General features: G+C 46.8%; 1 protein-coding gene across 10 annotated transcripts; it reads right to left on the reverse strand.

Annotated features, from left to right (window-relative positions):
- Positions 1-15,433: 15,433 nt before the first annotated feature.
- LOC144137807 (ixochymostatin-like) lies at positions 15,434-58,998 on the reverse strand. Of its 10 annotated transcripts, none has more exons than XM_077669807.1 (4): positions 58,754-58,930; positions 16,999-17,226; positions 16,382-16,623; positions 15,434-15,553 (listed from the first exon to the last, which is right to left on the reverse strand). In XM_077669807.1, exons 1-3 carry the CDS (start codon positions 58,809-58,811, stop codon positions 16,418-16,420), a joined length of 492 nt encoding a protein of 163 aa, XP_077525933.1. In that variant the 5' UTR covers positions 58,812-58,930; the 3' UTR covers positions 15,434-15,553; positions 16,382-16,417. The 10 variants fall into 10 exon arrangements, with proteins under 10 accessions (XP_077525933.1, XP_077525925.1, XP_077525931.1 ...); XM_077669799.1 differs by having other exon boundaries at positions 16,999-17,229; positions 58,754-58,929; XM_077669805.1 differs by lacking the exon at positions 58,754-58,930 and adding an exon at positions 18,845-19,075.
- Positions 58,999-68,073: the final 9,075 nt, after the last annotated feature.

Here is a 68,073-nt window from a genome sequence, read left to right on the forward strand (position 1 = left end):
CACATTGTGGGCTGCAAGTGAAGCCTATTCATAAAGAAAACGTAGGCTAACTCTCCGCGAACGCTGCGGAATGAGACCACCGACGGCGATCGGGTCGCGGACTTAGCGTAAGCGCGATGGCCGTCGGGACCTCAAACATAATATCAGTACGCGTAAAACGCGACACGTCGGCGCGGCTACAATCTCTTTGGACGCTGCCCCGCTGCGACAGGAAGCTTTGAGCGGGAGTTTGCCGCCGACCAAAAACTTGCTAACAGTTTTGCTGGTCACCCACCTTAACAGAGTAGAATGGCACCGAATAGTTTTTGTTGTTGTTTTCCCTCTGAGAGCATAAATCATCATCATCATCATCATAAGCCTTGCTGTGTCCACTGCAGGGCGAAGCCTCTCATAAAGATCTCCAGCGAAGTCTACCGAGTGCTAAGTGAGTCCACCCCTTCCCACAAATTTTCGTAGCAGATCCCAATATCATTTTGGGAGGTTTTGTGGCAAATGTACTCAACCAGTGTTGCAAAACCCTTGTCTTGTCAGGAAATGCTGATTGTGTCCCAGGGAGCCTCACCTAGTATATGTTGCACCTGTCTAGTACAGCATCCCGTGGTATCCGGCGATATTGTGACCGTACCAGGCAGCATTTCAGACCTACTGATGTTATGAAGGGCGGTGTCTGAGCATCATTCAAGGCTGCTCAGAATGTGTGCATGCGGCACCCTCCACTGATGCGCACAGTTTGTGACATCTAAAAAGCATTGCTTTTTTAAACTCGGGGGAGAATGTGCCCACGAGGGGAAGCGCATAATTAGTTCCTTTTTTTTTTTTGCTAACTCCTTCGTCTATACCTAGTTTTTTTTAACACACTGAGTGTATATTTCGTTTCATTTTTGTTGAGTGCATAATTACTAATATGTGATCATTACAGTGGGTCTACAGCTACCATCATCCTCCATAGGGAGAGCAGTAAAATACCTATAAGGAAGGGTGTCAGACAAGGAGACACAATCTCTCCAATGTTATTCACAGCATGCTTACAAGAAGTATTCAGAACGTTGGATTGGGAACAGGTGGGAGTAAGGGTTAATGGAGAATACCTCAGTAACCTCAGATTTGCTGATGACGTTGCCTTGCTAAGTAACTCGGGGAACGAATTGCAAAGCATGCTTTCCGCACTGGGCGCACAGAGTAGAACCGTGGGCCTGAAAATTAATATGCAGAAAACTAAAGTAATGATCAATAACATCGGGACAGCACAGCAGTTTGAGATAGGTGGCGAGGCAGTGGAAGTGGTAAGCGAATATACCTACTTAGGCCAAGTTGTGACCCCGGATCCCAACCATGAGGCAGAGATAATTAGAAGGATCAGAATGGGGTGGGGTGCATACGGCAGACATTCTCAGATAATGAATAGCAGCCTACCATTGTCGCTGAAGAAGAAAGTGTATGACAGCTGCATCTTACCGGTACTCACCTACGGGGCAGAAACTTGGAGGCTCACTAAGAGGGTTCAACTTAAATTGAGAACGACTCAGCGGGCAATAGAGCGGAAAATGATAGGTGTAACATTAAGGGACAAGAAGAGAGCGGAGTGGGTCAGAGAGCAAACTGGTGTTAAAGACATATTAGTAGAAATTAAGAAGAAGAAATGGACGTGGGCAGGGCATGTAATGCGAAGGCAAGATAACCGCTGGTCATTAAGGGTAACAGAGTGGATCCCTAGAGAAGGCAAGCGTTGCAGGGGGCGGCAGAAAGTTAGATGGGCAGATGAGATCAAGAAGTTTGCGGGGATAAATTGGTCACAGTTGGCACAGGACCGAGGTAATTGGAGAATAATGGGAGAGGCCTTAGCCCTGCAGTGGGCGTAGATAGGCTGGTGATGATGATGATGATCATCATCATCATCATTACTCAGGCGTCTCTTGGCTCAACTGGCGAAAACCGCACTGTCCATAAATCCGCGTAAGCACAACGCGAAGCCTGTCATAAAAACGTCATAAAAACTCCCCTTGGCTGGGAACAAGGGCATGCGCCGGCCTAACGTCCCCATTGGCTGCGGTGCGTCATGTGGCTGAAAGAGAAAAGTGGTGTGAATCAGGAGGTCGGAATGCCGTGGAAAGACCACAGCCGCCTGCTGCGAAGCTCCTTCCCCGCTCCCACCCACGTCACGACCGTCCCCTCCTCTCTCGCTCCTATCGGGATGAACCGAATGAAGGTTTGTTCGATGCAGTTCATTTTCCCGCCTTCGCACTGCTCGCGCGCCTGCGGCTGAAAGAGCGCTCTTTCTTTTCTTGATTTTTGTTTCTTGTTCTGCGTGGGGTAGCACGCGCGCGCGCGCTCGAGCCATGTGCCACTAGAAGAGGAACAACAACAGCTATCTTTGCCATTTTTAACGCGTTGATTTTTTCGCCGCTGTATTCTAACAGTTCAACACTGTGACACTGTATTCTAACACTCTATCCTAACAGTGTGCTTACAGTTTGACTAAACTGGGCCTGATGCCTCCTTTATGGTAAATCATGGCGGGCATGTATGACTTATCAAGGCAGATTTAGCGGTTTGGAACCATTCTGCTTATATATACGTCTGTTTGACTAATTGTTTCAACTTTTGGCTGAGCGGCTGAATCGACAGACAGACAGACAGACAGACAGACAGACAGACAGACAGCCCTGTTGTCTTCAAAATCCCCGTTAGGCCTACGAACATTGGTCATTCTAGGAAGCGTGCTAACCAAGGCATGAAAATAATCATCCACCTACTGAGTAGCACCGACACTAAGTCGGTCGAGCTTTCTTTCAACGGGGGTCGATGGGCAAAATATCTTAGTCACAGGTCATAGTAATGAAAAGGAGGAGAAGACACAAAGCAAATTGCGTGTTTCTCGAAATAATAGGATCACAACACTAAACTTAACCGTACACAACAAAGCTACCCTAAACTCAAAGACATAACTCGCCCATGTAAGTGCAAAGTGGTGCTCACGCATTCAGAGATCTCACATCATTGGGTGCCCCCGTAGTTATTTTATTGCCTAAGGCATCAATTGTCGTAGAAAAATAGTGCAGGTCCAGCAGCAAGGGCCTCCGCGAAAACCCCCATGCGGAGGTGTGGTTTGGAAGCGTGTCTTGGTTAAAGAAGAGTCAAAGGATGTGGAGTACGGAACGATCATCTGGTTTGAAACTTCCACCTCAGCATGGCGCGATTCTACGTGCATGCAACCCTTGCTGCTGGGCCCGCACTCTTCAAGTTTCATTGGGCAACTGGCGCCTCAGCCAGTGTAACTGACATTTAGTCCACACATAAAATACCGCATTGCATAAACCCGCCTTATACGATCCCACTACCTTCGGACAGATCATCGACGAGTAAATGACCTTCCAAAGGCCAGCGTCAAAGATCAAGCCTCCGTAAAATGAACATTTCCTGAGCTACAAAAGCTGCAGTCGCCAGCAAGACAGCCAAGCCTTTATCGGACAGGCCACCCGCTTCGTCTGCAGGCTGCCCATCGTCCCTGCTAAGTCAGTGACACACTACAATCTTGTGCAAAGGGAAACTTGCCATCCACCTCAAATGCAGCCGTACGGCCACAAAGGAAAGCTGTGCAGCTTCCGCACAAACTTCGCAGTCGAAGAAAAATTCGTCCTGTTCGAGGATTTTCTTTCGTAGAAACTTCCCTATATCTGGTCGGTTAGCACTACAACCTTCGCTAGATCTTTAATGGACACCACCGAACCCCGTGATCGAATGACAAACAATACCACTTCCTGGTAATCCTTTCTCTTCAAGCTTCTCGCGCGGTTTTTTACGATTAAGGAAACTTGCCAAGTGGCGCGCGCGCTTCGCAAAGCGCGATTCCATGCTCGGAACCCATGCGCAGCTCGGAAGGGTTTCAGTTCATACGCGAAGCCCTCCCCTTCAGAAATGTCCACTAGAAACGTTAATGGATGGGGCTGAAAAGCGCTTCCTTAAAACTAACTACTATTCTTATCAATCATCATCAAATCCTAAACAAAAGTCTTGCTTGCGAAATAGGTATTGCGAGAAGGCTTCCATTTTAACACCGTTCAAATGCGACCCGCTACAGACACATGGGCGAAAAAAATTAAAAAAAAATCGTAAATATAAAGCAAAATAACATTTACTCTACGACATAGCCACCACCTATAATTGAAGGCACGCGGGCTTCTCTCCGCATTACTGCTCAGTCTGAGCCAGGCCCACAACCTAATTCGATCCCCTGTCCAAGGTGCCCATTAGTTTTAAAGTATACAACGTTGCTGCGCGGCAGGCAGGATGCAGTGTCCCGTCGCGACGCTTAAAATTTTCTGCCCACTGGCAGGTAGAAACATTTCCACAAACCAAAGGTATGCTTCAGTAGAACACACTAGGGTGCTGGTTTGGGCCTGTTGGTAGAGTATTACAATGAATTGAAGCGCTAGGACAAGAGGACAAGCGCCTTCTGTGCGTTTACTCGCTTGTCCCGTTGTCCTAGCGCTTCAATTCATTGTTAGAACACTGTTGGGCAGGTTGGTGCATATTCGGTAAAAATTAGAGCGCGATTCAACAAGTACAACAGAAAGACGACAAACGTCTTTCGTCTTTGTCATTTTTGTGTTGTTCATATTGAGTCGCGCTCTAATTTTTACCAAACGTATACATACGTTCCTTCCCACTGCGCCTGCGAGAATTTTATCAGGGCCTCCCGCTGCCCATCATTGGTCGCACTCTAAAAAAAAAAGGGTGTGGTAGTTTCTCTCTTAAGGGTGAAACAGGAATGTATCATATTGTCACGTGGATAGTTATCAAGCAGCGATCCCCTGCTTGCGGTATGCGTGATCGCCGTGCAGTGTTAGTGTACAATCCCCAGCGAGTGTGACGTTCCCTCTCCTTGCCAGCCAGGTGTTCGAAGACGACGACGCAAGTGTGTGGGTTCACCGCTCGCGGGCAGAACGATTCAGCCTTCTTCACTGAGACTCGCCGTGCTGCCTCTACTCTTCGGTGTAGCGCTACGCCTAATAAATAGGTACATCTCCATCCTGCTGTCTACACCTCCGTCTACTAAGACGCAACAATATATTGCTCCCTAAGTGGTAGAAAGATTCTCCTTTTAAGAGGGAGGAGCGCGTTTCTACCCCTAAGAGTGGAGGTAGATTTCCCCCTTTCGTGAGCAAATGGGTGAGCGTTCCTCCCCTGGCAGCGTCACCCAAGCAAGGCTTGTCATGCGAGAAAGGCCTAGCGAGCTGATCGGTTTGAGGATCAAGGAAGTACAAATAAGTAGGTTACTGTGGTTGTGTGCGCTTAAAATGCGCTAAAATAACCAAGAAATGACCTACCGAGCACCAGAACTGCGGTTAGCAAGCGATGTCACCAATCGTATATGCGCGACTTCTTGCATTCGTCTCGCTGCGCGCCCCGCAAACGCGTTCAGAGCGAACGCGCCGCCGTAAACACAGTAGAAGTCATACCGATTGGTTTCAAAATGCCGCCTTTATTTCCGAAAGGCTCGCAACCCCGTCTGTAAGGGTTGCAGGCGCAAGCGACGCAGGAAAGTCGAAAGCGTGGGAAGCGGCGGTTCCCTGAAGGGCGCCTGAAGGGCTTTCTGGCAGCCAGCCTGTCAACAGCAGGCGGCCTTTGGATCATGCCGCCTGCGTGGAGACGAATTGTCTTGAGCCTCAGCTGTGCTGTGGCGTTGTTTTGAGCGGCGAGTCGCAAAGCACAGTACGAGCGTGGGAAAGCGTGGGTCGGATGCTCGATGTGCTTTCCGTATATATATGACGGCGATCGCTTCGGGGGCCGTCTGCGCGCGCGTTTAGCCAGAGGGACGGTTGTAGAACAAAGTGGCCCGACGCCCGACGCGCTTCTGATAACGGGGAGCAAGGGGCTGTCAACCGTGCTTTGACGGCGGCCGATTTGGGGTGGTGGTTGGGTCTTTGTCGGCCCGCGCGCACACTAAGGAGGTGCGAAGATGTTTCGTTGGGAATGCGACGCCGCGGGGTCCGCGCGCCCCATATGGTTTCTGCCGAGGATCGCCTGTGAATGGCGCGGAGCCTTGAGGGCCCTTTGCGTTCGTTAAGAGACGGATACGGGTCACCCTGTGTTTGTGGTGGCGGTCGAACTTTGGACAAGGCGTTATACGCGTAAAGTGCGGGCGTGGGAACGGGCAAGGGAGGCGGCGTGCGTAGAAGCTTGCCCCGGGCGCTTGCACGTGTTTCCTCGGATGTTTGAGTGTTTGTTGTATTTGTTTGGTTTAATTTTGATCTCTTCCTCGTGGGAGAGAGTGACCAGCGTTTGAGGGTTGCGGGGGGCGTTGCCCACCGCGGTTTAGGCCCGGATTTGGTGATACATCCAATCAGGTGCCCAGGAGATACCGATTGGCCTGTGTATCGGGGGTGGGGCCTAAGTAACCCATTAAAACCACGAGACACGAGGTCTCGGGGTCGAATCCTCAAGGTTTTAATGTGCCATGCACGGCCGGCGTATTGCCGGGCTAGCCAGGTCAGGCTAGGGAGGACCTCACCACTTGGGTAGTTTTAGGTCAGGGTCCGTCGCTGACGGGGGTGCCGCGTGCACAAAGTTGTAGCTGACCTAGGAACCCATTTTATTGCTTACTTTGTTAACTCTGTCTTCCGTTTGTCAATATTCTGTATATATCTTCTGTGTAAATATAAAGTTTTGAAAAACCCTCCATCAACCATCGTCGTCGTGTCATCAGTGCCGTCACCATCAGGCACCAACGCAGATCAATCTCATCATCTTCAACAACATCAAGAAGAACATCGAACCATCATCATTTACTCCGTCGTTCACCGCACACGAGATCACAAGCATCCAATGCGGCCGCTTGAGAACAACCAGTAGTTGTTAGTCGCCTTACCTTGCTACAACCGACGCATCAAAACACGGATCATCTGCAATCGTAATCTCAGCGCAAAGGCAATGCAGCGACACGAAAAACGTATCCGTCGCTGTCGCATCCTCGACAATGCTCGCCCTCTAGCGTGCTCTAAGTAAAGCAATCGTAAACGTTTTAAAATGACCGATAGATGACGCAAAAAAAAAGTAGGGGTTAGGGTGCCTCGATGCGCGCGCATCGAGGCACCCTAGTAGAGGTGTGTAGGGGCAGCTACTAAGCATCACCTTGGCACTTACATCAAGGCGAAAACTTGGTTTCCTTTATGGATAACATATATTGTTATAGCCAACATCACGGAGGCCGCATGTGGGCGAGCACATGGGAAGAAACATAGCACAACACACCGACATGCACTTCATTAAAGGCACTGCCAACGCACAATACACGCAACACACACCATCTCATTACGTATACACTACCATCACCACCACATATAGTACGCTTTTGACATGTCCGCATGATCACAAGCCACAACTAAACATCGAAACGGCGAAAAAGTATTTATAACCCTGATCGCCGAGAATGCAGGTAGGAACAGTGAGATCGTTGCTTGTTTCGATAACCCACGGCAGTGCGTAAGCCTTAGGTGGGTTTTGTTATTTCATCAAATGTAACCCATGCAATTGAAAACTTCTATTAATTTGAGGCATTGTAAAAAGCAGTAAAATAGTTCAAAGAAGAAAAAAAACGTTTCACGAAACAGTGCGGCAGGTATGTTTGGGTAATGACACTCATTGCCTCGCCTTCGCTCTTTTAGCGTAGAGCGCACCACTGGTCTGGCAACCATTCAGCCAAGATTTTACCGAATGGGGGCCTTTTGTTGTTGGTAACTGCTGCGTCAATATGCTGCGGTCCGTGCTCGTTGGCGAAAAAAGGGGCAGTTTGCTATCATCGCTGACCTCTTTTACACTTGGGCGTCAGTATAAAATGTCCACAAATACAGTGGTAACGTTGAACAGGGGGCAGACGAGTCGCCCACAGCAAGCATGCAGCGGTGCCCACAGAATGTACTTCAAACACACGGCTAGCGAGCCGTGCGTTAGCGTGGCGGGCACATGGTAATAATAAAAAAAAATACGGCGAGAAAACAAGCAAGCAGCACACCGCAGGGGAGGTGTTGCTCATAGTCGCCGTATGCGCCCGATCGGCGAAAGCCACAGTGCAACGATGAACGGTTTCGTTTTCGGCGTCGGCGCCGACACCAGATTGCAGGCGACAGGGGAGAATATTTCCTCCCCCGTTTCGGTGTTTCGTAGAGGCCGTGCAGAGGGCGCTACGTGTAATTAGCTAGAGGGAGAATCTCGCTGGTCCGGGGGAGAAAAGCCTCGATTTCCTCCCTTTTTCTACCATTTTTTCTTAGAGTGCGGTTCCACTTGGCTCCTCCATACACTAGACTCCGCCCTCCAACCACGGCGAGTTCCTTAATTGCATCAAAGAAGAACAGCACGGCTATCGATGAATCCTTTGGGTACGACTGCGCAGCGCGAAACACGGACGTGAGATAGTGAGGGTAACACATACGGCGCAGCTGTTTCCCTGTGTGGGTTCCTTCTCTCTCATGTCCGTGTTGTTTTGCGCAATCGCACCCAAGTAATGTATTTCCAACATGCCCAGAACGCAGCCTTTGCTAATATCATTGGACGCCACCAAGAGCACCGATCCTTCCGTAGAAATCCTTGTTGCTACAATGCATGCTCACCGATGGCGCTCAACGAGCACGACCCCGATCCAAATTTATGCGGGTGAAATAGGTGTGTACTTCTGTAGGCGCTTGATGGTCAAAATGCCAAAGTATGGACATGAGAATATGCTTTAGTTGGCAGAAAGCAGTGTCGCACTCGGAGCTTCCCGCGAATGGAACACTCTTCTGCAGAAGACATCTCAAAGGGTAAACGAAAACAGAAAATCCAGACATCAAAGGGCGAAACAAACTTGGAGCCATACCGTTCGGTGAAAGTGGATTACCAGCGAAGCTATATAAAATACACATCAGGTATGGTTGGAGGATGTACACGTGTTTATATTTCTGATCATTTGGTAATAGTAGTGGTTATGGCTTTGTGATTACAATAGAAAAGAGGCATGAAATATAGAACATTCTAGCAGACATGGCGCTGTCCTTTCCCCGTCCCCAGAAGCCCATGTGCTGACAACAGACGGGAACTCTACAACCTTTGCAACTTCACTGTCAGCTACATAATCACAAGTAAATGCATTTCTACGTAATGATAGAGTCGTTTTCGCGGCGAATTGTCATATAATCTGGGTTGTGAAATTTTGGATAAAACAAAGCTTATAGCCGTTTTCTATAACCATACTCAATCAACCAATCGCTTTATTTCAATTCTTTCTTGCGGGAAAAAAACTGAGGATGGCAAGAAAAAAGCAGCCCTTAAACACTTCTTCACGAGCCTCACCACCCCTACAGGCCAGCATTAGCAACAACACCGTGCAATTCAGGAAAACATTTCTCATTCTTTAGAGGGTAAAAAAAACAGCGCGATAAAATGCATGCACAATAGAAACATTTGTTTTCAACCAAGCCGTAATTATCTGGAACATTTGTACAAACAAGAAGAACAGTAAATACGAAGCATTTTCCACACAAAACACTGTCATTTAATTTTATACAAAATAAAATTACACTTTGTTCTATAAATGCATTGCCAAGTGCAGTGAAGGACATGCGGGTGAAATTTTAATATTGTTGCGCCAAAACAGAGATGCAGATTGGCTGCACGCGGGAAGGGAGCTATTTATTGGACGATGTGCCTAACCCAGGGGCCGGACACTTCGGCTAGTTTCCGTATCGCAAAATAAAGTGCCGCCATGACGCTGGTAGCCAAGCGAAAATTCAGCAACTTTTGCATATGTAGCTTCATCTTTTCAACATAAGAAGAAATAAATTAAAGGGATCCCATTATCCATTGAAATAAAACGTGTTCTTCGCTATTTCTTTATTTGGCGGCCTATTTATTTATTTAGTCGCTTCATTCGTTGCGCCGACGGGCAGCGCTGTGGCTCTTATCTCTTCTGCTGCCATCCTGTCCATCTGCTCCTGCCTCTTTCACTGTGTGCACGCGTAAAAGTTTTGTAGTATGCCTTGAAGGTGAAAATTTTGGTGTCTGCGAGTGCGAACGGGCTCAAAACGTCAGAGAAACTGCGAAAAGGACACAACGCGTGCTCCGATGCTGTGCGGTGCGACAACTCGGGAAGGAATAGCACAGCGAATTATTTCCGCTTCCTAGCGGACGGCAGGTCAGCACACTTTTTATTCAGTCAAAGTTATGAAAAAGCAAGCGCTATCCTTATCAAAAAAGCTGCAGGGTGAACCGAAAAATCTTCTGCTGTTGCTTTTCAGTGAATTTCTTTTTGTTTGGTACAACGCATTTGTCAGTAATGTCGTAAGCTTGTGTAGCTGCTTGTCGACAGTTTCTCATGAACCAATTGATGCCAGTGGACACGGAGACAGAAATTTCCCTTCCGTATCGGTTTGGTGAGCGGTTGCTCTTCATTTTCTTTCCACCAGAGAAAAGCTTGGAAAATATGTTTGCCTAGTGGGCTTAAATGCTTCTTCGACGAACTGGTTTGGCTTTAGAACGTTCCGACGATTAGTTTCTTATAGTTACATTAACACCTTTGAATGCTTATTACACGAAAGAAGCCCCCAAAATTATTTACGTGGCAGCTGACCGCTTGCATTCCGTGTTACGAGAAGTTCGAATTACCTGCGCGACAGCCGAGCTGCGCTCCGCCTTTCAACCTGTGCCACGACACATTTTTTGTACCTTCAAGGGAGTGAATTGCTGGGCTAGTTGGTTCATATTGTTCAGTTGTTAGTTCAGCGATGTTGTGTGTGTGCCTCCTCTTCTCGTCCTGCGCTCTGCTCACTGGTTTCCCCTTTTTAAGTGCGAATGCACTTCTTAAGCGAGCCTGAAGCGTCCGCCGCCGTCCGCATAGCAACAGCTGCGGGTGCGCGCGCTCCTCGTCTTCCTTGGCAACGGGGGGAGATGGGCGCGCGCTGCCTTGCCGCTGACATGGCACATACCCACGTGGGGGATTGGCCAGGAATCTCCTCGTCTTCCTTGGCAACGGGGGAAGATGGGCGCGCGCTGCCTGGCCGCTGACATGGCACATGCCCACGTGGGGGATTGGCCGGGAATCTCCTCGTCTTCCTTGGCAACGGGGGGAGATGGGCGCGCGCTGCCTGGCCGCTGACATGGCACATACCCACGTGGGGGATTGGCCAGGAATCGGGCGTGAGAAGGGCTAATGCACCCGCTTAAAGGAGTACTGACACGAAATTTCAAAGCTGAGATCCGCTCTAGCAATCAAGTACAACGACAACACAAATAGGTGTCTGTGAATAAATGCATCTTTCTTTCTTTGTAGTTGTGTGTGTGTGTGTGTGTGATCTCTCTTTCGCGAACATTACCGAACCGCGCAAATTCAACTCGTGCATTCGCACTTTCACATTCTTCCCCTCGGGGAAATGCGGGGAATTTTTTTTGTACCTTGTTTGCACTCTCAATATTCGTCTAGCTTTTACGTGTTGTTTTTTGGTATCCATGGTGGTATTTCTTCCATTTACTAGGTGTGACGTATGGCGAAATTACGCAGAAAATTCGCTAGCTATAAAAGGTCTTTTGGGCTAGCTAGTTTACGAGCTAGTTTACGAGAACAAGAATATGTAGTGGTTGTTAATAGCGGCGAAATGAACTGGTCATCTCACTTTATAGTCATTTTATTATTCACAAACACGTGTTTTTATGAAACATCGTTTCTGCAGAATTGCATTGTGTACAGTAAATGAACGTGGTGACCTACTGCAGCAATTTTCGGTATACGATGAATTGTACAAAGGTGTCTCTTATGTTTGTGTAACCGACACAGAATGCGGACATTTGTACTTACTATACGAGATACACAGCTCTGTGCTATTGTGGCATGTATTGAACTTCCCTTGCGATACGTTGCTAATAATAAACCACATTTCCCGCCTACTACTTTTTCTGCCCCAAACAAAATTGTCACGCTTCAGGGCGTGCTGGCTCGCGCGTATTCAAATAAGAAAGATATCCAAACAAATGTTTTGTGCACGTGCTGAAAGTCCAAGAAATTAGCAACTGCAAGTTGTCGAAAACAAGATGTGCAGCAGCAACACAATCTGAAAAGCAAAATGCAAGCGGTTTTTGTTCACGCTTGCGGCACACAAAGACAGTCGCGCTCGTTCAGCCCATAGCAGACGATAAGCGGCATGGCGTTTCCTCCTCGCGCATCAACGAAAGCGTTGCCATAGAAGCATCAGTGAGTTTTTTGTTGTTTTTTGGTCTGAAGGTTTGGCCTACCAAGCACCAGGGGACAAATTGGCGCTAGTGGCGCAATTATCGGTTACCTGGGGGGTATACCAGCTGACCTAGCCGTGCCTAACCGGCGATGTGAGGTAGGGCGAGGCAGGATAGCGGTGGCTGGCAAGATGGTGGTGGTGGTGCCAAAAGAGATGACTCATACCCACTCAGGGGGATTGGCCAGGAAAGGGGCGCTCACAGAGAGAAATTACAAAGTAATTAAAGAAAGACATTTAAGGAGTTAAATAAAATATTAGGGAAATATATACAGAAAAAAAACTGCTCAAACATGAGACGTAGCATCAGGAAGTGTTGAAACCAACATAAAATAAAATAAAAAATAAAGGAAAGAAAACATGAAAAGTATGTAGAGAAATAAAACAAGAAGGGAAGCTGGCGAAGGAGAGGCAGTGGGCGGGAAGGCACCGATAGCAGCGATCATACACGCAGGGATCTTTTTGAGGGAAGCCCGGCATGGCCTGGGGCTAGCACGGGAGACGGCCAGATTCCGAAATGAACAAGTGCACGGCGGAGCAAAGATCTGCGCGGCTAAAACCCAGCGCCTTCGCCCCGAACGATAAGATCAGAGGAACAGACAGTGGGAAGCCCAATTTGTTAAAGCTGTTTTCTAAGTATCTTTTTCGTATGGAGGAGTACCGTCGGCAGGAGAGGAAAAAATGTTCAGCTGTTTCTAATTCGTTACAAAAAGCACAGAGTGGTGAAGGGGCCAGATTGCAGCGATACAAGTAATAATTTAAGTTTGGGACACCACACCGAAAGCTGGTGAGGGTAACTTCACAAGCTCGTGACTGACTAATCCGGCACTTCCATGAGTGCCGAAGGTGCTCGAGGTCAGAACTTGCGTACGCAGATTCCGCCATGCTTTGTAGCATGCTTAATCTTCGAAAGCGTGTCGAGGTGACAAAATTGATGGGTGGCAGAACCTCCATCACCGGGCCATCCAATGCAATGTCCGCCAAAGTGTCGGCCGCTTCGTTGAGACAGATGCCTGCGTGTCAAGGCACCCACACAAAACGAAGTTTTTGTAAAGACGGAGGCAGTAAATACCCAAGGGCCCGACGTAGGGGAGAAGACTTTGAGCATGATAGGGCAGTGCAAACAGAAAGAGAATCTGTAAGCACAATTGCGTGTTGTGTATCCGAATGTAGCTTTCTAAGGGCCAGATGGCGGACAACCAAAGGCACGAGCCGCAATTTAACGCGCTTCTTTGTCGTCATGTGCTGTGCCACAACACATGGCACGTACCCACACAGGGGGAATGCCCATAATCTTTGGGGACTTATGGCTTGGAGGGGTCGCAGTTACACACGGGACAATATAATGACTATTAAAGTAGATTGGAAGCATGCGCGTTAGCATGCTGTTAACATAATTTGTTCTACACCGTGGTAAGACAAATGTATTTGTTTTGCCAGTCGGATTCCGATATTGTGTAAGAAAGTAACACTGTAGTCGAGCATGCGATCAATTCGCACTATTTTATACTGCCTGTAGAAAGGGGAAGTTGGGGCATCATACGACACATTTGCAACCGCACGGAGCAGTTTATTCTGTGGGTGTACAAGTTTTGAATATTTGTTACAGTGATCTTCCCCCACACTAAGAACCCGAAACTCACATGTGAATAAAAACGGCATAATAGAGATCTACTTTTGTCTTTTCCGGTAATCGACTTTTGTTATGCCAAATCGTCCCGTTCAACGTTGAAGTGTGAAACAGATTTTGCTTACATGAGCGTTATATGACATGGTAGCAGTAAATACTACGCCAAGTGATGTAAAATTATCTACATATTGGACGGCAGTATTAAAACAATAGAAGAGAGGGCGCGATCACAACATTTTAAATGTTCTGAACGTGCTTGGAAAATCTTTCAGAATGCATGTTTGGACAAAATATTACAGCCTTAGTTTTTTTTCCTATTTATTTTTAACAAATTACAGAAAGACCATTCTGTTAGTGATTTCAATACCCTGTTAGCCGATCGTATTAGTTCGACAATGTCACGTGAACAGAGGAAGAAGCTGGTGTCGTCCGCATAAATTATATCTTTTACGGCCTTGTTTGGGTTTCAAATATTATTCATGTACACGTTAAAACTGAGGGGTCCTAGAAGGCTGCCCTAGGGCGCACCATTTCTAATCATTAGGATATCTTACGGATATTGGCTTAATACAACGTATTGGGAGCGGGAACTCAGGTGTGATGTAATAAGTTTGAGGGGGTGTCAACGTAGAATATAGTGCTCCAGTTTTTTTAAAGGCGATCTTATGATTCAAACAATCGAACGCCTTAATGAAATCTACAAAGATGCCTGGGGTAAAAACATGCGACTCAAAATATTTTAGAGTATGCTTCTTTGGGGAAGTAACGCATGCTCAGTAGGTGTGTTTTTCTGGAAAGCCATACTGGCAATCAACCATCACAGAGTGCTTTAAGAAGACTATAACCATCGATGGATTGAAAGCTCAAGCCCCTTATAGAAAAAAGGAAGCACCGATATTGGCCTATAATCTTCAGGTACATTTTTGCCGCCTTCTTCTGTAAATTACTGCTACTCTGGCAGGTTTCATGCCAACAAAAAAGTGGCCTAAAGTGACGGCTGAGTTATGTATATAAAAGAGGCGAGGCACGATTAAGGGCAGCACGTAACTTACCCGCGGACTATGACCATTAAACTGATCGGGACAAGTTGTTTCCCGTGTACGGACACCAGACGGAAATTCTGTAACGTTTACGGCTCCCCTGGGAACTATTTTTGACAAGTGAACCAAAGTCCTCTTGGAGGGGCCAGTTGTCACATAATTGTTTGACAAAAAGATTGACAAAAAATTGTGACAGCCGTTTTCTGCGAAGCATATATATGCGCGCTAAAGTTCGCTTTGTCGCAAAGAAGTTTTATCGCATACATGAAAAATCCACAGAACCCTAGCTATTTCTGCCTCGCTAGTACTTTTTTTAAAAGGAATAATAGCCCCTTGAGATGACGCTTAAGTGCGCGCTGTTTTGTACAGGTACTTTTTGTCGACGCGCTGTTTTGTCACTTACCCTTTTATTGGCGCCTCGCTGAACGCAGAGAACACGAGCATGGTTATTTAACTGGCGAGACGCTACTTATTTTTTAGCAATCTTCCAAAGCATGGAAAAGGCACATCACTGTCTGTGTTTCATGTTTTATTTGAACGCCATCATCGAGATGAATACTTTGCGCTTGCTTCACGTCTGTCAGTCCTCCCGCCTTCTCCAAACTGCCAGCTTCGTGGTCGGAAATGTCGACCTGAAAATGCCACCCATTAAAAGACAGCAAACAAGGGGACAATAATTCTGTGCAATACAATTCAAGTTTTCAATAAAAGAAAACGGAAGCACACAGCGACACAACTGAAGCACGGGGTGACAGCCGGCGTATCGTACTGACTTCTGCAATACTGAATTAGTGCATGCAGGGTGGTTCATAATGTCTATTTGTGCGTGCTTGCTTGTCTTTAAGATTCACCGTCCCATGATTAAGCTTTATGTATTTCTGGTGTATCAGCGGTGATAAAGAAGCTTTTTGACATTGTGTGCACAATTGAATGGACGATTATCGAATGTACAAGTGTCGGCGCCTTTGAAAGTGCTTTGGCGAGTCATTTTTTCTAGCCGACTTTTGCTTGGGCAGCGATGCTACCTGCAGTATGTCTAAATAAATAAAAGTTTTAAAAAATCGATGCATCCGTGGGTTGATTGCTTGAAGCGGCAAGAAGGGGGCGATTACTTGGCCCCTACCAGCAACTACACTACCGATCGGTTCTCAGGCCATCGACACCAATCTAACTTGATATTTTACGCTTCCCTTTACTTCCAGTTGCTATTGATTGATTGATTGATTGATTGATTGATTGATTGATTGATTGATTGATTGATTGATTGATTGATTGATTGATTGATTGATTGATTGATTGATTGATTGATTGATTGATTGATTGAGATGTCATTTCCACGACGGATATGACGGAGCTGTCTTGCTGTACCCCGGCATAAAACTCTTTCGCGACAAAAATTATGGCAGCGACAACTCAAGTACAACGCAACGCATTCGGGTAAAGGCTTAGCGGACGCTTACTGTGGTCGGTGCTCTCATACATGTTCGGACCGCTTCCTAGGTCTCCGTGGTGGGCGGGCAGTGGTTCTCGGTGACGCAGTTGCCCTGCGCGTTGCGGTGGAAGCCGCGGGTGCAGAAGCATCCCTGCTGGCAGTCGAGGGTGCACTCCGGGCCGATGGTGCGTTTCTCGCACGTGGTCTCACCACACGAGCTGCTCACGCAGACCTTCCATTCCTCGTTGGGACCGCACTCACGGTGGGGAGCTGTTATAGGAAAATACGGACGTGGGAAAAATATATACGTACACGTACAAGGTTCCTCGCTGACAACCGGTCTTTCGTCCGACGGAGCGAGCCATTTAGGAAACCCACCGTCACCTTATGTGCACCCACGAAGGGAACAACACTTTACACTGGAAGCTACACTGGTCTACTCGTGAATAATTTTTGGCCTACCTCCAGACGAATCTTATTCGACTTTCATGACGGGAAGTATAGAAGTCACAAAGCAAGTACGTTTCTCATAGATGGACCCGCACGTAAGTTTCTTGAATGAAAAAGGCTGTGTTTCTAATGGTGGGTGTAAGACTGAAGTTGAAATTTTGTGTTATACTCTTGTGGCCGCTATTGGTACCCTACCTTCCCGCGGAGGACATTGGTCCAAGGTGACGCAGTTTCCTCTGGCGTTGCGGTAGAAACCCTCGGAGCAGTAGCAGCCGTAGTTACAGTCCTCCGTGCAGGCGGGGCCGATGGTTCGCTTCCTGCACGTCGTTTCTGCGCAGCTTCCGCTCACGCACTGCTTCCACTCCTCGTTGGCTCCGCACTCCTGAGGGTCCGGAGGGAACTTGAACGCGGGAACGCTGCTGCCTGCTAGGTGATCCATCAAAGAAAATAATCACCACGCAACCTTGCTGGTTGGTTCGCCCTGTTTAAGGTGAGCAACACCTTTCAGCGCGAAAATTTCACACGCAGGACGTGACGGACACAGAACGCTCTAACTAACAACTTGTTGATTAACGTTGTTTAATACTGTGTTAGTGTTATAACATACATATGTCTCGTCTTGTAGATAAAAATCAATTGGAAGCTAGCGCCTGTCACTGTTTTTCACGTACTACATCTGAAATGTTTCGCGCCTAAATATGTTGATTATGGAGTACCAACTAGCTCGAACTCACATGTTAAGGTTAAGGCGACACCCCAATGAATTGTCTGCGAATGCGTAAGCATTCTTGCGCCCCTTCTCCTTTTCCAAAACCTGTCTTGGTAGCATTTTGTAGATTAAGTTTTTCAGCACCGGAGCTCTGCAAGCTTCAGCTTAGTCGATGGCATTAGCAAAAAAAATACCCAGAAAAAAAACTCTGAACCGACATACAATGGACAAAAGATGGGTCAGCCGAAGAAATATGCAACTCCCGAAGAAGAAAAAGCGCAGCGCGAACGCGCTCGTGTCACTGCTCGAGGACATGAGACGGCTACGATCCAACCCCCTGTATCGCGCCAAATCAGCCGCGCCTAAACGGCAGCGAAGAGCGGATGATCACGAGTACCGCGCTCGTGAAGAACATTGCAAAACCTAACAAAACTTAGCAAAACGGAAAGAAGCCAGGTCGACCCCAGCTCCACTGTTTCTGGAGCCTTGCACCACTAGTTCAACCCACGCCAATTGTTTTTCCTTTTCAGTATTTTTAAGCTAATTGCATGAAATCACTGCATTAGATGCGCATTCGTGATTTCGTTACTTTATTTTGAGTTTTCGGAATAGCAGCGGTGTCTATGCATCGGCAAAGTGACAACTTTTGTTTGTTTGTTTTTAGTTGTCGTTTGGCAATAACAGACTTTGGGCGACTTTTTGTTTTGTTTGGCTACATTATTTTTTTGCAACAATTCAAACGACAGCCGAAATTATTGCCTCATTAATGTATATAAGCCAATCCGCACCATCCCACAGGGCTTCCTCCATGATACCGCCTGTTTTATTCGCCTCTTAACGAGAAGGCTTGCTACGACCCCTGTGAAGTCCGTCTTAAGATGTAGGAGCACGAAACCACTATTCGAACCGAACAAAAACCATGGGACGACCTAGTGTGCATTTGTTCTAAGCGCGCAGTCATGGCGGCTCATTTGGCCCATTTGCAGCATTAACCTTTGTCCTAATTAAAATCGTTGCAGCCTAACAGCCGGTGAACGGCGATGAACACATCAGCTGTTGCAGAAGGCTACTTTAGGGGTCAACGTGACATCTGCGAAAGCTGTTATTGAAGTCACCAACGTCCGAACGAGTGCTCTTTATCGAAGAACCCAATGTCAGGCACTTAATAGATAATTATGCCAGAATAAAATGCAGCCAAGGGAATAGTTCACTGTTCTGTCCATTAAAACGGCGCCATTAAAGGTAAATTTTATTTGTAAGAAACTTGACATGTTTCCTCTTTTAGGTAAAGACTACGAAAAACTCCCCTATAATGCAACGTTTTTCTCTCACCTGTTTCGTCGGCCCAGGCCACAGCCGCCAACACAACCAGTAGAATGAAGCACTTCATCTCCAAAACCTACTGTCTTGCCTTAACCGAACACTTGAATGCGACTGATGCTACCGGAATACTTCAGGGCGCTTTTGAAGACCTCCGGGGTGCCGCAATACACGAGTGGCAAGCGCGAAAATCATCAACACAGAATCTATTTTTGTACAGTATTTTCTCCTCCTGTTTAACCGAACAAAATTTACGAGCCATATCTTCAAGCGCGCGCACCACAGGCGGGCACTTTCTTTTTTTTTTTTCAGTTGTGTTGTACAGACGCCCTCCGAGAGGTCTCGTCCAGTCGATACACGTGTAAGAAGCAGGCTTCCTGCCAATTTGGCTCAGCGCAGCCTTACGCCATCCGGCATCAGCGGAAGAGCGTAATTGCAGCGAAGGGCGTCCAGAAGCGCTCTGCTCGTCGAAAAACACGGCGTCGGCGCGTGTATCAAAGGGGCAATGACAGCTTGTACAGTTGCGCTGCGATGCACGGCCGTGCTGGGTTCGATACCCCGATCAGCGGACATTTCTGATCAATGCGACGCGCGAAGACGTCCGTCGGCACTTGGCTTAGGGGCTCGAGCAAGATCCTTCCAGAGTATGAACTGCTAGGCGCGTCCAGTAAACAGGTTTTATGCGTGCTTTATTGCCGCGTGAACATGCGGGACCACAGAGCTCCAAGGCGAGATACACATACATATGGGTTGATTTTACTAAGACTAGGTTCAACGCCGTTAAAGATAGGTTAGAATCTATAGCTCCCCACGGAGTGCTGCAAGTGCGACCGAACCACCGGCTCAATCTCTTCGCCATCGACACACGCAATGGTAACGCAATATCAAGCGTTGCGGAAATCAGAGCTCCACAGAGCTCTGCGGACCACAGAGCTCCAAGGCGAGATACACATACATATGGGTTGATTCTACTTAAAAGAAAACACAGGCTAGAATTTAAAGTTACCCATAGTTCTTCTCGATGCCGATTCACCTCGTTTTAGTGTTGTCGCCACCTCAAACATTTGAATTATTTCAGACGTATGACGCGTCTGCGAGAATTTTACCATGATCGTCGTGCTTTCGATTATGAGTGCGTTCCTCTCCCTTTCTCCGAACAATGCCCCACCCTCACAACACGATAACTGCCTTGACATTTCCATAAAAGCAGAGCAGCTCGACTATCACTGAATTACTTGAGCTTGACTGCGCAAGACAACACGAACGTTAGGAACGCGCACAGCGAAACTGAGCGTCCCTGTGGGTGTCTCCCCCCTTCCACGCCTGTGTTGTTCTGTGCAAGCGTGCTTAACTAATACACTACCGACATGCCCATAACACTAGCCTTGTTAGTATCATCGAATGTTACGAAGAACAGAGATCATTTCGTAGAAATTTTCCCGGTTACAAGATATGCTTAACGTCCCTATGGCGCTGATCGAGCGAGCACGACCCGGATTCATATGTGAGCCGATGGAATCGATGTGCGCTTCTGCAGGGTCTTGAGGGTCAAAATGACGAAGTATGGTCCCTTGTGTGGGAAGAGATCCTCATGTAAATAGACTTAGGGTTTTAAAAAACTTCCTATTGCGGTTCTATATAACTATTAAAAAGTCAATAAAAACTGATACTTTATGGACTGATGTCATGAGGAAGTCAAACTTTTTATTGCACAAACTCGACCAACATTCTATGGCCTTCAGGACATTGAGTTTTAATACACTTCATATCCCGTTTCTATAAAGTGAACCGAAACTTCCATCTTAAAAACTGCGTCCAATGCAAATCAATAAACTTTTTTTGCAAAACCACAATCATCGTTTTACTGTCTTCAATATATTGAGTTTAAGCAGACTCTGTATTGAGTTTCTTGGGGTCAGTCGAACTACTAATATGTAAACTGTGGTAATGACACAGACAATAAACTTTTTATTACGAGCACGCAGCAAACATTTTATTGACTTCAATATGTTGAGTTTTAATAGACCCTGCATTGTGTTTCTGTAGCTTACCCATGGAGTTCTGGTAGTTTATCGGTGCATAGATGTAGAGTGCTATGGCGCAGCGTGCCCCGGCGCATACCGAGATCGCGCGATAGATGGCCGTCGCTTCGCCTTGGGAGCACTGTGGAGCGGTGGCGCCTGGGGTGACGCACAAACCCACCGGACATTGCGAGCCCCTAAAAAGCTCTGTGATTAAAACTTGCCAGAAACTATATTCAAACCTCACTCACAGGCAGCAGGATGTGAGAACTATATTACATAATTTTATTAACAGCTAATTGAGAGAAATATCATAAAAAAACTCATCAAAAAGTATATTAAGCTTAGCTCGTGTGAAACAAGACGCTATGACTGAGAGCAATAACAATTTCATAGAAACCTCATTGAGATAAATTTAATAAAAACCTGCCAGAAACTCTATTCAAACCTGAATCAAACGCAGCATTTCGTTGCGACCATACTCAATAATAATTTTGTAGAAAGCGCATTGAGATAATTTAATAAGAACTCGTCAGAAACTATTCAATTTTACCTCACACCCAACAGGTTGCTACGGCTATGCTCAGTAACAGTTGTATAGAAGGCTTATTGAAAATTTTTGTATAAAAAACAAGAAGCTAATAAAAAACTAAAGTCAAACCAGTAAGGCCTATTGACTTGGCTCTATAAATTTCAATTAAAATTAGGTGCTCATATTCCATAAAATATTAACAAAATGTTTATAGGATTCTTTTGAGCAATCTCTATAACAAGTTTAACAAATCTCGGTAATTTTTCTTTATGAGGGATACTCTTCAGTTGGCAGAAAGCAATGTATCACTGGGGCGTAGCCAAGGGGGCGTTTCGGTGTCAGAACACTCCCCGAAGTTTTCTGGGCGCCGCATCTTTTCCTCCCCCTTCCTTTCGCTCTGTTATTCCCCAAAGCTATTTACACACCAAATCAATATATTCCAGTGTAAAAATAAAAATAACGACGCTGTCGCTGTATTAAAACCGACAAATGACTAAAATATTTTCGGGGCGCAGGATCTCTTTTTTTTTTTGGCTGCGTCACTGTATCACTTTGATTTTCACTTAAATGGACCAATATTCTGCAGAACACATCACAAAGATAAGGCGATGTCAGAAAATCCAGGGCAAAAACTGCGAACAAAATATCATCGATTCCACTGTGTAAAAGTTGATTACCAGTGAAGCTGTATAAAATAACGAACGCGCAAATGGTTAGAGAAGGTGCCCGTATTTATTTTTCGATGACAGTGGCCATGGCTTCGCCGTTACTTAATATAGGGAGTTGGGCTTTACGCTGGCAGACAAACGTGAGGCTTTCCATTTCCCTCAAGTATATAACCCGGTGTATTGGCCACAGACGGAAATTCCGAAACATTTGCAACTTCACCGCTACATCCGTAATTATTAAAAGTAGATGAAACTCGGCTTAATGCTAAAGTAGTCCTAGCGGCTGATTTTTATAGTTTCTTGTGGGATGGTTTCGGTAATACAAGGGTTATAGCAGTTATATACAAGGTTTATAACCATACTCCTCTCGTAGATGACCATATATTGACAACAAACGGGAATTTCTTAAAGCTTACAACTTCACTGTTAACTAATTGCTACATGTGAACGAAATTCGCCATAATTGTAGAGTTGGTTTAGTGGCCAATTGTCATATAATTTTTGTTTAAAATATTCCATAAAACAAGCGTAACAGCCGTTTTCTATAAACATAGTCCTCCTGTAAATGCCCATGGGCCATGCACGTGTTGACAGCGTACGGAACACATCTGTAACGTGTACGACTTCACTGTAAATTAATCATGAGAAGTGAATGAAACTCAGAGTAATAATAGAGCATCTTAGAGGCCAAATGTCTCATAATTGTTTTCGGTAAGTTGTCAGGTAAAACAAGAGCTAAATACGCGTTCTGCTGAACGTACCACAGAACCCTAGCTGCAAACAGTTTCGCTTTAAAAGTTGTACACGCGTTAAAAGAAAAGGTGATAGCCCCTTCAGACGTCCCACAACTGCCGCTGCTTGGACGTTGCGCTGTTTGGTCCCGGGGCTTTTTGTCACCTTGCTGCTCTGTCATTTGTTCTTTAATCGTCGCCCCGCTATACACCATTTTTATTTATACACTCTTAGTCAATTCCTGGTTATACGACCCACATGCACGCGGGCCGCTGCGTCAATTTAAAGCCGCTTATAAAGAAGCGGTTCAGGCGGCCTCCAGCGCAAGCGGCCCTCCAAACACGCGGCCCAGCGAACACGCAGCCCGGCGTTTAAGCGGCCCTCTTGAGGGCCGCCTAACCAGAGGGCCACCTAAACCCCGGGCCGTGTGTTCGGCAGGCCGCTGGCCGTAAGTTTTCTACGTGGCCCGTTATGCTAATCTATTCCCGCTTCCGAAGCGGCCCCCAAAACAACGGGCCCTCAAATAAACGGCCTTGTTGCTTTTCTCCAAAAAAAAAAAAAAAAAAAAGAAAAATCTACTCAGCCAGAATTGATTTTATCCGTTTTTTTTTTCGTCGCATTGACAGGCCAACGCCAGCACCCTGTGACAAATGCTCGGACACATGTTACATCATGCGAGACATGTAAGCACATAGACGTAACCCTACGGAGAATCGAATCTGTGTCTACTACAACACATCAAGAGGCGGATATCATAACCACTGCGCCACGACCCACGGGCTGCTGGGGAGTGCAAACATGGGCTTATAAGTATTCTACATGCTGTTGAGCGTCAAGCAGGAGTCTTAAATAACACATTCGGTGGCGAGTGGCTTTCTTGTTCATACCCGTTCTTGAATCGCTCTACCAAAGAGGCATAATACTACGGTTTGCGGCAATTAAGTACATTGGTACGAGCGGAAACCTTTTGTCATGCTGTGCGCCCGTTCCAACAGTATGATGCGCCGTGCGGGGATTTATTCCATCGATGCAAACGGAATTTGTAACAGTTATGTCTGCCTTGTTACCAAAAGTATTCTTGGCCATTGGCGGAAAGTGCCCCCTATGACAATGCTTGCAAATAACTAACACGTAAGGCGCACTGTTGTACTGAAAATAAGAGCTGTCTCGTCACGAGTGGCAAGTATACCAAGCATGAAATGATGTACTGATTTTTATCTGCTCGTCGTCGCTCTTCTGATGGTGCGGTTACATGTCATGACCTTTGTTTTTGTAATAGGGGGGGTGGTGGTAAATTACGTATCTGGTAATGTAATGAGCCAATATTAAATCACTCACTCTACCTAACATTGTGTCGCGATGCCTGCTGCATTGAAGCCCAGGTAAAGAGCCGTTGGAAGACCAAATACTGCGTTTTCTTTTATGAATCGCGAGCACAGAAAGAATATCTTAGCGTTTTCTCGCGAAGACCGGATAAGCGCTCGGCCGTGTGACTTGTAACGCCCTGCATTTCCAGAAAAATGCAGGTTTCGCGACGTTCCACCTTTAATCGTTACAATATCATAAATTAAGATTATTGGTCAAACGAAATTTTGAGAAACTAAAAATTAAGAAACATAAAAAAATGACGAAAAATGGCGAACCGTATAATGCCCTGCATTTCCATAATAATGCAGATTTAGCAGAAATTCCACTTGTAATCGTTATCATAGCGTAGATGGAGATACTTGGTCGAACAGAATTTTGAAAAACTAAAGAACAAGAAAAATATAAAAATACAGAAAACGCTGAGCCTTGTAACGCCCTTCATTTACAAAAAAATGCAGATTTGGCGCAAGTAACATCGTTGATCGTTATAATAGGGTAAATGGAGAAAATTGGACGGACAGGACATCGAAAAACCAAGAAAATTCGCTCAAAAAACTCACTCTAAAGAGAAGCGGCATAAGAATGCTGCGCATTAGTAGACGATTCTCTGAATTTCTGCAATTTTTTTAAGCTGCCTTTTTTCATTCGCGCTTTCGTTGTTAGCGAGTTATTATTGTACGCGGAAGCGCAAGGTCGCGGTTCAGCATTTTCAACATTTTAAGGCAGTTAATCAATATCATAGCACTTGGGCATGAACGCGCCCTTGTGCATCGAAAGTTTAGACCATATAAAACAATGCCACGAATAAATTGGTTGCAATGGCTGAAATTGCACATAACACATTTGTAATTTGTGCACTTCTGGAACATCTTCATGACCTCAGTTTTTATGCAGTGAAGTTTTACCTCCATAATCCCAGTGTTTTGCCACCTGATTTATCAGACCTCAATGCACATACCACGAAATAAAAAAACTCCCTTTATTCATAATGCCTTGTTACAAGCAAAGCTGTAAAGCACGTATCTCTATACCTTAAACCTATCCGGATCTTGAAGTGATAGTCTACTCATACAAGCTTGGGACACAAACAAAGAACTGAGTTGGGTATGTAAATGTTAAGAGTTTTGTCATTCTCGAATTCATAAACATGCACAAGTGTGAGGTGAAAATTACATAATTATGACACCATGTTGAAGGAACGATGTTTTCTTTTTATTTGATATCCAAAATATAAAAATGAACACAAAAGACTTACACTGAATAGCAAATACAAAACTTAGCAGATTGCCCTTATGGAACACACAAATAAAAGTCTTTTTGTGGAAGAGCAAATAACGACCTGTCAAGATAAAATTATTGTTTTCATTTATGAAATTTTCAGCAGCTTGCTGCTTGAAAAACAGGGAGGAAACTCGTCTTTTTGCAGGCTACTGACTGTATAACGCCCAAAGTTTGGCCTAAAGCTGACTCGTATCTCGTACGTCGTGTCCTTAATGTAATATATTACCAAACAAAGAAAAAGTACATTCTCTGGGCTTCAGTTATGGTCCAGGTACACCACTTCCGATGATGTAGGTGGCCTTTGTAGAATCGCCCCAAGCAATCTTTGGCCTGGGAGCTGCTGCTTCTGGAATTTCGTCGCACTAGAATGGAAACAGCGTTGTAAACATTTCTAAAACGTTGAGTCACGGGTAGCAATCTGTTGTGTTGGCACTGCGTGAAGAAAAAAACGGCAGGTGAAAAAGTGACCAGGTACAAAAGTGTGGCGTTATTTATCGGCGGTAAAACAGCATAGCCTGAAGGTGCGCAGCAGAAGTATCACGAACGCATTAGGAGATATGTGAAAATATCATAAATCAGGCAAGTGCATCGTGTAGTTTAGGCAATTATTTCTTTCTTACAGCTTATAGATTCAAACGCTCACCAAAAGGACGTTTTCTTCATATACATAGGAAGGCCGAGCGCTTTTTCAGCGCAAAGGCAGGTGTGCGAGAAAACGTTGCCATAATTTTATTTCACGGAGACACGTCAATTGCACGTCACAAAGAAACTCTGTTCGCTGTTACATGCGAAGGGTAATGTGTCCTAGTTTCTTTTTATGAAACGATTTCCACCAATAGTATGGTGCAAAACATTTAATGAAAGATGGAACAAAATTGCTAGCAATATCTTTTGCTAAAGCATAGGTAAACTGCGCGCACCCAGCAACAGCCAGCGCATCTGTAACAACATTAGAAGCCACCGCTTCGAGCGACCTCCACGCCGGCGACGCGCAGTGTTTGCGCTGCCAATGCTATCATGTTTCTGCAAACCTCGAGTTGATACACCAGACAGACGACAGCTGTGGCGAACACAACAAGATTGGGGTTGGTGTTACTCATGAATGTTGCTTCATGTGAAAACTTTACTGTTTAAATGCACCGTAATGAAGTTTACAAATCGCCACAGAATTCAGACTACTCAACGCGCCATAAATGTCACTAGCCGAAACGACGACGCGAAAACCGGCGAAAACCTAGTTACGAAAAAATGTTACATAACGTTTTGCTACGCCTACCGAAAATGTCAAGCAGTGGCCATGGAATATTGAAAAATACAAAATTCAAAATGGGTTTTATGTGCCTTGACCTGGACAGTGAAACGCGTGGAAAAATGCAATTTCTTTATGACACCACGGTACTCATTACGGCAACGGGAGTACCTCACTAGTCCAAGCGTTTTCATCTTTCGCCTGGATCCTGAAACGGCCGCCGCACAGGGAAACCGAATCCTCTCTATAAGGCACGTCAAATTTACCGTACGGCCCCGGGTATTGGAGAACGGTTTTGGCGCGAGCTTCTTACGACGACGAAAAAGGCATAATTTTATGGCCCTTACTAGTTGTCTGCAACGCTAATTCTTACAGTCTGCGCCCCCCACCTTTCGAAAAAAATTCCCCCGCATTTCCCCGAGGGGGAGAATGTGAAAGTGCGAATGCACGGTTGTCGGCCCGCTTGCGGCGCTTGCGCTCGGCCCCCGCAGCCCACCGCCTCGCCGCCTTCTCTTCCATCTCTTCCATTGGGTTTGTAGTATCACGTGTACACCACGCAGTTATCAAGCCGCTATAACGCCGCTGAGTCGCCAACGCACGCCGCTGACGACGTAGTTTGAATGCGTTAAAGATATAAGGCGCGTCAACACTGATATCACCGTCGCGTCCGTGGCTTGATCGGTAGAGCGTCGCGCTGCGGCCGCAAAGTCCGCGGATCGAAACCTGGCGCCGGATGCTGTTTCATTATAGAGGAGCACTGCGGACGCCGACGCCGCCGCCGCCGACGCCGGCGGTGGATGGTTTGGGGTCGCTTATAAAGTGCATCGCACTTAAAAAAAAAAAACAAGAAATCCAGGGACTTACCTATCCTTTCGTGTTCAACCGGGCTATGCCCGCAATACACAGACCAGCCGGCTTGGCATGGCGCCGCTGCTTGGCTTGCGTGACCGGTGGTCCTAATGAACCCATCGCATTTGCAGTTGTTTCCACTGTTACACCGACCTCGAAGCACGCATTTGATGTCAGCGGAAGCGAGCGTGGTCAAGAAAGTGCGAACGCTCGGAACTAAGTATGAACTACACAGAGCAAGAGTCAAAGCGCGGAACCCCAACTTGCTCCGCGGTGAAATTCCTCGCACGTGCGCAATAGAGACAAATCACCGTACCACAACCCGCTGCGCGTGAACTTTTTTCCACTCCAACTGCGCGTGTGCGCGCGAGATAATTTTGAATGTTTTTCGCCGCGTCATCGGGCGCGCGTCGTCGGCCACCGCAAAAGAAGCTCGCGGGCGATTGTGTGAAGAGGAATACGCCCATGCGCCGCAAGCCACACACATCGCTCGGAGCTTCACGATTGCCCCCCTTTTTTTATTTTATTCCTGGCGTCAGGCTTGCTGCTAGTTTATAGCCATGACACGGGCCGTTGGTGCAGCATATAAGCGTGATGCAACCACCTGAGGTTTTGTCACGGAAAAGAAATTTGTCAGGGCCTCTTATATCACGGTATGCCCACCGCATATAAATAGGATGCCATCCGGGACGCGACTAAGAGTGTAGACGTGAAAACCACCTTTTTGGTTTTTCTGACAAGACGCCATGGGAAACGCCGCAGCCGCCATGCTGGGCTGTTAAGGGTTCCGTTCTTTTCGTACAGGCGTTACCCAATGAACCGCAGTGGTTTGGCGTGAAGTTGGCTGTTGCAGTGCTTGTATGTGTGGGCTCTGTTTTGTTTTTATCACCTTCGGAAGGACATAACAGTGGGTTTTAGGTTCTAATTCGCTGCTAAAGTTGCGACTGCTACGAGCAGCAGTAGCACTTGTGCTGGTGGTGGTGGTACTCCGCAGTTCCGCAATGCAAACGCTGCTGGTATGCCGCCGACTGACAAAAAAATTAATACCGGGGAATAAATACGCATTTTCAATGGAACATTGCCTGTTATGGTCACTGATTAGTCATGTCTAAGGAACCGCGGACGTCGAATGCGAGCGAGCAAAGCGTGTCGGTCTCGCGGACCCTCGCTTGCGATGGACTTTCGACGAGGCGATTAAGCGCTGTTGACGTCGCACTGACTTGACATCTGAAGTAAATACGGTTGCAAAGGGCTATGAATATGCTCGGGAGATAATACCGTACAATCAGTACTACTCCAAACTACTACTACTCCAAACTACTCCAAACCGTACAAACTACTACTCCAAGGTTGAGGTTATGATTGGCCTTACCGTAAAAACCCGCGTATAATACGGACCCGCGTATAATACGAGGTGTAATTCGGGGACATCAAAATCAGAAAAAAAGTTTTCATCCGCATATAATGCGAGGTAAAGAGCACAGAAAACATTTATTTGCACTGCAGTTTCCGTTCAGTCATTGTCAGTTTTCGGTGGTACTATCTCCCGACGTCCGTTCAGTCATAGTCAGGTTCGCTGCCGCTGTCTCCTGAAGTCGCCTTGTCGGAAATGTCTTCCCCCAGAAAGTGGTCCTCAGTGCCATCAAGGGCGTTGGAGATGCCGCATTTCTTAAAAGAGCGACTGACGAGCTCCTCTGGGATGCTGGCCCACGCATCCGCGATCCAGCCACAAAGCACCGCTGGAGAAACCCGCGTCAGCCATTCGGTAGCTGTCACTTACGGGTCTCCTCACCTCATCCACTCTTGGTAGCAGGACTTGATGCAGTCTTTGAAAGTCTTGTTGATGCAAACGTCTGGCGGTTGCAGCTGGGATGTCATTCCTCCTGGAATGGCAATGAGTTCGGTGCGGCGTTTGCGCTACAACTTCTTCACGGAATCGGCCAGGTGGCAGCGTTAGGCGTCCAACACGAGCACTGACGGGAATCCCCAACAGTGCTCCAGGCCGCCGACACCGCACAGACTTTATCCAGTCATGCACCAGTTCCTTTCTCCACCCACGAATGCTGCCTTCGGTGACGCCGAACTGCCGTCCTGCGGCGCAATTCCTGATGGTCTCGGCGCATAAAATAACTTTTCTTTTAATTGCAGCCGAATACTGTTTTGGTGCACCCAACATCGCGATAGACTTGCGGTGAACGTGCCGAGATCCTTCGCGTGGTCAAAACAATCAAAATGGCGCCGGCTGAGAGAAGCAGCAGCCAGCTAACGCCACCGCAAGATGGCGCACCCTCCGCTGAAACCGAAAGTGCAAATTTTAGGCTGAAAGCTTTGGGATCCACATATAATACGAGGCCCAAATTTTAGATAGTAAAATTTGGGAAAAAACCTCGTATTATACGCGGGTTTTTACGGTACTTCGTGCTGCAGAGTGTGCACACTGTGGCAAAAAAGTCGACCTTTGTGGACCCTCTGCTCGCGTCATGAATGCTTTGCGCGATCAGCAATGGCTGTGTTTTAATCGCCGTAATTTAGTTTCCGTGAAAGCGCAAAAGGATGAGAAACTTTACCTCTCAATGTGTTGTGTCCAGGCTGAGCTATTTTCCAAATAAAACGTTCGCGTATCTCAAGCTTCGTTTCCACATTCTGTTGCCTGCCTCTCCTGCTATCGACCAGCAGTGTACGATAGAGAAATTTACCCTTTCATAACGTTTGGCACTGTAATGCGTTCGCCTGATAAAAAAAATAAACAAAATGCCGTGGTTTTTAAAGGTTAGTTTAGATGCAAATGGGATTGCTAAATGCCAATCGGCTGTACTGACCGAACTATGTACGTTATTTTAAATTGTCGGCAAGAAACCAGAAGTGAATAAAGTTACTTCTACATTTTAAGGGGGTTCCGTTTGTCACGGCCCTTGTCACGGCTTTGCGTGCTGTAAAGGGATTTGGTTCCGCCTGCTACAACTTACAAGTGCCCCGGGCGCAACTTGGGAGGGGGCGCTGAGCTGAGTCCGTCCAACAAGTGCACAAGGGGAGAGAGAGAGACAAAACTTTTATTGCCGCAAGGGCTGATTCGGGGGAGGGGTGGTGACCGAGGGAGGAAGGTCCCCGGTGACTTTGGCAGCCCAGGCGACGATGGCATGTTGCACCGCCGAATCTGAGCTGCCCAACGCCCTCGCCCAGTGCTCACCGTCTCGATAGGGGGGAAATGGGTTGTGGGGGCATTGCCAGAGGAGGTGATCCATGGTTTGGACCAACCCACAAGCGGGGCAGTGTGGCGAAGGGTACAGAGTGGGGTACATGCTGTGCAGGCGGGAGACGCAAGGAAGAGAGTACGTTTGGACTAAGCGCCATAGGCGTTCTTCGGTGTGAGAGAGCGCCGGGTGTGCAGGGGGCAGTAGACGGCGGGAGAGGCGGTAATGAGACGTAATCTCATGAAAGGAAAGTGGCCGATCTCGAGCTGACAGGGCTCCATGGAAGGGTCCAAGGCAAAGACCCACCGCTCCGCTTTTCCCCTCGTGGTGCATGAGAGGCAGCACGAGGGGAAAAGCGGGGTGGCGCAGCCGCAAGAGTCGAGCGCTGTTGAAGATAGTGTTATTTTTGTATTGCTCGACAGACGCGTTGTAACAAAATAACAGCGGTGACGAAGACACGGACGAAGACACGGGGACACACACTTGATAACTTAGAGGTGATTATTACAGCACTACGTTGTCGAGTACCCCAGTTAAATAGGTACTTACACAGGTCTCGTCTGGCGCCAACAGCTCTGTGCAGCTATTGTAACGAAGACGAGTCTGTAGAACACTATACCTCTTGACATGTCGACGTTTTTCATGTCTCAGAGGTCAGTCCCTGGAGGTGCCGCTTTGCAGTTTGGAGATATCCCTAACAGTGCTGGCTATACTATCGTTCGGGGCATCCGAAACGGGGTCCTGCCGCCGGGATGTATGCTCTGCCCTCTTGCGCTTCAATGAAAATTCCAATATATTCACTTTATGATTGCGATTGGTCACCCTCGCCTTGATTTCCCAGTTTTTTTTTTCTGTCGCTTATGGTACCAAAACTCTTCCCAACCGGTCTAAATTATCTTTTCTAAGCGTCTCGTAATTAGATTTAGAATTTCATTTATTTTAGCCGTCCTCTATTTATTTGGCCGATCCCCTGATTGGGTATGTGCCATATCTAAAGGCGCAACAACAACAACAACCACAACAACACACTTGGCGGTAGCGCCCCGCGCACCCCGTGCGTTTCCCCCTCTCTTCATCCTTATCTTCCTCAGCGCCGTTCTTTTGTTGCAATGCCTCTGTTCCAGCGGTTAAACACTCTTCTTGTCGTGAAGCGCCGCCACCAAGAAGTCCAGGAGGCAACCCCAGATGATATCCAGTGTGCGTGCGTGCGTGCATGCGTTTTCATCTCTTCTCTTTTGTATTCCAGCAGCGGGCGGGCAGGAAGAGGTCGTACTTAAAGTTTGCGCCCTTATATTTCGTTTAACCCGTAGCAGGTATACTTACAAGGCGAGGTAAAACATGTACAGTGGATTGTAGGGATCCTGGTTATTGGGCCTCTGGATGCGTACCCACTTTCTGGAAGCATGCAGAAATCATAGGCGTCCCGAAAGCAGGAAAACCACCGGATAGGCTCAGCAATCTACGGCCGATTGCTCCGACGTGTACCTTATGCAAGCTGGCTGAGCGTATGCTAGCATCAAGGCTCACATGGTGGCTTGAGGGCATCGGTTGGTACCATCCCTCTCAGATCGGCTTTCGGCCCCACATCGGCGCAGATGACGGCCTTGAAGGGTTCTCTATTGCCGTACTCATAGGAGGACGCACTTGTCATATTCGTTCTATTCTTGCCCTAGATGTGAAGAAAGCGTACGACAATGTGAGCCATCAAGCAATCCTACAGATACTGCGCTGGCTAGGGTGCCCGGCGCCTGTGGTGTCCTTTATAGAGTCGTTTTTAACACACCCCACATTTTCAATTAGAGTTTCACGACAGGTGGTAGGCTCCTTTTCAACATGCCACGAGGTACCATCCACAAGGCTCGGTCCTGGCACCCATACTGTTCAACCTTGTCCTTCTTCCGCTCGCTCGGACAGTAGGGGCATTGAAAGATCTAAAATGCCTCATCTATGCGGATGATATCACGCTCTGGTCGACACTTTCAGACATTGCGGATCAAGAACACGCTCTTCAGAGTGCTTTAAATATGGTTGACACGTGGTGCAAACGCGTGGGACTCATGCTATCCCGAGATAAGACCGTGTTACTTATCGTGGGCAATCGAAGGGCTATACAAAAACTGCAAAACCGACCCATTTTACTAAACCTTGATGGCGAGCCAGTGACGGAAGTTACTTGTCACCGCATCCTTGGCCTGGACGCTGCGGCCAGCGGCTCAGCTACGCCATGGCTCCGGGAAGCTCGCCGGCGCGCCCTTCAACTGCTACATCTAGTTCGCCGGATTTCCATAAAATCGGGAGGAGCTCGCACAGAGATGGCTCGGCTTCTTGTACGTGCAATCGTGCAGCCACGTATCACGTACCAGGCTCAGTTTCAGTACATGACAAGGGCGGAACGGGATCGTCTAGAGGCCATCAATAGAGAAGCCATGTGGATTATTACCTGCCTTCCTCGCTTAACGCGCATCTCTACACTACAGGAAGAAGCTGGCCTTAACACGATAGACGAGTTGGTTCACCAGCGGCGACAGGCACGATCTCTTAAAGCGCAGGTGTACACATCTGTGGCTGCTTTAAGGTGGTATATGGCCGCCAGATCCCTCTCCAGAACCCCCTCCTTGGACCCGAATATTAATTACTGAGTGCAAGCCTCTGGGTCGGTCAAGCCGTGTTGCGTCGCAACTCTCATCCAGTGCTGGCGAAGATACGTTTCACGTCGACGCCAGTATTTCAAGAAGCCTTATTACAACAGCCGTCGTAAACCCAGCCATGCAGTTTTTTCAAACCTGCCATTACTACGCCCCTCAGAGGCCCCCGTCAACACTTGCTGAGCTCAAAGCGATTTTCGACGCTATGACGGCTATAGAGCTGCTGAGGCCAGACCAATCACAACCTGTCAACATCTTTACAGATTCAATGCAAGCAGTCCGAGACCTCCGGAAAGTACTTCATCAAGTGTCCATGTCCCAAACCATCCACGCGAAGGCTGCAGCGCTTAGTTTCAGAGTGAAGATTACTTGGGCCCAGAGGACGTCGACCCCTGGACAGCAACAGGCGGATGCGGCGACTCGTATACCTCCAACGACGCATCCACTGCCCTTATTTCCAGTTGACGCAATGTAAAAGTTGGCCGCCGACAAAGAAGAACTTCGGCGCTCCACACGTGCACTTATTCCACCGTGTGGATCAAACCTCCCTGGTGGGCTCATCCGCCGTGAGGAGGTGGCGCTACGAAGGATTCGCGTCGGGGCTGCTCTTACACCAGCTGTCACCCACACCTGGCCCCCGGATCGACGGGCTCCGTTTGGCCGGACATGTCCATTTTGCACCACGTCGGCATCGACCGCAGACATTCACCATCTTCTGTGGACTTGCCGTGGCCTCCAACGTGCCCGAAAGCAAGTACTACATATATTGTGGGACTCAACCCAGGCCGGCCTCCCGACTACAGACGCTGGCTCTTTGGGCCGTATCACCGGAGCCTTTTAGACTTTCTTAGTGAAAACTCCCTGTTTACGTACATTTAAACACACTCGCCTCCACCGTTTTATGCTGCAGAGCGAACTTTCGCAATAAAAAAATTACTCACGAAAGCTTTGTGGCCGTTTTAATCACAAAATATACCCACCGTGAATGCTCAGTGGAAGGCCAACGTGCTAAGCTTCAGGTTGGGTTCTATTTCCGGCCGCACTGGTTATTTTTCGGATGGAGGTGAAACACTGAAACACCCATCTGCATGAAATTTCGGTGCACGTTGAAGGGACCCGAAAGTGTTGTTAAGAAGTATGAAGAACCCGTCCAGTGAGCTAATCACTGCTGCAAGTTCAAACTGTTTTTTCGTTCAATCGCATGTAGCCCATGCTACTACGGTGGCAATAAAAACTTGTTTTGAAAGTAAATACTAACCGCAAAACCGGTTATCCAGGAAATAAATACGAAAGATGCTTACAACTTTTTAAGATTTTGAAGGCGAAAGCTTAGTTGAACATTACGTTGACATGCTGTTGAACCTTCTGTCGAACTTTGGGGCCACCCCCGTAACCACTTGACCGCCCTTCCACTGGTTCCGTTCCGCTCGCACGCCATCGCCATCGCCAGGAGCTTCCTGTTGATCTGCTGCTGAACTCACTGCTGAAATTTGCGGCCGCGTCTTTTAGCATTTCACCAGTCCCCTGCACAAAACCCTGCGAATCTCCGAAGAAACCAACTGGCAATCTTCGAGAACTGCGACAATCACTCTCTTAACTTGGTGGGAGTACATGTTGCAAAGGCAGACACCATGATGATGACATTTTTGGGGACCATCCAAGCACTTCGTGTTTTTTCGAGCTCAATGCACCGTTGGAGAAACTAAAAAACGCGGTGGTTATTGTTGTCAAGTCAGATTTGGAGACCAGAGGGAGTGCAAGTGTCCAAGCGGTGAAGCCAGTCATCAGGCATCTTGAGGAGGTAGTTGAAGGTTTCCAAGGAGACAAAGAAACTAGCGAAACCAGAGGTGATTCCACACAAAAGCGGATTTTAAGTTATGATTTGTTTTATTTTTAGGCTGTTGGGACAGGATACTTGTTCGCATTGATCGTGTTCAAAAAAGGGTTAAAGATTAAAAAAATGAACTTTTACGAGCTTAGACATGAAAGCTCTCAGAGATCACTTTCATAACGAAAGGGAAACGTCGAGTGAGTCACTCGATGAAGGGATTGGTCTCTGTGAGGCGTGGGATGTCGATGTTAAAAGGCAGGCGTTTGAGGCGGAGAAAACAGATGCCTGGTGAAAAGTCGAAAGAACGGTTAATGAGGGAATAAAAATGATCATGAAATCCATACTCCACCGTCCTGATTCTGAATTGAATTTTTTGGAGCTTAACAAAACAAATCTGATTAGCCTTCTGCAGTAATATTGTTGCTTCCTTGCAGCCAGAGGCCACTTTGTAGCCCGTTCATGAGCCATGCCAAGTACAAGTGGAACGTGCCTGCCAGGTACACGACGGAATGCTCGCTGAAGCGCGGCTCACCTAGACAGTGGCGCCTGATTTCCCTCTAGTACACATTAGCACGAAAATTTATGGTGCTAGGAAGGCTAGGACGAGGGATCAATCAACCACGAAATCGCTCATTCATTTAAACATCCAGCAGCCAGATGGCCTTTTCTTGCACATTATTCTTGTTGTTGATGGTGGTGATGATGATGATCGTTATCATTATCATCATGAGGGGGGCGAAAAACATTTGCCATGGGCACCATCCTATATAGTTACGCCACTGCGTCCAAGAAATACACCGAGCAGACACGTTGGTACAATGTCTTTCCGGTTTAGCAACGGCGTCCATCGACTTCTCAACTCGGTGTCCGCTGGAAAGCGATGCAGAAAGCTGTGCATAAAAAAAATCACATGACGATAACTATGCTCCCTAATGCGAAATTTGTGCGCAGCGTGAACTGCTTCTCGGTCACGGCACATATCTGCTGCGTGTCAGGAAGTGATCGCGTGATCAGTGAACGCATGGCGGCGCGCGCTACGCTGCCGTTACCTCGTAGCGCCTCGCTGCCGCCGGCGAGCATGTTGTTGCAAATCGTTCTCTAACCTCCCGCACAAATGTCACCTGGTTCGGATGAGCCACAAACAGAGCAGGAGCGTCTGGCGAATGTGTGAGGGGGAGGGCGCTCCTCGGCGGCGACTCATGGCGAAAGTGTGAAGGGGGGCAGTGAGACATACGAAGCCGTAGCGATGCGCTGGGAGGTGACACCTTAGCAGCGTGTACCGCCCTCCACCTGGCACTTGCGCCAGACGCTGCTTCTCCGCTTTCTTTCTTTCTTTCTTTCTTTCTTTCTTCCTTTCTCTTTTTTTCTTTCTTTCTGTATGTGTGTATGCATGCATGCATGTATATATGTATGTATGTATGTATGTATGTATGTATGTAGCGAATCAGAATAGGAAATGAGGGGCTCGTAGAAATAACACAAAAATAAGGGTTGGCAGTCAAGAAAACCTCGGAAAGCAAAGGGAGGTTGTGGTAGGTCATTGAAACACATAAAGAATTTGGAAAGAAAGAAAGAAAGCGGAGAAAAAATAGACCGGTATTCTGGAGGTCCTGGGTTCGGATCCCACCTGGCGGGCATTTTTTCCCCGCTTTCTTTCTTTCTTTCCAAATTCTTTATGTGTTTCAATGACCTACCACAACCTCGCCTTTACTTTCCGAGGTTTTCTTGACTGCCAACCCTTATTTCTGTGTTATTTCTACGAGCCCCTCATTTCCTATTCTGATTCGCTACATGCATAGCGAGGGCCTCTCTTCTGGCAGTCTTGGTGCCATAGGGAGCTTAAGAGGGTTCAACGCTGGTTGACCACTGTCGACATGTCGTAGACACTCGAGTCACGGCGCGGGGATTAAAAATAAGGTCCCCTTCACCCCAAGAAGTCAGAGTGGCGCTGGCTACCACCCCCAAGCACAGGAAAAAATTACATTGACATAAGTACTCCAGAAAGCGGGGGGGGAGGGGGAATCGCCCCGCCGGTAGCGTAGTGGTTATCGCACCAGACCGGTATTCTGGAGGTCGTGGGTTCGGATCCCACCTGGCGGGCATTTTTTCTCCGCTTTCTTTCTTTCTTTCCAAATTCTTTGTGTTTCAATGACCTACCACAACCTCCCTTTTGCTTTCCGAGGTTTTCTTTAGTGCCAACCCTTATTTCTGTGTTATTTCTACGAGCCCCTCATTTCCTATTCTGATTCGCTACATGCATAGCGAGGGCCTCTGTTCTGGCAGTCTTGGTGCCATAGGGAGCTTAAAGGAGCCATGAAGAGAAAATGGAAGTTGGTTTTATTCGAAAGATTTCGTGTTTTATATTGCCCCCAGCGCTTGTCCGGATACAAACGGTGCTTTATTCACTGAGAAATTAAACAATTTAGGTTAAAATTTTGATTTTCCCGCTCAATCGTGCGTTTTCGTGGTCCCAAGTGACATCACGGGAACCGACCGCTCTGCAGCCTAGAATACCTTCATTCACGCATCCGCCGTACAGGGTAGAGACACGTATACGCTGGCGCCGCCATTTTCGGTTGCTCGCTCGCCGCCGAAGCAAGTCATTGTGTCAAAACCGCGCTAAAATTATCGCCGCAACGCGGTTTACTGAAGAAGTTTGAATCATATTGTCTGTTTCGCGTTGCTAGGTCTCGTGGGAAACGAAAAGAATAACGCGTTGAGCCCGTTGGCCCAATTGCGGCGGCACGGGACCGTTCAAAGGTTGTCTCCACCCTGTACAGCGTGTTGGTTTGTTCCCGCGTTTCTTTACGTTCTGTAACCTAGATGGCGCCACCATACCGTGGCAAGCGTTTGGTTTGTTTTTGCCCGCATTTAAACCTGGCTTGTTTTTGTTCTGGGAGAAAATATTCGTTCCTTGAAACAGTGCTCGCTCGACAAATGGGGTCACGTAAGACACCGTTGCTTGCGTCAATCGGCCAGTGTCGTCTGAGACAACCCCAAGCCCCGTAGTGCTGTGCAGCTAAACTAAGCATGCTGCGCGCAGTACGAACAGCAGAACGCATCAGTACTTCTATGTTTACATGTGCTTTCGTAACTTCCACTGTTTGTCCCATCATTCTTATTGGTTTGTAAAGAATGTGCCCTAAATTTAAGCGCAAATCGCTCGTTCGTCTAGTTTGTAAGCTCTACCTAATTTTCGTCTGCTTCTGCCAGCCTCCGCCAATCGCAGAGCTTAGCTGATGTGACATCATAGGTTCAGTTGCGGGAAATGAGCTGGTGGTTCCCATGACCATTCCCGTTTTTCCTAATTATGTAGCTTATTTGAGCGAAGTTTACGTTAAAAGTGGTGTCAGTATGACTCTAACGAGACAATCTTTTGAATGAACCCAACTTGTGTTTTCTCTTCATGGCTCCTTTAAGAGGGTTCAACGCTGGTTGACCACTCTCGACATGTCGTAGACACTCGAGTCACGGCGCGGGGATTCAAAATAAGGTCCCCTTCATCCCGAGAAGTCAGAGTTGCGCTGGCTACCACCCCCAAGCACAGGAAAAAATTACATTGACATAAGTACTCCCGAAAACAGGAAGGGGGGAAGGGGGTGGGGGGAGGGTGGGGGGGCGGAGAAATCGCCCCACCGGTAGCGTAGTGGTTATCGCACCAGACCGGTATTCTGGAGGTCGTGGGTTCGGATCCCACCTTGCGGGCATTTTTTCTCCGCTTTCTTTCTTTCTTTCTTTCCAAATTCTTTATGTGTTTCAATGACCTACCACAACCTCCCCTTTGCTTTCCGAGGTTTTCTTGACTGCCAACCCTTATTTCTGTGTATGTATGTATGTATGTATGTATGTATGTATGTATGTATGTATGTATGTATGTATGTATGTGTTTATGGCACAAGGGCATCGAAGCAAAGTGCGCCATGTCAGAGTGTGTGATCTTTCAGTCAGTAAAATACACATGGCCAGGATTTCGGGACACGGCGTCGAGTTTCGAAAAACTGACACCACGTGGCGTCGCGACCTGAAGACACAATTCCTTCTCTCTTGTTCTCTCCCCCGCGGTGCGAGAAGCAGGGCCTTCACACAGGGTCTAGCCGCTCGCGACGGTTTCCCAAACAGGCCAGCTTTTCGCCTTTGTAATTCGCCGAACCAGGAAGGAAAAAAAAAAAAACAAGAGGGGAGCCCTCACAAAACGACCCCGCATGGGCTGCGGTTGGTGCCTCGATGCGCCCCCGCTCTGCGGGCGCGCATCGAGGCACCCTACCCGTGTGGACGGGGAGGGCTCGCCCCGATCGGGCGCCTGCTTTTTTCGTGGCGCTCGTGCCGCATTTCTCACTCGAAGGAAAGACCCGGGTACAATTTTCTTTCGACTTGTGAAACAATGTGCGTTAGTACGTATCGAGCAGGCTCGGGTCAACTGCAGCGTCGCTAATGAGTTAACTTTTGCCAGTGTCGTCTTGTCGTCTGCTACGGACGCATCGTCTGCTCACCGCGCCGCTCGACCAGCCCGGTGTCCTGGCTATTTCACGGAATGAAACGTGTTGTTGGGGGACGTCGGTTCCGAAAGCCTTTCAGGTCCCATGGGTCGCCTTTTCGACATTAAGGGGTCATCTGTTCAATTTGTCACAGGGCATTTTTATTTCCTTCCGCTTGCATGATACTTGTTCGCACTTGGCACAACCCCAACTTTTTTTTTTTTTTTGCTGTTGAACAACTTGCACAAATTGCGTTGGTACATTGATTCGTACATTAGAATTAATCAGGTGTCTGATATGTGGGCGTCTTTTGAAGACGCATGCAATTAAACGAAACGAGCTTTTCTTTTTCTGATCGCTTTTAATTTCTACGCGCGAACATTCACACCCGAATTCAGGAAAATTATTTTTCCTATGCTAATATCTGCATTGACAAATAATTTGCAGCACAAAAACATTTTGCGTTATTGTTGCAAAGCACAAGCGGTAGAGCAAGATCATAATCTATTATTTCGGGGTTCATAAAAAACCAAAAATCAAATGCCTCAACCCTTACCTACTTTGCGTTAAGGTTGAGGTGCAAGTATACTAACATTATGAGTAACGGAAAACAAAGAAATACGCAATTAACGCGACAGTGCCAAAACAAGCAGATGAGCATATGCAAGTCTTCGGCAAGTAAAAGAAAAACACGTTATGAATGTTTTCTATTGCGTGGGACGCGTCCGCTCAACGGGCTTTCCGGTGCCTCCAAAGCTAAAAAAGACGCACGCCGGCCCGACGAGAACGCTTCTGAAAAGAGCACGTGCTGGATCGACTTGCACGCGCTAGCCCCTGAGGCAGCTTTGCTCAAGAAGAGAAAGGTGCTACTGATTGCGGGTAGGTTCTTCTTTTCTTTTAGACGTACACTAAAATATTTTAATACTCCCCGCCCCAACCACCGGCTAGTGTGCGACATGATCAGTGAACAATATTCTTGGACTAGCGCTCTTACGTGAAACGCCCTGTCCGTCATACTACCTGAAATGGGGTATGCTACCGTACTGTAAGTAGTATTTTTATTTACAGTACGTTCCCCGGGTATGTGCCGAGTCATAGACACGAGGAGAAGATAAGAAATTGGCTGCGTATCTGGTTGCTTCGCTGCAAATGTATACCATAGCCTTCGGCCGCCCCCGCCTCGTAACATCCTCCCCTCTCCCCCTCACGCTGTTCTTCTCCCCCTGCCTGCCCCATAATTAATGCAATTGAAGTTTGATGAATTAGATTCATTTTTCCCTCGTTTTCTTGGTTCGCGCGCCACCTGTTGGGACCTTTTCTTTCAATTGTTCTTGGAACAGCGCCTCAAAAAAAAACCTCACCCCGCCTGGGTTCCTGGCTTCTCTACCTACGCTTCCAAGAGCTGCTGAGGTATTCGTGAACAAGTGCCACTCCCTAACCAAAGCTGATCTGCACCACCTCATTTGGTTTTGCCCCAAATTAACTCGCTATAGAAATTTCTCTGCCCCCACCAACGATCCCGCGATAGCCATAGACCCTCACTCCGTGGGCACTCCCATCCTTCACAAGATTGCTGTATTCGCAGTCACAAGCGGTCTAGCACGAGCTGTATAGAACGGCCGGTCTGCTCCCCTTCCTTACCCATTCCTTTGATCCTATTCCCCCAACAGGCATAGGGCCAGCCTTGCCCCAAATAAAGGTTTCTCTCTCTCACTCTTGAGGAGACATCTTTCTTTTATTATATTTACTTTTATCTGGCCTGTTTTTGACACCGTCTTTTACCGCATTTTTATTAAAACCAATCGCACGTCTATTTTTGAATAAAAGAACGCTGCTGCGGCCAGTTATGCACTAATGTTTTGCCTCAATTATGCCTAATGCTTTTTTAAAGACGATAGTCTTTCTTGGGCTACTTAAACGCGATTGATTGATTGATATATCTTTATTTGGCGAGCATGAAGCGCAGATGTTAGGGCGCCCGCCCGGTGGACGGCACCGATTCAGCCACCGGTTCAAAAGTTATAAATATTATTAAACAAGACGCTTATATACGCAAAACCGTTCCAAACTTCTAAAACTGCCAAGATTTGTCATACATGTCCCAATAATATGGCGCGAAGGAAACCCCAGGTACATTTGAGGCAAAATGTAAGCACATAACCGGGATTACGCGCGTTCTTTTAAATAAGCATAGACATGGCCTTGGTTTTCACGATAGCAATTTAAAAAAGAGGCGTTAAAACAATGGTTTGACCAAAAAATACGAAAAGAAGCTGGCGCCCGAGCCTCGAGCTCGAGCGCAACCCTAAGCCGAACAGTAGCAAAGGTTCCAACAGATGGCGTGCGAGCTCTGCAGCGCGGGAAAAGTGGATTTAATTTAGCTACCCTCCATCGCGTCAGACGCGCGAGGAGTGAGAGAGGGGGGAGGAGAATGTATGAGACGGCAGGGGCTGCAGAAGACTATCGCCTTTCGACGACATTTGCAGCGAAGCGAGCAGATACGCGGCCAAGTTTTTCTTCTGAACAATATTGACACGTAGAAATATATGCACTCCGCCAGGTTCAGTAGCTTGGGACGGTTTTGCCTATATATACTCCTTGTTCCAGCATTGTTTCATGTTTGGCCCAGCGGCTGAATCGAGTGACAGACGGACAGATAGACAGACAGGAAAGAAAAAAGGACGATTGAGAGTGCACGTTCGGCAACTGGACACTAATGCTTTCTCAATCACTGTATCATAAAAAAGTGCTTAGGTGTCCTCGGAATTTACACCTAGGAAAAAGAGCTGCAATTATTGTGTGTGACACCGAAGGGTGCACAGAAAAGGCACAGTTCAGAAGCTTGGTGCGCAAGCTTAGCAATAGACGTCTTTTTTTGGAAGTGCCTACGTTTGAGCAAGTTTTATTTGTTACAAGTCTTAATGAAAACCGTTTCTTCAGCTCATTTACACAAAGTTTCATGAACGACAGCATAAAGCTTTAAGAGCTGCATAATTTGTCCCTTTCGACGTCAGTGTAACATTATATGTGCCGTAACATCGTTAAATATCTCTTTTTGCGCAGATGCAAGGCGCCACACAAGGCGGCAAGAAGCTGCTCTTTTTGTGACTTTCTTAACCCTCGCCCGCGCCCCTAGAAAAAAATAAGATACATAATAATTGGTATTGCCTAAAGGAGTTATTAAATAAAGCTCTAAAAAATCTCAAATTCTGACCGAAAACTTTCAAAGCATAAACACAAACGATGCAATCAGTGCGTAGACAGTCATCCATAACCTAATACCTACGCAAATAATAAGTTGCCGAAAGTTTCACACAAATAAGCACACAAATCCGTTCGCAGAAAAGTTGGCGTACGAAAATGTCGGTGCACCGGAATGCTTGCACCGTAACATCCCGCATTGAAATGTTCCAGTACATCGAAATGTCCTAGGGCCGTTCATAGGCGTCTAAATAGTAGTAACTTGGAATCCCAAACATCAATGCTCAACATTGGGGTTAATTTCAGGTGCAGCACTACCATTGCGTTCGTATAATTCACGACACTTTAACTGTAACAGTGTGCTGTAAATGTATAATTGCTTCCATTTCGGTTAAGCGCCATTGACTTTTTCACGTATATGCATGCTTCTTACGGCGTCGTTTATACTTTTTATAACCGTTTTTAACGCATATCAGTTTTTAGCTGGTGCTGTTCTGATGGAAGCGCCTTGGAAGCAGTGGAGCGCGGCCACAATTTTAATATTTACAATTAACAAAATATCAAACACATTCTCTAGAGCGCACACAAGAATGAGAAAATTCGCAAAGCTTAAAGGCAACAAATATTGAACAAAAAGCTGCGGGAAAAAAACTGCGAAACTACGGCAATATACTGGGAATTTTTCAAAAGGATGAAAAACAATTAATTAAACTTGAACACACCTCTAATTAATATATTCCCTCTGGTAAAAAGCGTTTAAATAGCATTGGGATGAATGGTACATAAATTGAATAAAATAACAATTTAAATGAAAAAAACCAACGAACATTGGTGAATCTATAAACCGGCATTCGAGAAAACGATTTTTGATAAAACGGACGCCGCTTCGGTATAATAGCGTTAAAAAAGCGGCGCTCGTTCAGCTCTTGGCAACCCCCCTTGCGCCATAATTTCAGTCTCAGAAACTTGAAGATAGTGCTTTATTTTTATTTATTTACTATTTATTTCATACTTCCAGCCTGAGCGCCAGGCCTTAGGCATGTGTGGGAATAGATATATACAGTAACAAGGACGGCATGATTACCTGTATACATAAGAAAAACACAATACAGCAAAAGAAGAGAAAACGCTAAACAGATTACAAATACATTCATACTAATCCGTATGTAAAAAAAGACAAAATGGCATACCTGCGCGCAAACATATACGTTTTACACCATTTAACGCATCACTGCAGGAAACCGTGCGGATAACTTATTTTCACATTTGACACCGTACTAACATAGCGTTATTTGCCACCTCAGAAAAAAGAAAGAAAACGAAGAAGTAAAAACTGTACACAGTAGCGCGTGTGGACACGTCGTAGGTCCTTCAGGCACAGTTCTTGTGCTGGAAAGTCTTCCCCCCCCCCCCCCCCCCCCTCACCCCGAGCGAAAAAACCAGGGGAGCACGCTTTGTTTGCTCTGCGCAATCTAAAAATGAGGAGGGGGGACAGTCAAATCAGCCAAACCTTTTCAGTGGCAGCAATTATCTCCCCCACCTCCTTGGGATAAACCAGAGGAGCAGGCCTTGTTCGTCCTCGTGCACACTACCGACTGCCTCTTTGTTACTCTCAGCGACAACAGATGGGAACCCTCCCTGGTTCCGCTGAGGAGAGGCGAGTGTTGTGTTGGGTGGAGACGGTCCTCCTCTCCACTCCTTCCAGGAAAAAGGAGGGGGACGGGGGCGCCACGTAGCGTCAGTTTTTCGAAGTTTGTGGCGATACGCCTCACCCCGGGCATGAAAAGTGTTGCAGGGAACCTACACAAACAACGTTGCAAAAAATCTACAATAACAGGTTTGTAGCCCACAACCTGAAGTACTCAAACCCGGGAGTCGTTTTTTCTATCTGTTTTCTGAGCGCCACAATTTTGTGTTAACTAGTGCGGAACGACCTGAAATCCAGCCTGTTCTCATAGGCCGCAGCAGAAAAATTTTAGACTGCCCGGGAACCTCGTGAGTTTGTCGTACAAGCCCAATATTTTGCCACGGCATGCCGCTAGAGCCATGCTACGGATATCCCGGAGTCGATTTTTCTAGCTGTCTTCGTTATTAAACGGCGGCCGTTTCTTTTTTCTGCCCCATTCAGTTACGCCCCGGACGGGCGAAGCGCCGGGAGAGGGGAGCAGTCAGGTTTCCGCGGTGCGTGTCCCTCAATCCTGGGGATGCGGTTTAAAAGGATGTGAGGAGGCTAAAAAATTAAATCATTGGTATGGGATGTAAACGGCCCTAAGTTTAAGACGTTGCCGAAAATGCAAAGATCCTGGCATGTACTATGTTGGAATTACGCGTGGTAGGTAATAAGTGTTAAAAATTCGATATCTTGAATGTGAGTTAAAAGGTGATTCGTAGTAAACATAGGTTCATCTGCTAAAAATAGCGAGGCGTGTAGGGGTATTGCATATCTATAAATCTCGGGAAAGTGACAGCGTATAGCGTCTTCAAATCATGAACATTCAATTACGATATGGAGAACTGAGAGCCGTCCTCAACATCTGTAACGTACTGTTGGTTCGGTGCTTTTTATAGGTAATAATGGGTGCCTTACGTGTGGCCAATTCTCAGTCTGCACATAGATATTTCAGTAAATCTGTCTCGTTTTTCTGTAGTATATCGACCCGACTGTGGTTTTATTAAATGTAATTTGTTAGTTAAGGATTTGTTCGTCACACCTTCGTTACCATTTTTGCCGGAGTTCTTTTCGTAGAAGTAACTTCATGTCCTGGTATGCGACCTGCGATATGTCTTTGCCACTTCGAAGTGCAGCCTTACCAGCCAATCTATCGGCAATTTCATTCCTCGGAATGTCACTGTATCCAGGCACCCCGCAAAGTATATTTGGATGTGTCAGAATAGGCCCACACTATCGATTTGATTAGATTATTTAGAACCGTGTTTCTACTAGTTCTCCCTGTCTTCAACGCTGTGACAATGTTCAAAGAGTCTGTAAAAACGATTGATTGTTGTGTTGCGCATGACACAGCGGAAGCAGACTTCGAGGCATCTGTGTAAAAACAATTGTATGGGTGCTTGTCCTGTAAACACAAAATACTGTTGTAGAATCACTTCTCTGGACGCATTCTTTTTGCTAATATCTTTAGAGGACATATCACAAACAATTGCGGGCAAGTCCCAAGGGGCTTGCCCTTAATATCTCCAATACCGGTTTTGTAAGTTTCTTGGAATGAGCTCCCTAATTGTTCAGCTTGCAGGCAGACTTGAAATGAGAAATGTCTAGGAATTTACAGGCGATTTAATAACAAGTTTTTAGCAAACATGTCATTGAAAAAATTACCACATTGGTGATTTTTAATCGAGGTGGCTTTTAAAGCATACCTTAAACCAGTGTAGGTTCGCCGACGTTCCAAGCTCCACATATCACACTTCACGTACGAACTGTGCCCAGGGCTCGTCCGGAGAGCACCGGACGGAAGTAGCAGCCCCAAGTGTAGCACTGGGTCTAACAATTTTAATGATGTTTTTGGTGCGAAACTTTACACCACACTACTATAGTCTAAACGATATCTTACTAGACTATTAAAAAAATTCAAAAGGCATGTCTTGTCCGCTCCATACGTGTGGTGGGAAATTACTTTTAGCACATTCATTATTTTCGTTCATTCCATTTTCAGTTGTTTTATGTGTGGGATAAAAGTGAGTATTTGATCCAGCAGAACACCAAGAAATTTGTGTTCAATCCTCACCGGTATGTCTACTCCCTAGAGCTGAACACTAGGCTGCGGTTGGATACCACGGTGTCTAGAAAACAGAACGCAGGTGCTCTTTTCAGGATTCAGTTTGAATCCGTGTTCTTCTGCCCACTTCGAAAATTTCTTCACACCTAGTTGTATCTGACGTTCGCAAACAGAGATTTGGAAGCTTTAGAGCTGATTTGTACATCATCTACATACACAAAGTAAAAAATTGAAGGTGGCAGTGTCTTCATTTACCTAGTGTGTTCATTTTTATAATAAACAGCGTGCAGCGCAGACCTCCACCCTGAGGAACACCATTTTCTTGAATGCATCTTTTTTATCGTGCTGTACCAACCCTAACTTTAAATGTTCATTCTGATAAGTAACTTTCTCTTGTATTAAGCATGAATCCCGATATACCACACGCTTTTAGATCTAGGGGGATGTCATAACGCCACATTGTCATATACCTTCTCTAAATAAAAAACCCAGACACGCAATGCTGCCTGTATATAAAACGTCTTTCACATAGGATTCGAGCGCAATCACCTGATAAGTTGTTGACCTTCCCGATCGAAAACCTGCCTGACAACTGTCAAGTATGCCATTGTATTCAAGGTAATACATCAACCTTCTATTAATCATTATTTCAAAGGCTTTACTAAGACAACTGGTCAGAGCTATTAGGCGGTAACTAGATGGCATTGAGGAATCTTTTCCCTCTTTCAGTGTGACAATTACAATCACTTCCCTCCAAACCATAGGAAAATATCCCTGCTGACAAATTTTGTTATATAAGTAAAGGAGTGTTTCGAGGGTGCCTGGGTGTGGGTGTTATATAATAACATAAGTAATATTATCTGCCCCAGGCGCAGAAGGCTCACATGTGTCCAAAGCAAACAGCAGTTCTCGTAGGGAGAATTTAGAGTTGTAGGAGTCATCGGATTATTTATTGTCCAGAATCGGTTTTCTCTCTAGGGCTTCTTTGTGTAGTAGGAAGGTGTGCAGTTAGTGGGCAGGGCTTGAGACGTATGCAAAGTGCTAGGCCAGTGCGTTCGCTTGATCCTCGATGGTGTCACCTGTGGTACTGACTAATGGTAGGCGGGAAAGTTTTTAAAGACGATAGATTTTCTTGGGCTACCTAAACAGAAAATTTTTGGTATGTCTATCTGTCTGTCTGTCTCTGTCTGTCACTCGATTCAGCCAGCCGGCCAAACTGAGAACATGCTGCGCAATAGTATTTTATACTCACAGCCAAATCTGAACGTCTAGGTCCGGTTTTAATGTTCATACTTGTCAACATTGTTGAGCGAGAACAAGATATTACGCAAATATAAGGCAGAAAATCAATACATTAGTAATATTTGCAGTGCTCCTTTATTAAAAAATTACGAGTGCGTGTTTTTTGCGATAGCAAATAAAATACTACATCAGCTGCAGAAAGCCGCCACCTGCTGTTGCCCGCGCCACCTGGCGGAATTTAAAAAAAATCAAACGGCTGCAGCAACGAATTGTTCCACTAGGCGTCCCGCGTTCCGCTTGGAACACTCGTGGAGTAGGGCAACGTGGTTCTATAAACGTTGCAGTTGGGTGCCTCAGTTCGCGCGCGTCTCCGCGGTACGGCAGCGCTGGCATCGAGGTACCCGACTTGGAGCAGTGGACCGCGGTAAATTTAAATTGACTTGAGCAAACCTCTGTCGTATTATCTTGGAAGAAGCGAGACGGGAGAAGAACAGCATAAGAGGCGAGCGGGAAAGAGAATGGATGCATTTACTTGTCAGGGGCGCCAGTCGACTATCGTCTTGCGTCGACATTTGCAACAAAAATTCCCCGCATTTCCCCGAGGGGAAGAATGTGAAAGTGCGAATGCACGAGTTGAATTTGCGCGGTTCGGTAATGTTCGCGAAAGAGAGATCACACACACACACAACTACAAAGAAAGAAAGATGCATTTATTCACAGACACCTATTTGTGTTGTCGTTGTACTTGATTGCTAGAGCGGATCTCAGCTTTGAAATTTCGTGCCAGTACTCCTTTAAGCGGGTGCATTAGCCCTTCTCACGCCCGATTCCTGGCCAATCCCCCACGTGGGTATGTGCCATGTCAGCGGCCAGGCAGCGCGCGCACATCTCCCCCCGTTGCCAAGGAAGACGAGGAGATGCCCGGCCAATCCCCCACGTGGGCATGTGTCATGTCAGCGGCCAGGCAGCGCGCGCCCACCTTCCCCCGTTGCCAAGGAAGACGAGGAGATTCCTGGCCAATCCCCCACGTGGGTATGTGCCATGTCAGCGGCCAGGCAGCGCGCGCCCATCTCCCCCCGTTGCCAAGGAAGACGAGGAGCGCGCGCACCCGCAGCTGTTGCTATGCGGACGGCGGCGGACGCTTCAGGCTCGCTTAAGAAGTGCATTCGCACTTAAAAGGAGCAGATACGCGGCCAATTTTTTGTCCATGAAGTTTTCTAATTCTGTTCCAGACCTTGCGCGTATCTGTATATGAATTTACTGAAATTACAAAACACCTTCAGCTTTCCGCTTTTGCCTGTCGACGAACGCGCCTTCCCTCTGCTTTACCACGCTTAAAATTAATGAGGTTTTGTGCAGTTGGGTATCTTCGAAGGACACCGTAAGCCTCGTTCTGCATATTTCGTGCCCGCCTGCACTCCTTATTCCACCAGGGCTTTCTCATGTTACGTGTGTTACCAGAGCACTCGGGAATGGAGTATTCAGCGGCATCAATGATGTGTGCTGTGATGAGGTCAATGCCCAAGTGGCATATTGAAGCGTATGTCAGTTGCGACCTCTCCTGAAATTTCTTCCAGTCAGCTCCGGTTTCTTTGAATCTATTTATTGAAATGGAAGTGTAGGGGGCCGTTATGTATGCATTGTAAGAATACTCGGACACTGTCACTTCCGCAAGGATTGGTGTCAACCACCCACTCGATCAATGGTAAAAGAATGCCTGAACCTATTGCGAAGTCTTGTAGGAATATGTATTGTGAGCAATATTATAATAAGTTGGCTGCTTTTGGTTAAATAAACAAGCCCCAGACGACACAAGGAAATTCTCAATTAAACAACCACGAGCATCGGTTCTTTCAGAGCCCCAAAGCTTGTTATGAGCATTTAGGTCGCCTACCGAAATGAATGGTTCAGGAAGCTCACCTATTACGGATTTGAATTCAGAACTAGATAAGCACTGGTCTTGTGGAATGTACAAAGAGCATGCTGTGATCAGCTTATTAAAAATGATTTCCCGCACCGCAACCGCTTCCAGTCTAGTGAGTAACTGAAGGCTCTGGCACGGAATAGATTTTTGTGTAACGATGGCTCCTCCACCTGAAAAATTGACTGAACTATCCCTGTCTTTCCTGAGAACAGTGTATTGTTCCATTGAGCTATGTTTTTTACTGTCATTACAGCTATAGATTTCTACCCTGGTGTGTATGAGTCGTGTGCGTTATTCTGGATCAGGTTTGGGACCAGTAATTCAGAGAAGAGGCTTTTCCACGGCCAGATGGGCCGCGTGGCTGGTTCGGTGTTATTGGCGGTGAGATGTTTGAGTGGCGCCCCCTGGCTCTGACGTCGGCTTAGGGACTCGCGCCGATGTCGTCTGCTACGCTCCGCTAGTGAGGAGCAGCAGTCCCTGTGCTGAAACCGCCCGCTTTATTGTTTTAGTGTATTAAAAACGTGTTTCTAGTAATTCAGTTATTTTGCTAGCTTCTGACAATTTTGAATAATTTCAATCTGTTATCCCCCAGAAGTTTGCAACACACAAGAAGAGGGAGAACAACTTTCTACAGAACATAGATCAGAAGATCGTGTGTAACTCGTCATTTCTACCTTATTTACCTGATTCAGCGCTCAGAGCTCCTCCATAAGTATTCATAATACGTAGGCTTCCGTACAGTATTTTTCGAGATGCTGTTATGAAGACTCAATAGTCTAATGATACGTATCAAGCAGCGGGCCGCAACACGCACTTCACACAGCACGAAATAAAGCGGCCATCTTCTATTTCTTTCGTTGCTGTTTACTTGTATCAAATGATTTTTTTTTTCTGTGCCCAACGCATTCATGTTTCTGCACCACCACAAACGTATTAGTAGTTTTGAGGATGTTTGGGAAGCTCACAAAGATCGTGTGAATATTTTGCTCAGGCTGTATGACATACATTCCCTTCTTCTCCAATTGGTGTTCGTTATGGCCGCGTGCAAGAAAGGGCATATCCACAGCGTGATTTGTTTATTCACAATACAATGAGAAGGTTTGTTCTACGCCACCGCGATCGCGCCACAGACAACGTTGTCAACAGTACCCGAAGGTGGCTTTTGTGCCCCAAATTTCTATCATCACCACCGTTATCATAACGAACTGACTCAACGCGAATAATTATGACATGATTACGGTGTCGAAGGTTTGATATACCTGCTAATGAACGCAATAAATAGTATACGTGCATATATTACAAGAATCGAAACCAATAAATATTTCCAAGCAGCTCTTTAATGTTTTCCAACCATTCCAGGCGTAAAGAACAAATTCTGGTCTACTCTGGACGGCGTTCTATGAATTGAAGAAAATTACTCTTACTGTCTTTTCCTGTAATGAGGACCTGACCCGCTAATCAGCTCGATTTTACTGTTAAATATAGTTTTCTCCTCCTCCTCCTCCTCCTCCTACTTCTGCTCCTCTCGAGTGCAGTTTTCCTGTAACGCATATCTGAATATTGGGAAGATATGACTGTGGGAAATGTACCGAAATATCCCACCAAGTCTGAAGAAAGATAGTGTTACTGTATCTTCACCGTAGATGTGACTCCTTTCAATCAATAAACCTTCATACTGGTTAGAAGCCTGGTATAAAACCAGCATGCGCCTATACACAAGGTGGGTTATTTGGAACTCAACCTACAGTTTTTGCAGCATTTAGTGTATGTCGGCATATTTCCATGCCATGACAACATAAAGTGATGCGATACAATACTTTCGAGCGTTTGAGTAGGTTGCTAAAACTGTTTTATTTTACATACGATCACCGGTAATCGTAATAATGCCTTCTGCCGAAGCCGACAGCCCCGAAGGTCTGGAATTTGTTTTGGTCTTGCATTTTCGCTGTTGTCGGTAGCTAGCAGCCGGCTGTCCTCTTTATTCGAAAGATTGCTTAATATAAAGCTGACGCCTCGCTCTGACTCTTCGCGTTCCGCACAGGACCGGTTTCGCAAGGAATAAGACGAAGCCGGCAATGTTTCTTCCGTAGCTGTATCCAAAACTATACGTTAACTCACGCTTTAAGCTGGTGTATGCGCTTTTAAGTCTATTATCATGATAAAAACTTACGCACACGCAAAATCTGGTGCGGACATGCATCAGACGTCAACCGAGCGCAAAGAAACAGCAGGGAGAGCGAGCCCGGGTGAAGCAGACGACAAATGCGAGAATCCCTAAGCCGACGTCACGGAGGCGCGTTTCGCAGCGCCGCCAGTGGTCGCGCTCACCGCGTGAAATCCATGTCCTCGTCTGACCCCCTGTAGGTCAGAGAATTGGGGTCCCTTGGACGCCCACCACGAGGAGAGCTTTGTGCTCCAACCGCGTGCCTAACAGGCGTAGGACGCGTTGCAGATGCAGGGATCTCCGTGTCCATGCCCTCTGCACCCTCAGAAGTAGTACTGGGGCCGAGTTAGCATGGCCAGACAGAGCCGCACCACTAATGACAGTGCTGCATGTCGCCACAGCATCTGCGTGCTCCGCAGTGCGTGCGGCGACAGAGGGGGCTGCTGTAGGCAGCCCGGAGGGGGGCTGATGCGGGACACCGTCCGCTTCGCAGTACTGCGTTGCTGCTGACACGAGACGCCGCTCCGCCCCTCGGCGAACTGCGTCGACATAACTTCCAGACGGAAGCATTACAGATTGTTTCCGCGCTTCTGGGAATGAGATATTTTGAGAACTTTCATGTTGATGATTTTTTTTTCATCAGTAAATTTTTTGCATGACCAAGATTAAGTTGGATGACGTCCATCACAATTGCAGCACCTCACATGTGTGCTCTGACAGTTTCCTGTCGGGTGATCGTGGTCTAAACATTTTGCCCAAGTCAGTTTTCCACGACAGTACTTGGAACCATGCCCAAACGGTTGACATTTAAAGCGGCGCGGGTTTGGTATGTCGGGCTTTGTGCGGCAGTGCATGAAACCTGCTTTTACCGACTCAAAACGCGTGCTGCGGTCAAAATTACAGAATGGTCTCGTTCTGACGTTTGACCGCAGCGCACTTCCTGAGTCTCCTTGGTTTTAATTTCTTTGTTATCACGCCTGGTGGCCATACGCTTTACAGCAGTTACTCCCTGATCACGCAGACCTTCAAGGAGATCAGATTCAGTTTCGTTCAACAGTTCGGTCTCTGATATGACATCCTGCCAGCTGTTCACGGTTCGGTGAGGTGTGGTGGTGATTTGGAGGTCACCTGGGCTTGTTATTTTAATGTTTGCGGATTGTTCTTTGTTTTTAACCTCAATCAGTATGTCCCCTGATAACGTCTTCGCTTCGTATCTTTTTCTTGCGGCACTTTCAATTAGTTTTGATAATAAGAACACAGATTTACTGGTCACAGGCGTGTCTTTATCAGCTGATTGCAATACCAAGAAGCAGGAAAAGTTGTATGAGTTTGAGAAAACAATCTTAGATAGCTTTTTGAATATAGCTTCGGTGCGGGCCTTTTTTTTGGGGCCCGATCATTTGGAAGGGAAAATTTCAAGTATACCATACGGCATAGTATGAATGAGGGTATTAACGAGGTTCACTGAGGTTATCCTCGTGCTCAGCAAGACCCTGGAGCAACCCTGCCTGATAAACAGACAAGGATCCCGTCCACCGGAGCTTGACCAAGACTCCTACGGCTACCGGCCGTGGCTTCTAACCCTTCACCTTTAAACTTCTTGCCATGGTGGGTAACAGCTTAAGTATGAGAGCTCGGGGTACGTGGTGTCGCCACTCACCGTCACCAAGATTATACTCAAGGTGCCCCGCGCGGGGTCCGTTTTCTTTCTGCTGGAACCGCTAGGTTACGTGGGCACTGCCGCCTTCGCCTTCGCCGCCGCCGTGAAACTCCTGTACCGGGGGCCAAAGTGCTGTGCACTGAGCATGTCGCAACCGCACTGCATTTTCGCCCGGCGGTGTCGTGCACATCTGCTGTCAGCGGCTTTTTTTTTTTCGCTTTCTCTGGTTTTGTTCCCACGCCCACAACCGAAGTGCTGACCAAGCGACATTTGCGCCATGAACGGCACCGCAGCATAGACTAAAACCGCTAGAAGTACCACAAAAACTAAGCACACAGTGACAAACACTTGTTGTATTACGCAGCGGAGCAAACCGCGCCGCCGAGTCATGTTAACAGCCCAGCGCGCACAGGCACCGCCGGTCCGAAGGCGCGCGAGCCGCCGAGATGCCTGGATTACGAGATCCTTATTTCCCAGCTGCTTCTGGGAAATGGTGTATACGTAGCGAACACCAGCAGGTCTATTTTATTGGGGACACTGCTCTTGCAGTATGTTTTCTAAAGCATAACAAAGGCAGATCTCTGGCAGTGTTTCATGCTTTATTTGAGCGTCACCGTCCTGCTGAATATTTCGCGCTTGCTTCACGCCTGTCCCTTTGCCCGTGATGTCCAGCTTGCCAGATTCGTGGCCGGGAGGGTCGACCTGAAAACGCTGCCAATTAAAACAAAACATGCGAAGAGGTATCAACCTCGTGCAATTAAATTGACGTTTTAAGCGAAAGAAAAGAAAGGCACACAAATGAAGCACGCGATGACAGCTACGTCTCGTTCTGACCTCTTCCTCCACGTATAAGTACATGGCAGTTGACAAAGGGTATTTTTGCGAGTGTACTGATCTAGGAAATTCACCGTCCCTGAACTGTAGCCTTACGCCTTTCTGTTATATCGTCAATAAAGAAGCTTTCTTGCATCGGGGGGGTGTTGATCGCTGGAAGCTGGGGCTACTTGCCTGGCAGCTACCACCAGCAAGTTGCATTAGCGACTAGTTCTCACAACATCGAAGCCGATATAAATGTATATTTTCATTTTTCTGTTCCATCAACTTTAACAGCCTACTCAGGTTCACTGCAGGACGAAGGCCTCTCCCGTTGATCTCCAACCACTCCTGTCCTGCGCTGCTCGAGTCCAGTAATTTTAGATGCATCGCTATTGCGTATTTTTGGTAGCGAATGTTCATGCTTCGCCGTTTGTTCATGCTCTTTGTGGGCGAGTTCCGTGTGGCCTCAAAGGAGTTCTTCGCTGCAAATGATAAAAGAAAGTGATAGTGCAAGTGTGTACCACGCCACGGCATTAAATTTCTTTACTTTCACACATTCTTTATTTAATAAAAAATTGTAGTCCCCCCCCCCTCTTAGCACTTCGCTCCACCCACAGACTGAGCCCTGTTTTTCTCGTAAAATTTTCAGCATCCTTAGCAGCCCATTTCCACCCACTGCAGGAGGAAGGCCTCTCCCGAGTGCATGCAATGCTCCCACTCCGCATGCACTGTCTGAATTCATTCTTCGCCCACGTACTTCCTCACGTCATCCCTCATGCGAGCTATAAACCGTCGCCTTCTCCTTGACCGGTTTCTCCGTAGCCATTCTGTTACTCTCAATACATATAGATTGTCAATTATCCGTATTATTGTGAAAGCAATCAATGGCCCATTGCGCGAAAAAGCCGGCGTCGGCATTGTCTGTGGCAGCGAAACGATAGTTATTTTTTACTGTTTGCAAGGTGTTTCACAGCGCATGCTTCAGACATAAAAACTCAATTAACTGGACACTCATGCTCGCAACTCATAAGAAAGTGCTTCGGTGACTTCGGAGTTCTTTAATATGCCCAGCTCAAAAGAGTGTTTCTCGCAGTATCTCTGGGCCAGCCGCTCTCCGTAGGACTAGAGCTGTGGGACGTATTAGGTCCCTGAAATTCTTCCAAACGTGCCTCTCGTGCTACAAAAGCTTCATTGGCTTGCCTAAAAGGCACAAGTCTTGATCGGACCTTGTAAATATTTCAAAGCCTGTGTTCCTCTTCATCATTATAATCATCGTCGTCACCGCATTCATCTAGCGTGGCAAGTCAGGCAGCTTAGCGCTCGGCTGACATCACCAGTTGCATTAAAGACCATTCTCTCTCTCTCTCTCTCTCTCTCTCTCTCTCTCTCTCTCTCTCTCTCTCTCTCATTACTTTCCCCTATCCAAGACGCATGTTTCCACCCCTATGCGTAACTGCTGTCATCCTCCTTTCCCTGCCTCGCGGCACTGATCGGTGCTTTCTTACAAAATTCTTACTGAGTGTCCAAGATTTTCTTCTACAAGTTTTATTCTGGTCTGCTCACTGGTTGCACACTAAACGTTTTAGTGACGGGGGGGGGGGGGGGGTGCTACTATTAATTATTTTAGGAGAATTTATTAATAAACCACAGGCCATAATTTTTCTACGTCCATAACCATCTTCTGATTTCAATCAACATAGGCAACTTGTACAATATAGCTGAATTTGCTAATCTCATTCAGTCTTTATTTACTTAAGTGGAAGGGGAGGCTTTGTGTGCGTCGGATTAGGATCAATAAATTTATTCGCATTTATCTTTCGACGTATGGCTCAGCCTTCAGAGCTCTGTCACACGGCTAAAGCACAAGATTACTTCGAATTGGCTGACAGTATATACCTAAGAGCTTTCTGTCCGTGGTAAAAATATTTGGTGCAAAAAAATGCCTGCTTTTAAAAAGTTTCTCCTGATGTTAAAATCATCCTGCTGAATTCAACTTTGAAAAAAAAATTCGAGAACTCCAGTTCAAGGCAACGCATTGGTAAGAAGGCCCACGGACGCTTACTGCGGTCGGGGCTCTCGCACACGTTCGGACCGCGTCCTAGGTCTCCGTGGTGGGCGGGCACTGGTCCTCGGAGACGCAGTTGCCCTGCGCGTTGCGGTGGAAGCCGCTCGAGCAGTAGCATCCTCGCTGGCAGTCGGGCGTGCAGCCGGGCCCGACGGTGCGCCTCTCGCACGTGGTCTCGGCGCACGAGCTGCTCACGCACACCTTCCACTCCTCGTTGGGGCCGCACTCGGGGTGGTCAGCTGCAAGCGCCGAATACCAAGGGGAGGAGAGTACGCACGTGCACGTCATTATCATCATCATAATCATCATTATCGTCGTCGTCACCAGCCTATCTACGCCCACTGAAGGGCAAAGGCCTCTTCCATAGATCTCCAATTACCCCGGTGCTGTGCTAACCACGACCAATTTATCCCCGCAGACTTCTTGATCTCATCTGCCCATCTAACGTTCTGCCGCCCCTTGCCATGCTTGCATTCTCTAGGGATCCACTCTGTTACCCTTAATGACAAACGGTTATGTTGCCTTCGCATTACATGCCCTGCCAACGTCCATTTGTTCTTCTTAATTTCTACTAATATGTAATTAACACGAGTTTGTTCCCTGACCCACCCTGCTCTCTTGTTGTCCCTTAATGTTACACCTATCATCTTCCGTTTCTTTGCTCGCTGAGTCGTCCTCAATGTAAGTTGAACCCTCTTAGTGAGCCTCCAAGTTTCTGCCCCGTAGGTGAGTACCGGTAAGATGGACCTTCCATACACTTGCACGTGCATATACAAGGTGCCTTTCCTACCACTGCTTCTCCTTGCGCGTACGAGAACGAGCCATTCGTGAAACATATAAGGGAGCCCGTCACCTTGTGAGGTACGTACTGAAGCTCAGAAGAGCTTTTGCACTGGAATCAACGCAGGGCTATTTATAAGGTATCTGCGGCCCACCTCCAGACGGATCTTGTTCGACTTTCGTGCTTATAGACGGGACGTAAAAGCCACAAAACAGGCGTTTCTCACAAATTAACACTCATCTAAGCTTTCTGAATGATTGAGGCTGTGTTTCTAATGAGCAATTGGAGGCTTTAGTTAAAAGTTCTCGTTATACTTTTGTGACCTTCAATGGTTCCCTCGGCAGCTATACGTGACCCTACCTTCCTCCGGGGGACATTGGTCCAGGGTGACGCAGTTCCCTTGGGCGTTGCGGTAGAAGCCCTCGGAGCAGTAGCAGGCGTAGTTACAGTCCATCGTGCACTGGGGGCCGATGGTTCGCTTCCTGCACGTCGTTTCTGCGCAGCTTCCGCTCACGCACTGCTTCCACTCCTCATTGGCTCCACACTCCTGAGGGTCCGGAGGGAACTTGAACGCAGGAACGCTGCTACCTGCTAAGTGATACATCAATGAAAATATTCAGCACGCAACCTTGCTGGTTGGTTCGCCCTGTTAAAGGCGATGAACACCTTCAAGCTCGACAATTTCACACGCAGGACGTGAAGGACACAGAACGCGCTAAACCTTTGTCCTAATTAAAATTCTTGCTGCCTAACACCCGGTGCGTTCGGCGATGTGAATAGCGGCTGTTGCAGAAAGCTAATTTCGGGGTTGACGTGGCATCTGCGAAACCTGATATTGAAGTCACCAACTAAGAACCCAATATCAGGCACTTAATAGATAATTATGCCAGAAGAAAATGCAGCCAAGGAAATAGTTCACTGCTACATTAAAACGGCGCCTTTAAAGGTAAATTTTATTTATAAGAAACTTGACATGTTTCTTGTCTGTTTTATTCGCCTCTTAACGAGAAGGCTTGCTACGACCCCTGCGAAGTCCGTCTTAAAATGTAGGAGCACGAAACCACTATTCGAACCGAACAAAAACCATGGGACGACCTGGTGTGCATTTGTTCTAAGCGCGCAGTCATGGCGGCTCATTTGGCCCATTTGCAGCAATAACCTTTGTCCTAATTAAAATCGTTGCACCCTAACAGCCGGTGAACGGCGATGAACACATCAGCTGATGCAGAAGGCTACATTAGGGGTCAACGTGGCATCTGCGAAAGCTGTTATTGAAGTCACCAACGTCCGAACTAGTGCTCTTTATCGAAGAACTGAATGTCAGACACTTAATAGATAATTATGTCAGAATAAAATGCAGCCAAGGGAATAGTTCACTGCTCCATTATAACGGCGTCTTTAAAGGTAAATTTTATTTATAAGAAACTTGACATGTTTCTTGTCTCGGGCAAAGACTACGAAAAACTCCCCCAATGCAACGTTTCTCTCTCACCTGTTTCGTCGGCCCAGGCCACAGCCGCCAACACAACCAGCAGAATGAAGCACTTCATCGCCAAAACCTGCTGTCTTGCCTTAACCGAACACTTGAATGCGACTGATGCTACCGGAATACTTCAGGGCGCTTTTGAAGACCTCCGGGGTGCCGCAATACACGAGTGGCAAGCGCGAAAATCATCAACACACAATCTATTTTTGTGCAGTATTTTCTCCTCCTGTTTAACCGAACAAAATTTACGAGCCATATCTTCAAGCGCGCGCACCACAGGCGGACACTTTTTTGTTTCAGTGGTGTTGTACAGACGCCCTCCGAGAGGTCTCGCTCAGTCGATACACGCGTAAGAAGCAGGCTTCCTGCCAATTTGGCTCAGCGCAGCCTTACGCCATCCGGCATCAGCGGAAGGGCGTAATTGCAGCGAAGGGCGTCCAGGAGCGCTCTGCTCGTCGAAAAACACGGCCTCGGCGCGTGTATCAAAGGGGCAATGACAGCTTGTACAGTTGCGCTGCGATGCACGGCCGTGCTGGGTTCGATACCCCTATCAGCGGACATTTCTGTTGACGCGCGAAGATGTCCGTCGGCTCTTGGCTTAGGGGTTCGAGCAAGATCCTTCCGGAGTATGAACTGCTAAGCGCGTCCAGTAAACAGATTTTATGCTTGCTTTATTGCCGCATGGGCATGCGGGACCACAGAGGTCCAAGGCGAGATACGCATACATATGGGTTGATTTTACTAAGACTAGGTTCAACGCGCTAGCCGTTAAAGATAGGTTAGAATCTATAGCTCCCAACGGAGTGCTGCAAGTGCGACCGAAACACCGTCTCAATCTCTTGGCCATCTACACACGCAATGCTAATGCTATACCGATCGTTCGTTGACAATATCAAGCGTTGCGGAAATCCCGGTGAAAGCTTACGAATCACGCACAAGCAAACGGGGTGTCGGCGTAATACGAGCTGAAACTGAAGACATCCACCACTTGAAATTCTTCCGGCACTACGTCAAAGGATCCCAGCCAAATCAGTCCGCAGATTGGGAAAAACATCCAAAAGTGTGATCAACCCCCGCCCCCCCCCCCCTTCCCACGTCATCATAGGCTATACGCGCTACCGCGTCTACGGATATGTTGAATCGCCCAGACGGTGTACTAATTAAATGTCTGGGGTTCTGCCATGTGTCCGAAGTATGCCAGCTTCCAACGCGATGCACTCAGTTTGGCGGCAAACCACGATCGCACCATGTGCAACCCTAAGAATCTCTGTGCTGCTAACTGCGAGAAGAAGCTTGAAGCGACTTGAAGATGCTCGGCTCGCCGTGACGAGCAGGTGATCTACAAATATGAGATAGTCCGTAACACTGGCTATAAGCCTGCGAAATCAGCTGTACAGCAGCAGCGTGCTACTAAGCACAATGAATCTTCAAGAAGGCAAGCACAGGAAGGACACAAGCCCATTTCTATGGACTTGGATAAAGAGTTTCCTGCCTTACTATCCCTACAACGTACAGCACCGTGAAAAGCTGAAACTGCAGCTAGCACGGCGGCACCTGCTCCTGCGGCTACACCACCTCTGGCTTCAGTAGAGCCCTCTTCACCAGCTCCGAGGGCAGCACCAATGTCCACGACTACATAGCGCCGGCGTCAACTGCAGTTGTCACTCCTACCCCTGCTGATCGGTCTTGTAGATGTCCTTCTTGTGCCTCCCTGGAAGGACGACGCGAATCGCAAGCTGAACACAACTCGGCAGGCCTCGGTTCTGCAATCTACTCCATTGTGGAAGCTGCGCGCCTCTTTCTCGACTCTCTTTCTCCCCAGTGGCCAAAGCCGTCGTGAAGCTCCTCGACTTTGTTTCGCCTCTACTGGTACAAGGGCGGTAGCGGCAACCATCACTGCACGTTCCCCATTGTGAGGGCAAATTCGGCAAAAAAGCCACAATTTTCCAATCGAGCATGTTAAATTTACAGCGCAATAAAACACACACAAAAACAAGGACAAGGGACAGCGCTGCGTATGTCCCTTACTTTTCTTTGTGTGTGTTTTTATTGCGCTGTAAATTTAACATGTTCAACGAACTAGCCCAGACGTCAACCTTACTAAGTTATATTCCGATGGAACACATGCGGACTTGGTCAGCGGCTTCCAGACTTCCGTATAGTTGTGCAAAAACACCAGTCCCATTCTGTTGCCATCTCGGACTCCCGACTTTCCGGATATACGGCTATCCGGGTACGCAGTCCTGCGTTCATTAACAGGTGTGGCAAATACGAGAGTCCTGCTATGTGGGAGAAACTACCTCACATTGCGTGCAACACAATCTACTGCCTAATGCGCTGAACGAATTCGCAGCTGTTACAGTGCGACACGCGGGCGTGTCCTTTCCTATCATCGCTGCGTATATTCCGCCCCACGCATCGCTGAACACCCAGCGGCTGGAGGACATACTTCGTCGTACACCACCTCCGCACATCCTCGCGGGGCGCTTCTATGCTCACCATTCGTCAAGGGGAAGCAAAGAAAGACGGCCAAAGGGCGTCGCCTGTTGGACATTGCAGACCGCTTCTGTTTGTGTGTTATTAACACTGGGCAACCAACCTTTTATCGTGGACGGATGCCAAGTGCCATTGACGTCACAATGCTTTCCTCAGCATGATCAAGGACCACAAGCTGGTATGCAGGCATAGAGTGTCATGGAAGCGACCATGTACCAAATTTACCTGCTGATCGCCGTAAATCTGCCGCGCATTTGTCAACTGAGGTAACTTCACCACCGCAGTCGAAACGAGCACTGGTGATTTCTCGTCATACGATGACGCCATTAACAGTATCTAAAAAACCCGGAGGTTGTGCAGCAAAACCGCGAGCCTGCCCAAAGAGTACACAATGGCTGACGTCGAGTCTAAAAATCTTGGGGCGATCCCGTCGCAGGCCAGAAAGGCGTGCGCGGAAGACTTACGCAGTAGAAAACATACGATCAGCCAGACGCAGGCAAAAGCTCATTCAGATACACCCGGAAAAGCTTGGCAAACGTGAATGAATAACCTTTTGTTCGAAGCTAAACCCTAAGAAGCCGCGCTCACAAAAATATAGAGTACGTGGTCTCCAAGCACCGCGAGCTCAGTTGTACCCTATTTCTCTGAGAATGAAGGTAAGCGACTTAGATGTCACTGAAGCCTTCTGTGCTAAAATTAATGCCGCACCGGAGTCTTTATCAACGACCATTTCTGGGGCAGCGAGCCCATTACCGAACATATCTCACATGGACGAACCATTCTCTATGGCAGAACATGACGCTGAGGCTTTGCTCAGTTTACAGAGCCTCTTCTACGGGCCCTGACGGGATAATGTTATATGATTTTATGTCATCTGGGCGCCAATGCGAAGCGGTGGCTCTTGTCAATATTCAACCGCTCCTGGCAGACCGGCCGAATTGAGCCTGGGTGGAAGCGCGCTCGCATCGTGCCAGTTCTAAAACCTACCAAAGACCTCACGAATATTGGCTCGTATATCGGCCTATTTCTCTGCTAAGCTGCATTGGTAAGCTCATGGATAAGATGGTACTGCTTCGCTTAGACTGGGATCTGACTGACAGGAACGTATATCCGTCGCAGATGTCGGGCTTCTGCATGGGCCGGAGCAGTGTTGACAACGTCATTGCCCTTGCAACACATGTGAAGCACGCACGCAAAGGTCCGACGGCACACTGCCATTGCAGACTTCATGGATATCAAATCGGAATGTGACTGTGTTTTCCATAAAGATGTCAGGACAGCAATGAGGTCAGTAGGCACCGCGGTACAAATGTACGACTGGATGTCTGATTACTTTTCTGATAGGAGCATCTACGTGTCTGTAGAGGATGGTAAGACATCCCTCCATAACATGACTTTCGGCGTCCCTTAGGGTGAGGTACTGAGCCCTACTCTTTTAATAAATCAGTGATTGGCCTTGAAAGATGTCTGCTGAAATTTGTTGAAATCTCCATGTAAGCTGATGATATATGTATATCGTGCTCGGGCCGCAACAGGTGTGTGCTCCAGCCGAGGCTCCAGCGTGCCGTAAGCTTGATTGAAAAATTGATCGCGACACGTGGCCTTGATATATCACCGGCCAAGTGATAACCTTAAGGGCCAAGTAGGTGTAACCTTAAGGTACAATAAAAGAGCGGAGTGGGTCAGGGAACAAACGCGTGTTAAGGACATATTAGTTGAAATTAAGAATAAATTTATGTGGCGGGGCATGTAATGCGAAGGCAAGATAACCGTTGGTCATTAAGAGTAACAGAGTGGTCCCTAGAAAAGGCAAGCGTTGCAGGGGGTGGCAGAAAGTTAGATGGGCAGATGAGACGAAGAAGTTTGCGGGGATAAATTGGTCGCAGTTAGAACCGGACCGGGGTAATTGGAGATTAATGGGAGAGGCCTTTGCCCTGCAGTGGGCGTAGATAGGCTGGGGTGATGATGATGATGCCGATGATGATGCTGATGATGATGATGATGATGATGATGAAGAAGAAGAAGTGCGCCGCAATTGCCTTCACAAAGCGGGACGTCTCAAACTATCAGTTCACGGCCGCACGCGTACCGATATACCTTACATCACCTATCACCGGTTTTAAGTGCGAATGCACTTCTTAAGCGAGCCTGAAGCGTCCGCCGCCGTCCGCATAGCAACAGCTGCGGGTGCGCGCGCTCCTCGTCTTCCTTGGCAACGGGGGGAGATGGGCGCGCGCTGCCTGGCCGCTGACATGGCACATACCCACGTGGGGGATTGGCCAGGAATCTCCTCGTCTTCCTTGGCAACGGGGGGAGATGGGCGCGCGCTGCCTGGCCGCTGACATGGCACATACCCACGTGGGGGATTGGCCAAGAATCGGGCGTGAGAAGGGCTAATGCACCCGCTTAAAGGAGTACTGACACGAAATTTCAAAGCTGAGATCCGCTCTAGCAATCAAGTACAACGACAACACAAATAGGTGTCTGTGAATAAATGCATCTTTCTTTCTTTGTAGTTGTGTGTGTGTGTGTGATCTCTCTTTCGCGAACATTACCGAACCGCGCAAATTCAACTCGTGCATTCGCACTTTCACATTCTTCCCCTCGGGGAAATGCGGGGAATTTTTTTTGGGTGACACCTTTGACCGCCATCTGACAAGGACGCCGCGTATCCAAAGCATAAAAGAGTATTCTTGGATGAAACCATTGCGAACTTAAGCAAAGACAAAAGATATGTGGCACAAGGACAGCCGCTAGTCTAACTAAAGCTGAAATCAAGAAGGGTGAATATAAACACTTAACACAAACAATAACGCGGCATTCCACTCCTTTGCTTTTATTTGAGTTCGCGCTTGTTTGATCCAAGAATATGTCTTTCCAACTAGCCCAGCTAGCAACCCCACCTAGAGGGGTAGTTAACTTCCTTTGCGCATATTTTCGGCATGCTTTCCAACAGCACTGATGGATGTAGCGTCAGCTCTCTTTTAAGGCTATACGACGCCTTCAGCGAAGGCTTACTTCGCTATAGCCTCCCAGCCCTGACTTCTCTCTCCAAAGGGAATTTTAAAACACTAGAGGGGTTGCAGGCCCGAATACTGAGGATATGTCTTGGTGTCCCGAAGGCTACCTCCACAGTGGAAACCACGGGTGGAAACCATGACAAAGACCAGACGAATTCCGCCCACTGCTTTGCAGGCAGTGAAAAAACTTCACGCGCACCCGCGCGTTGTGGTAAGGCAGCATGGGCATCCTCTTGCTGCCGCCTGGGTCACTGAAGTACATCACGATCTGCGTTTCCAGTATCAGCCTTGACCCTGTTCCCCTCACCCTACGTAGCTATTGATGATGATAGTTGGGTTTTATTGGCGCAAGGCCCCTCCGTAGCTATTTCTTCCGACGAAAATTATCACCGGTGTACCTGGATTTAAGCGAAGACGAATATTCTAGCCCCGGCTCTAAAGTTCTTTGCCTTGGGAGATATTAATAACAAATACAGAGGCCACACTCACGTGTACACGGATGGCTCAGTGACGGCTGCATCGTCGGCGATAGGGATCTCGATTCGCTAGTCGCTCACTTCCGGCTGCGCCCTACGTAGCCACAAGTCCTCTACGACAGTCACTGAGCTGGCTGGACTGCGCGCTGCTTTTCAGTTCAGTTCAGTTCGTTTATTCACCAAAATGGATCTAGATGAATATACATGGATTCCTGGGCTAAAAGTTGTATAAACAACTTGACTAGGGCCCAGGCGATTCATGTCGCGGCATAAAAGACATTGCATATAGGAAAAAAATATTAGGAACAAGTGCAATGTTTTTTTTGAAGATGTGTATGATATAAACAACAACAATAAAAATTGCAGTAGATATCACAAAACATAGCATATAACAAGAAGGATACTGAATGAAACATTAGCAAAGAGCACTGTTTGTGAGCAAAATAAAAGAAAAAAGAAATAAGGGGACAAGCAGATGTACGTAACTTAGTACAATGCAACAGTGACGGATAATTGTTTGAATAAGTAAACGTATAAGCGGAGAAAATACAAAGAGAGAGAGCGGGTTTTACCTCCAACATAACAAACAACTACTAAAATATAAGCGCAGACACTGGCAAAACAACTGAAACAGGAAAAACACCATAAATAATTCAACTCTCATCAAGTAGTATCAAGTCTACAAAATATCGATGGGTTTCCTTAAATGAAAAATGTTGTACTGCTTTAAATCGGTTAAGAATATCAGGAAGGTTATGCCGAAGAGATTGTAGCTTGTAGTTTGTACGAAAGCGGGGTATGTTCCAGATGTCAGTGTTGCGCGTGTTTACTACGTTTGTTGTATGTGTTAGCAGTGCTGTAGACGATAAAAAGTTTTTTAATGGGACGGATGAAAAATAAAAGGAGCGTACGATGCGGAAATTATACATATGCTAAAAAGCTATAATATTATAGAAGTTAAATATACCGGCTGTTGGTGATAAATAATGCACACCTGAAATGAGTCGCATGATTTTTTTTGCAATATTTGAATTTTTGTTATATTTGTTTTTGTCGTGGTTGCCCAGACTAGGCTGCAGTAATTGAGGTGGGATTCAAATAATGCAAAGTAGAGTTTCAGTTTTACTTTTGAAGGTAGAAGTGACCGGGTGCGGGCCAAAGCCCCTGTTGCTGAAGAAAGTTTTTTTACAAACGTTACTGATGTGGGTATCCCAGCTGAGGCATGCTGAAAAGGTGACACCAAGAATTTTGATTTCATTTACTATTTCAATGGTACTGTTTGAATATTTAATGATATGGTTTAGTTTCACTGGTTTGTGTTTAGCTCTAAATATAACTACCTTTGTTTTTGCTGGGTTTATATTTATTCTGTTGGATTGGGACCATGAGTGCAACCTTTCAAGAATACCGTTACATTTCATTATTATTTATCTTCACATTTACCAGATATCAGTAAAGTACAGTCGTCAGCATACATTATAAATTTTGCTTCCGAGTCAATTTTTACGATATCATTAATGAATACATTGAAAAGGAGGGGTCCCAGTACACTTCCCTGCGGTACACCCGTTGTTGTGGGCAAAAAGGATGAAATGTTATCATCACTACAAACGCATTGGTGCCTGTTGGTTAAGTAAGACTGGAGTAGCGATAACGGAGTTCCACGTATACCATTAAGCCTTAGTTTGTGTATTAGTATATCATGATTAAGACAGTCAAAAGCCTTCGTGAAATCTATGAAAAGGCCGAGAGTGTAATGCTTGTTTTCAATATTTTGCAAAATGTTTTCTTTGGTTGTTAAGAGAGCTTTCTCGGTTGATTTATTTTTTCGGAAACCAAATTGTGCATCAGATAAAATGTTGCCTCTGTCAAGAAACCTTGTCAGTCGGGATAGCAGCAACTTTTCCATTGCTTTAGAAAACACCGAAACTACGGATATAGGTCGATAATTTGATCTGTTAGTTTTATCCCCACTTTTATGTATCACCGAACCCTTCTTTTCTTCATAGCATCAGGAAATATGCCACTTTCAAAGCATAAGTTATAAATGTAAGTAAGAACTGGGGCAATTGATTCTATGACAAATTTTATGGGTTTAATTTGTAGGTTGTCAGTGTCTAAGGCTTTGCTGTTTGAAAGGTTCATAAATGTAGAATAAACTTCTTGCTGATCAGTAGGCGTAAGAAAAAAGCTTCCGATGGATTCTGTAATGGGGTTATCTAAGGCTACGACGTCATTAACAGGAGGGACGATATTTACGAAATATTCTTTGAAATGTTGGGCCATTGCTTCGCCCGTGAGTTTGACATTGTTGCACACTATGCTCTCGGGAAACGATCTTTTGTGTGCTCGACCTAAAACGCGATTCAATAATTTCCAAGTTGCATCTGGTTGTTTCGAACTTATGTCAGCAAAGAGCTGCAAATAGTAGTCTTGCTTTGCTCGCTTAAGCTGCGCATTGAGTGCATTTCTTGTTTTCTTAAATTCCTCATACAATGCCGGCAATCTCATGATAAGAAACCGATGGCACAGACGATTTTTCTTCTTTATCATAGCCAGATGTGTTTTGGTAACCCACGGTTTTTTAATCTTTTTAGTAGGTTTGAGGGACTGGAAAGGAAAGTGGGAAGTGTATATCGGTGCAAAAAATTGAACGAATTCTCGGTACGCAAGGTTCACATTACTTTCGTTTAAAACGCTAGACCAGTCATGAAGGTTGATATCTTGTTTGAATCGTTCTAAGCCTTCGTTGGTCACACATTGCACGCGAACTGCTTTGTAACTGCCAGATGTATGTCTGTTCTCTGAGAAATATAATGCGAAAACAGGGCAATGATCACTGATGTCAGACGTAATTGTTCCAGTGTCAAAAACAGCTGTGTCAAGGTTAGTGATAATCAAGTCAAGAATGGACGAGGAAAGCGCTGTCACACGAGTTGGCGTTGTGATTGTGTTAACAAAACCGTTTGAGGTAACGATGGTATGTAGTGTATCTGCAAGCGTTGAATGTTCAGAGTAATGAATATTAAAGTCACCTGCGCTGATAAGTCGTAGATTGTTCGTATTCACATAGTCAAGAAAAGTTTCATAAAACTCAAAAAAAGGTAAAGCGTTACCACTGGGGGGCCTGTACACGACAGACACAATATCTCGGTTTAGCTTAACAGTTAACATTTCATAATCATTCGCAATTTCCGAAAACTGGGAAACCAGTTCGAACTTAAGAGTTGTGTCAACATAAATAGCAACTCCGCCTCCCTTTCGATTCTTACGATTAAGCACAAATGTGTTATAGCCATCAAGCTCAATTATGTCACTGTCATCCCGGTACCAA

The sequence above is a fragment of the Haemaphysalis longicornis genome, unplaced genomic scaffold (assembly GCF_048455015.1).
Source record: "Haemaphysalis longicornis isolate Haplotype H1 unplaced genomic scaffold, Haemaphysalis longicornis Haplotype H1 scaffold_5, whole genome shotgun sequence".
Taxonomy (NCBI): Eukaryota; Metazoa; Arthropoda; class Arachnida; order Ixodida; family Ixodidae; genus Haemaphysalis; species Haemaphysalis longicornis.

Excerpts from the sequence above, each read along its gene's own strand:
- LOC144137807 (XM_077669799.1), bottom strand. The coding sequence starts at position 58,811 with ATGAAGTGCTTCATTCTGCTGGTTGTGTTGGCGGCTGTGGCCTGGGCC. Across the intron at positions 17,230-58,753 it reads GGCCTGGGCCGACGAAACAG|CAGGCAGCAGCGTTCCCGCG; the intron begins GTGAGAGAGAAA and ends TGGATCACCTAG. Across the intron at positions 16,624-16,998 it reads CCAATGTCCTCCGCGGGAAG|CTCCCCACCGTGAGTGCGGT; the intron begins GTAGGGTACCAA and ends TTCCTATAACAG.